Genomic DNA, 72,089 nt, shown 5'->3' with positions numbered 1-72,089 from the left:
ATGGAATGTAATAGTATTAAATGGACTGTAGCTTTAAAAAATAAAATTCTACATTACATGCTGTTTTGCAGTAGGCTATGAGGTAATACTACAGTTAGTGGATATCCATATAGACACTTGGTTAGTTTGAACAAGTGTAAGAGAACTTGGCCAATAACTATAAAAGACTTGGGGACATTAATGAGAATTCTTACCATTCTCTATCAGGAAGTGATAGGGTTTAGATGAGAAAATTAAGTTAAATTAATAGCATTGTCGGGGAAGTATTGATTTTACCGTCTTCACTATTAGGTTGAGTTAATGATAACTGGATAGATTCATTTTCTTATTTGCTGTCTTGTGGTCAATTTCAAGACCTAATACAGCAAAGGCAAAAGCAAAGTGAAAATAAGATACATCTAATAACCTGCGTATACCTGAATTTCCTGGGAGACTTGTACATTGCAATTACATTTTTAAAAAATCATTGAGAATTCTTATTTTTTCTTTTTGGCATAAGCGGTCACATAAGTTATGCTTGTTTATGGACAAATATGAGCAGGGTGAGTAATCTTCTGTAACTGTTGCCCTTGCTCTTTTCTCTCCCTTTCTCCTATACTGGTTCTTGTTAGAAAACCCTCAATTAACAGAATGTTAGAATGTTTTTTTTTTTTTTTAACAAAGTCATTCATTATGAAGTCATTTTTATGATCTTATGCAGTGGCAAATGCAGGATTTGTGGAGGGGAGGGGGGGGGGGGGGGGTGGTGAATACATGTCTTTATTTCAGAGCAATTGCTACCAGCTCCATTTTGTGCTATGTGGTAATATTGAACAGATTTATAATGTGCTATTTCAAATAGTATATCATACAGTTGTGGTACCAGAGGTGAGGGGTCAGGGCAATTGTCTCACTTCCCAGCCCAGCACATGTTGATGCTCTCTTACTTACCACCCCTAGATATACCGCATGAGAGCGGATGCCTGAATCTGCTAATTAACGCTGATTACTACACCTGAATGTAATAAGCAATGCTGCAGCCTATTAAGTGAAAACCATGATTTCATTACCTGCAAGCCACACACAGCCCTCAAACACATTGGAAGCATATCTTTGAACACTTCTCTACATGTAAAGGTTGGTTTAATTTTAGGTAATATTCATTCTAAGACCTGCTTATATATGCCAAGGTAGTTAGTTTATAACCATCTACACCCATTCAGTAAGTGTTTTTATATACTTTAAAAAGCAGGACACTCAATTCACAGAAGTCGACTGTCAGCGCAGGCGGGTTTTGTGTTTCCGGCTGTGACCGTGGTGGACCAGTGGAGGGCGCTGGAGAGCCAAAGGCAGAGGGTTTGATGTAGGACATACACGGGGAGATCAGGGCACAGCGAACCAGAAGGTTGACGGAGACCAGGAACAGGGGCGCGGAGTCTAACCTGCCAGCGGTATTCACCAGGGAGCCCCGCAAGGAGCTTTGGACTTAGCTGCGTCTGACAGGCAGGTCGCGGCCCCCTGCCCTAGTCCTCTGGACGCAGGCAAGGGAGATGATACTGGAGGTAGTATTGAAGAAGGGAAGGCAATCTGGAGACTGCGGAGGATTGCACAGGATGTCGACAACTGAGGTAGACTGTGGTGCCGACAATGGTGCCGACGGCTGGTGAATGACTCAGGTCTATGCTGGAGCAATAGGACGTAGATGATAAAGTCTCTATAGAGCACAGCAGCTGGATGTCGACGCTGGTGTCGATGGAGCCAGTCGCTAGTTCAGGACAAGATGGAGAATGTCTCTGAAAGGCTTGGGAGCCAATGGTGGTAATAGCAAGGCACCTGTACTCGACTGCAGAGGTGGAATAGCAGGAGTCTTCTGGAGATGGACAACCCAGGTAGGTATAGCGGATGCAGGTAACGCTGGAGAGAATCACAGGGGAGCCTGGAGATCTCGGAGTCTTGGAACTTCTCTGTCACAGGAGAATACTGAGAGCAGGTAAGCAATTGTTCAAGACAAGGAAGGAAGGCCGCAGGCCGGCTTTATCCCCCTTGCTTGTCTGTGATTGGCTGCCAGGTGTAGCACCAATCAATGCTGGGAAAGGAGCACACACCTTGATCCAGGTACAGGTGTGTGGGTCAGAGGTGACGTGGATGGACAGCGGGGATTGGTCTGGGGAATCAGCTGACTTGAGAGTGTCATGGCGGCACCCATGCTGCCCGGGAACGGCGTGCGCTTGGCAGGGAACTATGGCAACCGACCGCGGGGACACTGGGGACATCGCGCCACACATCAGAAGTCATGCGGATGACAGGCCTCTCACGCAGTACCGACCATCGAGATGGTAATGAGCGATGTTTCCGATGGTAAGATCTGCGGTTTGTGACAGTACCCCCTCCTTTTAGGGTGGGCACCGAACACCCTTTGGGCTTGGAAGGATGTTCCTGATGGAACTTTTCTCTTAGACGAGGAGCATGAACGTCTTCAGCATTGGTCCAACTTCTCTCCTCAGGACCATATCCCTTCCAGTCAATGAGATACTGAAGGCGTCCATAACGATGGCGAGAATCCACGATCTTTTTTATCTCAAACTCCACTCCTCGCTCAGTTCTGACTTGCGGTGATACCGGGGATGAAGACTGGAAGCGATTAAGAATTAGAGGTCGTAGCAAGGAGACATGAAAGGAGTTGGGAATGCGTAAAGACTTGGGTAATTTTATTTTGTATGCTACCGGGTTGATCTTCTGTTCGACAATATATGGACCTATGAATCGAGGCGCAAATTTCATTGAGGGGACCCTCAGTCGTATGTTTCGGGTAGACAGCCATACTTTGTCACCAGGACGGAATTCTGGTACTGCACGTCTCTTACGATCCGCAAAGAACTTGTAACGAACAGAAGCTTTTTTTAGATTGAAGTGCACTTTCTTCCAGATTTGTGAAAAGTGTCTCAGGGCTGCGGTAGCTGCTGGCACTTCGATGGTTGCTAATGCCTCGAAGGTGGGTGGCCTGGGATGTTGGCCATAAACAATGAAGAAGGGGGAGTGACCTGTGGATGAATGGTACCTGTAATTATGGGCAAACTCAGCCCAATGGAGTAGCTTGGACCAATCATCCTGGGAAGATGAGATGTACAGCCGTAGGAATGTCTCAAGGTCCTGATTAACTCTTTCTGTCTGGCCATTGGACTGCGGATGATAAGCAGATGAAAACTTCAATTTAATTTGAAGGGCTGAAGACAGGGCTCTCCAAAAGCGTGCCACAAATTGCACTCCTCGGTCAGAGACGATTTCTGTAGGCAGGCCATGGCTTTTGAAGATGTGCTGCACGAATAACTGCATCAAAGTAGGAGCGGAGGGTAACCCGGAGAGAGGTATGAATCGGGCCATCTTCGAAAAACGGTCAACTACCACCCAGATGGTGTTGTATTCTTGGGACTTGGGTAACTCTGTGATGAAGTCCATTGAAATGTGCGTCCATGGACGCGTTGGAATAGATAAGGGGCAAAGTTTTCCAGCAGGAATTTGACGAGGGGTTTTATGCTGAGTACAGACAGTACACAATGCCACAAAGTCTTTGACGTCTTTTCTCATCTGGGGCCACCAGTAAGAACGTTGGAGGATTTCAAAAGTGCCCTGAACGCCAGGGTGTCCGGAGAATAAGGACTTGTGAGCCCAGGACAGCAGTCTTTGGCGGAGCTCAGGGGGTACAAGAGTTTTGCCAGGAGGAGGTACCGGAGAAAGTTGCGTGGGAGCAAATGCGATGGGGTCAATGATGGGATGATTCTCGGGTACTAGAGGATCCTCTTCCATGGAGCGAGATAAGGCATCGGCCTTTACATTTTGAGAACCAGGACGGTACAAGATCTTGAAAGAAAATCTGAAAAAGAATAAAGACCACCGGGCCTGACGAGGATTCATACACTGAGCCGATTGCAGGTACAGGAGATTTTTATGATCAGTGTATATGATGACTGGAAATTTGGCGCCTTCCAGGAGATACCTCCATTCTTCGAGTGCTAATTTAATAGCCAGTAACTCCTGGTCGCCTATGGAATAATTTCTCTCTGCTGGTAAGAATTTGCGTGAGAAAAAACCACAGGGATGCTGTTTCCCATCCTCGGATGTCTGAGACAGTACTGCACCTACCCCTATGTTGGAGGCATCGACTTCTAGGGAGAAAGGTCGTTCCATATCAGGCTGGGACAGAATGGGTGCAGAGATGAATGACTGTTTCAGCAACTGGAATGCCGACAAGGCCTCTGGGGACCAGACAGACGGGTTGCTACCCTTGCGGGTGAGAGCTGTAATAGGAGCAATCAGAGTGGAGAAACCCCGGATGAATTTTCGGTAATAGTTGGCGAAGCCAATAAAGCGTTGTACGGCTTTCAATGTAGTGGGTTGAGACCACCCAGTGATGGCTTCCAATTTCTCGGGGTCCATGCTCAATTGTGACCCGGAAATTAGGTATCCTAGAAATGGGACTGAGGGTACCTCAAATGTGCATTTGGAGATCTTGCCGTAGAGTCGATTTTCTCTGAGACGGAGGAGGACCTCTTTGACTTGGGAACGGTGTGAATGTAGATCTCTGGAGAATATTAGAATGTCGTCCAAATAGACCACAAGACAGACGTACAGCATGTCTCGGAAGACCTCGTTAACAAATTGTTGAAAGACAGCTGGGGCATTGCAGAGGCCGAAGGGCATCACTAAATACTCGTAGTGACCATCCCTCGTATTGAATGCAGTCTTCCACTCATCACCCTTGCGGATACGTATCAAGTTGTATGCCCCACGGAGGTCCAGCTTGGTGAAGACGGTGGCACCTTTCACTCGATCGAATAATTCTGTAATCAAGGGGAGCGGATAGCTGTTTTTGACTGTGATGTTATTTAACCCTCTGTAATCAATACAAGGTCGCAGACCACCATCTTTTTTTTTTACAAAAAAGAATCCTGCGCCCGCTGGGGATTTTGAGGGTCTGATGAAGCCTTTCTGTAAGTTCTCACGAATATATGTAGACATGGCTTGAGTCTCAGGGACCGACAGGGGGTATGTACGTCCCTTGGGAGGAGTCTTTCCAGGAAGGAGGTCAATTGGACAATCCCACTGACGGTGGGGCGGCAGTGTGTCGGCTGATTGTTCACAGAACACGTCAGCAAAGTCTCTGTAAACTTCGGGGAGGCCAGGTACAGAGGTGGCCACAGCAGAGCGCACAGGTATCACAGGATTGATGCAATGCTGATGACAATGATGACTCCATTGCTCTAATTGTAAAAGCGACCAGTTGATGGTGGGGTTGTGGAGCCTGAGCCAGGGAAGGCCCAATACAACATCATAAGATGCTTTAGGAATGACAAAAAATTTAATGTGCTCTTGATGTAATGTGCCCACTTTCAGCAGAACCGGCTTGGTACAGGCACGTACCTCACTGCCCGGAATTTTACTGCCATCCACTGCTGTAACAATGAGATGAGGATGTAGAGGCATCACGGGAATTTGTAACTTGGTAACAAGATGTTGAGAAATGAAATTTCCTGCCGACCCGGAGTCGACCAAAGCGGAGCTTGATCTGAGTCCAGCAGGGGTCTCTAAGGACACTGGGAGGGTAAAGTCAGTACAGGGAGGAGACTTTGAGACATGACCTAACCTAACTCCTCCGTTACAGGTTAGGCCCTGGAGTTTCCCGACCGCTCGGGACAATCATTGATGAAGTGACTGGGAGCAGCACAGTAAATGCAGAGTTTGTTGCGCTGTCGACGGGAACGCTCCTCAGGAGTCAGGCGTGATCTACCTATTTGCATTGGTTCTTCACTCGCAGGGGACTCTGAGTGTACTCGAGGAGTAAACTTGGGAATTAACTTCTTTTGTTTCTCCAGACCTCTTTCTCTGAGGCGGAGATCAATCTTTACACACAAGGAGATTAAGTCTTCCAAGGAATCAGGAAGATCGCGGGTGGCCAGTTCGTCTTTAATGCGGTCTGATACCCCTAGCCAGAACGCGGCTGTCAGGGCTTCGTTATTCCATTGTAACTCAGAGGCCAAAGTCTGGAACTGGATCACATATTGTCCCATGGATCGGGACCCTTGTTTGACCCGTAGTAAATCTGTGGATGCTGAAGTAGAGCGTCCAGGTACATCAAATATACGGCGGAAAGTCTGTAAGAATTTGCCATAGTCTGACAACAGGGGATCAGATCTCTCCCATAACGGTGATACCCAATTGAGGGCGGAGCCAGTTAGCAAAGAAACCATGTAGGCTATTTTAATTCTGGCAGTAGGGAAATTGTGTGGAAGAAGTTCAAACTGGATCTGACACTGGTTGATAAACCCCAGACAGAGTTTTGGATCGCCGTCATATTTGCTGGGGACAGGTAGCAGTAGACGAGAAGGTAGAGCAGCGGGTGGAGACAGATTCCCCTGGGCAGTTGACACAGGAGTCGGCAATGACTGTTGCAATGTGTCCAATCGATTGGATACTTCTTGGAGGAATTTTATCACTCGCTGCTGTGTGGCTTCTTGAGTCTCTATTCGGGCGGTAACATTTTGAATGACCGCTGGTCCCACACTGGGGTCTTGAGCCGAGTCCATCGGTCTTGAACAAACTGTCAGCGCAGGCGGGTTTTGTGTTCCCGGCTGTGACCGTGGTGGACCAGTGGAGGGCGCTGGAGAGCCAAAGGCAGAGGGTTTGATGTAGGACATACACGGGGAGATCAGGGCACAGCGAACCAGAAGGTTGACGGAGACCAGGAACAGGGGCGCGGAGTCTAACCTGCCAGCGGTATTCACCAGGGAGCCCGCAAGGAGCTTTGGACTTAGCTGCGTCTGACAGGCAGGTCGCGGCCCCCTGCCCTGGTCCTCTGGACGCAGGCAAGGGAGATGATACTGGAGGTAGTATTGAAGAAGGGAAGGCAATCTGGAGACTGCGGAGGATTGCACAGGATGTCGACAACTGAGGTAGACTGTGGTGCCGACAATGGTGCCGACGGCTGGTGAATGACTCAGGTCTATGCTGGAGCAATAGGACGTAGATGATAAAGTCTCTATAGAGCACAGCAGCTGGATGTCGACGCTGGTGTCGATGGAGCCAGTCGCTAGTTCAGGACAAGATGGAGAATGTCTCTGAAAGGCTTGGGAGCCAATGGTGGTAATAGCGAGGCACCTGTACTCGACTGCAGAGGTGGAATAGCAGGAGTCTTCTGGAGATGGACAACCCAGGTAGGTATAGCGGATGCAGGTAACGCTGGAGAGAATCACAGGGGAGCCTGGAGATCTCGGAGTCTTGGAACTTCTCTGTCACAGGAGAATACTGAGAGCAGGTAAGCAATTGTTCAAGACAAGGAAGGAAGGCCGCAGGCCGGCTTTATCCCCCTTGCTTGTCTGTGATTGGCTGCCAGGTGTAGCACCAATCAATGCTGGGAAAGGAGCACACACCTTGATCCAGGTACAGGTGTGTGGGTCAGAGGTGACGTGGATGGACAGCGGGGATTGGTCTGGGGAATCAGCTGACTTGAGAGTGTCATGGCGGCACCCATGCTGCCTGGGAACGGCGTGCGCTTGGCAGGGAACTATGGCAACCGACCTCGGGGACACTGGGGACATCGCGCCACACATCAGAAGTCATGCGGATGACAGGCCTCTTACGCAGTACCGACCATCGAGATGGTAATGAGCGATGTTTCCGATGGTAAGATCTGCGGTTTGTGACATCAACGTGTCAACTTTTTCACTGTAACACAAACATAACAGTTTTTTATTAGGAAAAATACACATAAACCACATCTAAGAGCAACAAGGGTGTTTTTGGACTCAATTTCTACTAGCACTGTGGCGTACGCTCAGATATACGCAAGATGTCGGTGGGAAAACGGACGATACCCGTCCGTATATGGTGGCGTACGTTCTGTTGTACGCCAGTTATCGGTGGCTAAGAGGAGATCCGTCCGTGTACAGTGGCGTACGCTCAAGTGTATGCCACCCCCCTTTGTCTGTGTTTGTGACCGTCCGTGTGCGGATGTTTTGTGGGCGGATTTACGCTCACCGTCCGCGTACGGGAAACGTACGGTGAAATAGACCGTACGTACGTTGCACCGACCTAACCAGAATAATGCCCAATGTGTATGAAATAACATTAAACATGTCATAAATGACAAATAAATGAGCAATACAGTCATAAAAAGGGTTACTAACAGAAATATAATACTTACATACAGTAGTTCAAATTGATGGTCTACTAGGGACAAGATAGAATAAAATGGCAGTGCTTCAGTTTCAGAAATGAACATTCTAGGGTTATTTGAGCATGTAGCCACAGGAGGTCAATCAGATGAGCCATAATTATGCTAATATAGGAATAAAACCATCTCCTCTTACATTTTTATCAGTGATCGCATAGATAGATGATTCCTTACTTTCATAAATAGCATCAATAAGCCTATTTGTGGAATAAATGTGATTAATGTATCTACAAAACAGTTATTTATCATTTCTATACCCTATGCAATTACTGTCCCTGAATTTATGCTACTACAGGCATTTATACTGAACAGTTTTTTCTTTGATAAGTATTCTTGAAGTTGATTCTAGCTATTATGTATTCTGCTTAGCTACACTTCCTTGTTAATTGGCAGGAATGACACCTGTTGAGTAAAATCCTCCTGTCTGGGCAGATCCTCATTTATCTCTTTATCCTATAGGGCAAATTGATTTAAAATTCACAGTCTTGTTGGTCTCACAGAGAGACAAATTTGTTAGGTTAATTACCTGACCAGTTATTTTCTTTGAAATGTTGAATTAATTTACTTCCTTGTGGGTTTGCTGCACACATTCAAAAAAAGCAATTAATCTGATGAAAATTCTTTACCGTTATATTTTGATATTATTTCTGGAATCAGTCTACTTATGGTGGCAATCTTCAACAACTCCATAGGTTCATTTAGCAAGACTTAGATAGCGGTCCAGTCTCCATGGGAGCTCTTATTTTTTTTGACTGGTCATATGGTTTCTGTTGAACATTAAATCAATCCCTAGAACCAGATCTATTGAGATCTTTACCTTAGTTCAGTGGTTCCCAAACTGTGTGCCTAGGCACCCTGGGGTGCCTCAGGACACTTTCAGGGGTGCCTTGGGTTGGTGGACCAAGATCAATTCATATTATTTATGGTCAATGTACCAGGCAAAACCAGTGCTTGTGGCTGCCAATCATAACATATGTGGACAAACAGAAGCAAATCCTGTCTGTCCCTCCCCTGATAACTGTGACATATAAACACAATGCACTTAATTTAATATTTTTTTTTCTGAATTTCTCGATAAGAAGCATTTGGCCTAGGGGTGCCTTGAATATATTTTGATGCTCTAGGGTGCCGTGATTCAAAAAAGTTTGGGAACCACTGCCTTAGTTTAGCCAAGATTCCTAAAAAGCTTGATGTGCTCACTGATACTCAGTAAGGCTATGATTAGTTGTTACTAATATATGTGTCAGCTAGAACAGAAATATTAAAGCTAGCATAGGGTCAAGACCACTGGTGCAAATGTTTACATCAATAAACATACCCAGGTCCCGATGGCTTGCAGACATTGTATCTCCTGGAACATAGCCATGGTCAGGACAAACAGCAGTCAGTCCAGTAAAGTAGCTGAGATGAACACAATTAATGGGGCCCACACACAGGGCAATTTCAGGGCATTTCCTAAGTGATCTCACTACATCGCTCCATGTGTAGGGGCTATAGTGATAGCGATGGGCTTTCCCACACGTCGCTATCGCCCGGCATGCTGGATAAATCTAGTTAATCTCCAGTCAGGGCCAGTGTTCTCACCGGAGATCTCTCAGCACACATCTTGCTGAGCGATCCTGATTGATCAGATCACTCAGCAACATCTCCCCTGTGTGTAGGCCCCGTAAGAAGACTGCAGACAGGGTATTTCCAATAATTTTTCCAAAGCTCGGGACAGGTAGCACATAGTGTAATTTCAATAACAAATCCATGAGTTACAGTACAACAGATAGCAAACAAAGGCATGCTAGTAGGGATGCACAGTGTTTGATAGTAGTTTAGCAGCACACTATTAACAAAACCAAGGCTGTCTTTCTTTTTTATTCAATAATTGTTATTGATTTTTTCAAAAGAACAAATGACCAAACAGGCAGACACGTCAATACGTAAGTGGTATGCATCAAATTAGTTATATAGTACAGCGTAAGTCATAAAAAAGCAAATATTAATTGCAGGATATACAGAGCATTTCCTGTAGATGTTATAGTAACATAAATCCCCAAAGGCGCCATTCAAGTAGGTAACAGTCCTATCATAGTTAAATGTACAAAATAAAACCACCTTTCAAAACAAACCTCCCACCCAGTATAACCTACCCACAACCTAGGCATACTTTTATCCCAAAACTTCTTACCCACCCCACTAATCCCACTAACTAACTATACCATACATACATACATAGGGACAAAAGACTAATGACCTCAAACTAGAATGGCACTGGCTCTCCCACCAAAAACATGCATAGCAGAATTTCTACATATATTGTGTTTAAAGTCATAGAAATAAGCCGGATATACTGTAATAATGTAAATGTAAATAATCAGCAGAAAAATAAAATCAAATAAGCGCAAAGCAAGATATGGTAATTTAAAGCAACAGACAAATAAAAAACAAGTTAGTGCATTTGGAAAGAACTTCCTCATTAGTTTAATAGTATGTATAATATCAGTCTGGCCACATGCAGACATTTTTGTATGGGGTAAATATAGTACCGGTCCCATTCCCATACAGTCCAGAATATGTATAGAAACATTCAGCATATTTGGATAGTAGAGGTTTAGGAATATCCAATAAAAAGAAGGGTAGCATCATTGGGAATAATGCGGCCATGCCATAGTAATTAATTGTGGAGTAAAAGCAAACCTGTAATCCAGGTAGAGTCTTGGAAAGAAGCCGGTTCTTATCGTACATAGGCACAGGCTTAATGTGAATTGCAGGGTTATTGCAGGTAGATAAAGTAATCACATCACCATCAGTGGATGCCTCAAGAGTGCATATAAGGAAAGGTGCATCCATATACAAGGCTGTAGGATTCACAGGAAACACAGGAGTGCAATAAGATAGAATTTCAATCCCTGTCTTCCCTTTTCACCGAAGTATAGGAAACGGAAGATGTTTCCATCGGTATGTCTTCAGGATATATAGGATTTGCAGAAGTATTACAGATAAGCGTAGTATCCGTAACCCCTCCATGACCTTTGCCAGGGGCAGAGAAAAGGGAAAATGTATCCAAGTGTGTGTTCAGTGGGGCTGCAGAGGTCCCGGGAATCCAATGTTGCAATGTTGGTCAAGGAAAGACCTGGGTTAATGGACAGTGTAAATGGGTCGTGTTGACAGAATGGGAACAGCAGTGTTAAAATAGTCCTGGTTTGGAACCATGCTCTAAATCGAGGGTCAGACCCGGGACATTGGTGTAAAAGGGATATTACAGACAAGCACAGAAACCTTCTTCACCCCTAAGTAGATGTAATAACTGTCGCGCATGAAGCATTTAGTTTGTTTCGCTGAAATGCCTTTATTCTAAATGGATCATGTAAGGTGCAAATGATTGCTCTGAAAAAACTCTTCAATTAATCTATAAAAACAATTACAGATTTAGCACCAATTTAAAAAAAAAGGCAGGGCATTCCCATATGATTCAAAATATATGCATAAAGTATATACTGTAGATCATTTATAGATTTAACACTCCAGAAAAGGACTCAACATATCATCTACACCGAATTCACCCAACTACTTGCCAGCATGGTTATGCATTATTATTAATGGTTTCTAAAATAAGACACAATCGGGTGCTTTCTATAATAAAAACACTGCTAACATTACTAGAAATTAAAGGTACAAAAAAGCTGCTTATACAATAAGAAAGTTTATACTGCTTTCACTTCGCTAACCTGGGTCGGAACCAAGATTTTGATCCTGGGTCCAACCAGGTTTGATCCAGGTCAGGCCCTTTCACACTGAACTATGGTTGCACATTAAACACAAAAGGCAGACTTTGACAACAGGTCGACAGAAGCAAAAGGTCTACATGGAAAAGGTCAACAGTTTTTTGGATTCACTTGAGCTTGTGAACACTATTTAGCTTTTGGGCAGGTGTATCATGCACTTTACAATTCCCAGTACTTGCCAACGTGGATGCCAAAGCAGTGACCATCTGCTTAACCATGGTGCGCTCATGTCAGAACTTCTGTGGTGGAGCACCTCCAACTGGGGTCCAGTGGATGAACCTTTTGGTCGTGGGTTCAAAACTATAGATCCAGAATTCCGCTCCACCGGTGATCTCTCAGACAGAGTTTGAGTGGCCTCCATCAAACCTGGTCAACTGATAGGAGACAAAGTGTGCCATGCTTTTAGTGGAGTACTAAGAGGATAGTTTCCAATTAGATGCTCATCTCCTTATCTAACTGGGTCATGGTTACCCTTGTGTCCTCCTCAACTGTGGCCTACACAGCAGCATCATTGCCCTCAGTGATGGCAGACATGAATTGGCTGCAGTCTTCCAGGGGTTGTCTCCTAAAATTCTGCAAACCACTCAAACACATTTGTTCAGGGATAGTGCTTCCTCCCCAAAAGCAGCTCGTAGTCTGTCAGATCTCTTCTGTTACTTATTGCAAACCCCTTGTACTCTCGCTGCCCACAGATAACTTAAGAAAACTTCTAAACCCTAACCAGACATTATTGTCCGTGGTATCATGATCTGATCTAGAAGTTTGATAGTGTCCTTGTGCATATAGAATATTAGTGTGGTTTCACAAAACTTTAGTAGAAGCTCAAACTAGTTGGGGGAAAGAGGGACTGCCTAATTACCTGCGTCTTCTGGGTGTGTTTACCTTGTTTGTTTTTCTTTGCTTAGTGGCTCCATCCATATTTGACAAATGGCATTCCTGGGGTATACAAATGGAGTTTTGGGACATTTTTCCCTTCTGCTGGGTGTCACAACTCTAAGCTCTCCACAAAGATGCTGCAGTCCTTCTCACTGTATTATTCAGCCAATTGTTACTGTCTCTCAGCTGTCAAACACAATGTCTGCCTCTTGTTCCTCTTTCTGGGCTCACTGTACATGGAAATCCATGTGACCAGTCTCTCCGCCTTATGGGAAAAAAGCACCAAGTCTGTAGATTATCTCAAAAGGGTTCTTCTGATCTTACCTTCTCTATGGACCACCCACCCCTCCGTCTTTCTTCAGGGGACTGGTCTAAACTCCTCCTTCCCATATTTTGGTATCACACTTTCCCTCGCATTCTAGTTTTGGCCCATAGCCTGCTGCATGTGTGTTCCTTCTTATAAAGCCTTGCCTATTGAAATTGTGTAGCCTTCAGATGCTTGTCCACTGAAAACATGAAAGGGGGTTACACACATGCACGCAGCCATGGAGTATTGCAGGAGTGGGGAACCATTTAGGGGCCAAGGCCCGTTTGTATAGGAGGAAAATGCCTCGAAAAATGCCATATTAAAAAAAAAAAAAACTTACAAATTGCCCTGTGGCAGCCGTCCCACGCTCCGGCAGCTGCTGCAGTATAAGAGTCGCTGGTCTGTGTGGTCCGGTGGCTGTGCAGGGAGTAGTGAAGTACAGGGGAAATCTCGCGAGAGGTTGGTATCTCTCACGAGAGTTCCCCTGTATTTTAATCCCTACACAGTCGGCGGGCCACACAGACCGGCTGCGGGGGCTGTATATGGCCCGCGGGCCGGAGGTTCCCCACCGCTGGAGTATTGGGAGACATGACCAAATAAGTTTAGGTGTGGTTTATAGAGAAAATAGTATTTGCACACGCTGCGTCTCAGACTGCAGCTGTGGCTGCCCAGAGGGACATTAGTTCACACATCATTGCAAAGGCCTGTGTCACTCCAACCCTTGCCCAACACACACAATCACATAGAAAAATAATTATATATTTAACAGCCGTTAGCATAATAATAAATCATTATATACTTCACTTCTCTTTTGGGGGAAACAGATTTGTGTTACAGACATTACACCCACAAGTATTGTCAGCAGACTAAGACCAGAAATTCATTTAATCATTCATTGTTTTTATACAAATCTTTCTTTGAGTGTCTGCTGCATCCTACATGCCTGCTCAGCATATCTGTAGAATGCCAGTAATGTTCTGCTGTTTCATAACTGTTGGGTTATGGAATGCTTAGTGGCTCTCGCTCAGTATTGAAGTACAGGCAAAAGTCAAGTGCAAGTACTTTGGACACTTGGAACACTCTCTGTTCAGTTTTAGGATATAAAAGAGCAGCAACATGAGGATTTAAAATACAAATGAAAAGCTGACACCTTGTATGATTTTTTTTTCCTGGTATTTCATTATTACCAATTATATTAGATGTTTATTTTTAAGTCTTATGTCTTCTCATTAAAATGTTAGGCCACATGTTAGATGAGGCATTCCCAACTTGGGTCCTCAAGGTACAGGTTTTAGTGATATTCCTGCTTAAGCAGAGGTGACTTAATTAGTACCTCAGTTACAGTATTTTGATTTAACCATCTGTGCTGAAGCTTTGGTTACAGGAATTGTCATCCAACAGGAATGAGAAATATTATATGGTTTCATAAAACATATTGATGAGAAAGAGGACACAATAGGGTATGAAATATCTTTTCTGGTGATTTTCTAGTGAGTTACATACCACTTTGGGCGGTATTCAATGTGAATACCTGCGAGGTGCAGCGAATCCTTTTTCAGATTCGCTGCACTTTCGCCACGTTCAACGAGTCAGGGGCTCGCTGCCCCTGACCGGCGAATATGAGCTCCTGCGGCGAACGCCACAGGGAGCCTGAGGACGGTGGCAGGCAGAGAGATGGAAGTCTCTCTGCCTGCCCCAGAACGTTTGTGGGGGGGAGGTGGGCTCCCCGAGTGCCAGGCAACACAGGCTGCCCACCGGGGGTGCCAGAAGGGGACCGCGTATATTCACTACACCCGATCGTAACGATCGGGTGCAGTGAATATATGAATATCTAATGAGCGGCTCGGCTCCGGCGCCCCCTACTGGCTGCTGTGTAAAAAAAAATTTTTTTTAAATTAAATATATATTCATGTGCTTACAGCACATGAATAAAAATAACATGCCCCTCCTCAGAATAAAATTCCTGATTTTTTTACACCAAATGTAAAAAACAAAACACTTTATTTTAAAAGTTCACATTCCACTTCTCCATAAAAAGATAGCGATTGCTACTCGGTGAATTATGGCGAAAAAAACCTTCAAATGTATTCGCCATCTGGTCATTGAATAGGGTGATTCACCGTTTTAGTCAAAAATTCACCAAACAGCACAAATTCGCCATAAAAACATGGCGAATCAGCCTCATTGAATACCGCCCTATATGTAATAGAGGCCACAGGGAGATGAACAAAGCTTCTAGTGATACCAATGACCATGGGCGCCGGAATGGGGGGGGCGAGGGGGCAGCTTGCCCCCCCAAAATTACTGAGGCGCTAAAGTACCGTTGTCTGGGGGCGCTGTCAGGGCCGGCGACAGGGGGGGTCAAGGGGGACATGTGTGACGGGCCCCGGCGATCTGAAGGGCCCCAGAGCCCGGCCGGGGCCCGTCTGTGTCTTGATGTATGTGTGAGGTCTTTTCTACACTCACATATCCTGCAGTGCTATGCGCGCTGGCGCCGCTGCGCCGGGTCTCTCCATCCGTCCTCCCTGTCAGACTCAGTCCCCTCCCTGCCGGCCGCCCTGCCCAGCGGTGTTTGATTGACACTTACAGTGTCCGACGCCGCCCGCCCCCTGCTGCTTCAGCGACGAGCGTCGCATGGGCATGGCACCCAGCATCCAGGTCCCCAGCGCGCTCCAACCCCATCCTGCTGCGGCCAGCGTGTCTGCCCTGCTGTGTATGGGAGGGATCCAGGCAGCAAAACAAAAAAAGTAAGTTGAGGAGATCTCTAAACTTGCTCACAATTTGAGTTAATGTACATTGGGGATGTATTAAGTTATGGGGAGTGTGTGAACAATTGATGTTCTGGGCATATGAGTGGTGTGGGGACATGTTCTGGGCAAATGAGGGTTATAGGGACATGTGCTGAACATATGAGGGATGTGGGGACATGTGCTGGACATATGAGGGATGTAGGGGCATGTGCTGGGCATATGAGGGATGTGGGGGCATGTGCTGGACATATGAGGGATGTGGGGGCATGTGCTGGACATATGAGGGATGTGGGGGCATGTGCTGGGCATATGAGGGATGTGAGGGCATGTGCTGGACATATGAGGGTTATAGGGACATGTGCTGGACATATGAGGGTTATAGGGACATGTGCTGGACATATGAGGGTTATAGGAACATGTGCTGGACAAATGAGTGGTGTGGGGACATGTGCTGGACATATGAGGGATGTGGGGGCATGTGCTGGACATATGAGGGTTATAGGGACATGTGCTGGACATATGAGGGATGTGGGGGCATGTGCTGGACATATAAGGGTTATAGGGACATGTGCTGGACATATGAGGGATGTGGGGGCATGTGCTGGACATATGAGGGTTATAGGGACATGTGCTGGACATATGAGGGATGTGGGGGCATGTGCTGGACATATGAGGGATGTGGGGGCATGTGCTGGACATATGAGGGATGTGGGGACATGTGCTGGACAAATGTTATTTTGTTACTAATAAAACTATAGTGTTTTTCTGTTACTCTATTACTATTGATGAAAACATATTTCTCTTTCAATGGTCCTGGTGACACAGCTCAACACTGGGATGTAGGAGGGTCCGAAGGAGCCAGGCACCTATCCTAAAGCTTTTAGAGGGTAGGCTCCTCCCCTACTGCATCCTGGACTCTTCAGTTCGTGTTAGGTGCCCACTGGAGTGGGTGCTATTCTAAAGAGCTGCAGGAGCAGCTGAAGAATTAGAGTAGTTAGGGGATTTTTATTATTTTATTAATTATACTCTAGCTAGGTAGGCACAGTGTGAGGATTCTCATAGTGAATCCTCACACTGCTAGCGCAGCAGGAGCTGGCAGAAGCGCGTCCTGTCAGCTCACTGTGCACAAGGGAGACGCTGTCTGGCCTCCCTGTGCAGCGCTTACAGCTTCTTTTTTAGAAGCTGCCTGGGCTCCGGAGTGTCCTGAAACCGGCTTCACGTTTAGGTGAGGATCATGGGGGACAGGCGCTCCGTGATGGCGGCGGCCATTTTATGCGGAGCTTACACGCTGAGCTCCTATATGAGAGGACAGCAGCGCTGTTACAGGCATGTTCCAAGTGGTCCCCAGTCAAGGGGGAGATACTGGAACTAGGAAATCCTACCTAGGGAGCGGCTGACTGGGGGTGGTTGCCGCCAAAAGTCACGGACCCCGCAGCAGCAGGGACTTTGGTCTCTTCCCTCACTCTGTGTTTGGCGCCTTTCAGAACGCTTGCAGCGGAGCTGAGCTGGCTTACAGATCCTAGCAGAGTGTTTGGATTTCCTGGGCATCGTTTCCCCGCATCTGAAACCAACAGACAGCTAAGTGACTGAGTGCATTAAACCTGTATAATCGCTGGTACATTGTATGCACTGTATATATATATATATATATATATATATATATATCACTTTTCATCATGTCTGAGCAACATGCTGTGGTTTTGGGGGAGGGAGCCCTTATTGCACTGAGCGCGTGTAATGTATGCACACAGAAATTTGTCCCTGAGCAGATGGCCAAGGGGGGCTTATGTAACACTTGCGCTGCTGTGAGACCCATGGGGAGTGAACCTCAGAGGGCAGAGCAGATTGAACCCGCGTGGGCCATTGCCCTAGGCAGGTCAGTGAACGCTTTGGTGCAGCTACTGGACAGACAGAGTGATGGCTTGGTAGAATCCCAGAGACCTATGCCATCATCTCAGCAGTCCTCTGGCTCCTTGCCTCTTACCCAGGCAGACCCTGCCTTTATTCAGGTGATGCAGGATACTGCTAGGGGGATCAACAGGTTTAGTGAGATACTAGACAAGATTGATGTTAATGTTGCAGGGACACCTAAAAGGTCTTATGCTATGCCTACATTGGTAGATGAGGAGGAGGGAGCGTATACTGACATCCCCTGGGATCAGGGTGATGATTTTGAAGAGACCTCTTCTGCAGGAGTAGAGGATCTTATTGTAGCTGTGAAACAGGCTTTGAAACTGTCAGTGGAGGATAAAACTCCTGCTAAAGGTGTGTTTAAGCGACAGCGTAAGGAGGCTGTTACCTTTCCTTCGGATGAAGGTTTACAGGAATTGTTGGAAGGGGCTTGGAAAACCCCTGATAAGAGGCTGCAAATGCCTAAGAGATTCCTTAGTCTGTACCCCATGCCGGAGTCTCATGCGGAGCTCTGGGAAAAGGTGCCAGTTGTGGATACTTCAGTGGCACGTTTGTCCAAGGCTACTGTTTTACCAGTACAGGGCGGGGCAGCTTTTAAAGATCCTGTGGATAAAAAGCTGGAGGGTAACCTCAAGGCTATTTTTGAAGGGGTGGGATTCACCCTACGTCCTCTTATTGCTTCAGCCTGGGTCTCTAAGGCCATGATTGAGTGGGCTGGTGAATTATGCACCATGCTGCAGGCTGACTCTGGTGTATTGCTGCTGGCGGAGAAGCTTAAGGCAGCTGCAGAGTATGTGGTAGAAGCAGAGGAGGAAGCTCTTAAAATGGCAACCAGAGTGTCCACAGTGTCGATTAATGCCAGGAGAGTGCTCTGGCTTAAGGCCTGGGAAGCGGACAATGAGTCCAAAAAGGCCCTAGAAACTTTAGCTTTCAAAGGAAAGTTGTTATTTGGGTCAGAATTAGAGGAAATAATTAAGCAGGCCACGGGCGGCAAAAGTACATTTCTGCCGGCTCCCACGGCTAAGCAGGCATCCAGATTTTCTGCCTTTAGGCCGTCCTTTCGGCCCTCCCCTAGAGGTGGTGCGTCCTTTCGAGGACAGTCATTCAGGGGAAAGTTTCAGTCCTCTAGGGGCAAGACCCCGAAGTCCAAGTTTGGCTCCTTTCACAAGAAGCCTGCCACCAAAGGAGAGGACAAACCCTCCGCATGTTAGGAGTTGCTGGGACAGCACGACAGAAATAACTGCTGGAGGCACAGACAGACAGAGGCAGGATGGATGGAATCACTGCTTTATCGTAACTCAGAAACAGGTACACGGTACAGGAACAGATTAAAAAAACATGATAACAGAACTCAGGAACTCAGGATACAAGGACTCAGGATACAAGGACTCAGGATACAAGGACTCAGGATACAAGGACTCAGGATACAAGGACATGGCATAAGAAGCTCTCAGCAAACTCACATGAAGCTCACAAACCGAGAACTATCAAAGGCCCTGAGCTCAGGGCCAATGCCTCTTTAAAAGGCAGCTAAGACCAATAGCTGCTGCACATCGAGACAGGCCCACAATCAATCACATGTGCAGCAGCTGGGAATGGCACTCTGAGAACAGCCCAGCCCAGCTGATAAACCAGCTGGGACTGTCCTCAGCAACCACAACCCTGCATGCAGGGCCAAACAGCAGCACCTCTGGCCACACAGAGGTACTGCAGGATGCAAAACAGCAGCAGCACCTCTGAGTAACCAGAGGCACTGCACACAAGACCAAAATGGCAATGCTGCCATAACACCGCATGACTGTCAGGGGATTTGCCCGACAGTGATAAAGGTGGGGGGGCGTCTCTCACACTTTAGGGACGCATGGGCTTCTCTAGACCAGGATGCCTGGGTGTTAGACATTATAGCACAGGGCTACAAAATTCCTTTCAGAGGTCTGCCTCCGAAAAGGTTTATCCCCACATCCTTGCCAAAGGAAGCGCGGCTGCGTACAGCTGTTGTGAGAGCAGCTCACTCCCTATTAGAGAAAGGGGTGGTTTCTCCGGTTCCCAGGGCAGAGTGGAAGAAAGGCTTTTACTCCACTCTGTTTCTGGTGCCCAAACCAGACGGGTCTTTCAGACCAATACTAAATTTGAAGTCTCTAAATGTCCATTTATGGGTAGACCATTTCAAAATGGAGTCTCTACGGTCAGTGCTCCTGAGCCTAGACCAGGGAGATTTTTTGGCGTCCATGGATGTCCAGGACACATATCTGCATGTTCCTATACACCCAGAGCATCAGACCTTGTTGAGGTTTGCAATAGGAGACCTGCATTTACAGTTCAAGGCGTTGCCCTTTGGTCTGGCCACCGCGCCAAGGGTATTCACAAAGATAATGTCAGTGATGGCGGCTGTGCTGAGGCTCAGGGGAATCACAGTGATACCTTATTTGGACGACCTGCTGTTCAAAGCAGAGTCAGCAGCCATGCTTCAGAATCATTTGGCAGAAGCCATCAGTTTTTTGCAGGCTCACGGCTGGATTTTAAACTTGCAAAAATCTCAGTTGGTACCATCACAGAGGCTCCAATTCTTGGGAGTTATTCTGGATACCCATCTTCATCGGGTATTTCTCCCGGAGGTAAAGGCCAGGGATCTGGTCGCCTTAGTGCAGGAGATTCTCAGCGCTTGGAGCATTTCTGTATGGAGGTGCCTCAAGCTGCTGGGGAAAATGGTGGCGTCATTCGAGACGCTGCAATTTGCCAGGTTCCACTCTCGGGTGTTCCAATGGAACATTTTGACGGCTTGGTCAGGAAACACACAGACCATGAAGTCGGAGCTGATAGTGCTGTCTTCGGACACTCGAGACTCCTTGAAATGGTGGACAGAAGTGGACTCCCTTCAATGGGGTCGGTCATTGCAGGCCTGGAACTGGCTAGTGGTTACTACCGACGCCAGCCTCAGGGGCTGGGGGGCAGTAGTCTTGGACCTCAGGCTGCAGGGCTTGTGGACTGCAGAGGAATCAGCTCTACCGATCAACATCTTGGAGCTGAGAGCTGTCTGGAAAGTGATTTCCTTGGCGGGAGACAGGTTACTGAACCTCCCTTTAAGGATTCAGACCGACAATGCCACAGCTGTGGCGTATCTGAATCACCAGGAATGTTCCAGCTGTATCAGCTATATTCATACCAGGAGTGGAGAATATAGAAGCCGATTTCCTGAGCAGGGAGGAGCTCAAGGAAGGGGAATGGAGCTTACACCCGCAGGTGTTTCAGCAGATCACCTTGAAGTGGGGAACTCCGGATGTGGACCTGATGGCATCCAGGTTCAACCATCAAGTACCCAGGTTCTATGCCAGAACGAGGGATCCACTAGCGGAGGCAGTGGATGCCATGACTATCCCCTGGGAGGGGAATCTCCTTTATGCCTTTCCACCAGTACCAATGCTGGCGAGACTTTTAAAGAAAATACAAGGGCAGAAGGTTCCGGTGATCTTAGTGGCCCCAGATTGGCCAAGGAGGTCCTGGTATTCGAGGCTTCAGAGGTTGTCTGTGGACTCATGGCGTCTACCTCTGAGGCCAGACCTTCTAAGACAAGGTCCATTCAATCACCTGGATTCAGCTCGATTAATTTTGACGGCCTGGCTATTGAAACCGCCATTTTGATTTTAAAGGTTTTTTATTATTTTCTCAAAAAATTGAATACAAATAAAACATTCGGTACTTATGTAATATCTGGGCTCCCGCTTTTCTTATGAGACCGCGTCCCCTCGCGGGGCTCGCTGCGCTCACCACGCTTCGGGCACGGTGGCTCGCTGCGCTCGCCACACTATATAAAATCAACTCCATGCGTAGTTGGATAGTAGGGGTATGAAAAAATGGGGTGCATTTAACATGGGAGTCCAGATAATACATAAGTACCAAACATTCGTATACATGTATATGTAGATATAACACAAGGTGGTACAAATCCGTAATAGAACTCTCAGGGATCGGGTCCAAAGTGCTTTGAGATGTACATAACAGATTATAATATCTTTAAGCTACTGAGTTGCGTTTAAAATATTTCGAGCAAAAATCCAATGAACTTCGAGGAGAGATAGCCTCTTTCCCCATTGTAGTTAATTATTGAACTAGAGATATTGTTGATCTAATACAAGGATTTCCTACATAACATTTTGGAAATAAAACATCGGGTGTATAGGAAATAGAGAAGCAAAATAATATTCAGAGACACAAGACAGAAATGGTGGGAGGGAGGAGAGGGGGGGGGGGGTTAGGAAGGATTCTGCGACTTTCATCTTCGAAGGGAGTTGAGGTTGAGCTCCACAGGTCGGTATCTCTTAATGTGGTTAGTGAAATTCGTCTATACATGACAAAACCTGTGTTTTTTGGATTATTTCTAGGGATTCTATAAGCGGTCTCCATTTATTGAAGAAAGCTTCTACGTTTTCATATAAATTGAGCATCAGTGAGCGTTTGTCAAATAGAAGAATCTGGAAGAGTTTGCTCTTAAGTTCACTTAGTGTTGGGGAAGTGGGGGATATCCAATGTGTAAGGATAATTTTTTTTGCTACTGTCAGGATTATGATAATAAGAGGTGTGTATTTTGTAGCTGGTGGGGTTATATTCCAATTTTGAAAATTAAGACAAAGGCAAGCGAGTTTGTCTGGTTTTAGTTGAATATTCAAGAGTGAGTTTATGTAGTGGAGAGTTTTTCGCCAAAACCTCAGTATTTTCGTACATGCCCAGATGCAATGCAGAAATTTTGCATTGCTCATTCTGCATTTACAGCATTGACCCGTGGCTTCAGCAGCCATGTATTTGCATTGAGCGGGGGCTATATAAAGGCGGTGGATAGTTTTGAAGTGTACTTCTTGTAGGTAGGATGATTGTAAAATTTGCAAGACCTTCGGATATGTCTTGAAGAGTACTTCCGGTGAGGTCACCTCTGGTATGTCTCTACTCCATGAAAGGCATAGTGAGTCCAGTGATGTATCTGGTAATTTGGCAAGCAAGACGTCATATATGAGGGATGTTTTAAATCTGGTATGGTGTAGTTTCATGAAAGTTTGTTCTAAAGGATCAGGGTTTCTAGGAGTTAGGATATGAGTGGATATTGAGTTTACGTAGTGGCGTGTTTGTAAATACATATAAGATTGGGTCTTTCGTAGATCATATTTCTCCAGAAGCGTCTGGAATGTGAAAAGGTTTCCTCCTGGGTCGAAAAGTTTGGTAGCAATGTCTAGACCTTTGCGATGCCACTCTTTGTACTGAGAATTGGTCAGGGAGGGTGGGAAACTGGGGTTCCCCCATATTGGGATAAAAGGAGAGACATGAGGGTCTCTTTGGAGTTTCCGGTTGATCAGGGACCAAGCATTGTATGTACCTCTGAAAAGAATGTGATTTTGTATGTGTTGGGGTATTTTGGAAATTGGAGAATGTAGTAAAGCGCTGGGGGAGTATGGGTGAAAGATATTCTCTTCTAAACTAGGGTCTGTATATGTGTTATTATTATACATCCAGTCTGTGATGTATCGAAAATGGATCGAACAGGAGTAGAATAGAAAGTTTGGGATTTTAAGACCCCCTTGTGGTTTGGCCCGCATTAGCTTGTTAAGGGACATTCTGGGTTTTTTCCCCGCCCACAGAAATTTAGACATTAGCTTCTCTAGAAGGCGAAAGTCTGCGTTTGGGATGATGGCTGGGATCATTTGTAGTTTGTAAAATATTTTTGGGAAAATAATGCTTTTAAGGGTTGCTGCTCTGCCTAGTAGTGAGATCGGGAGTTTCGTCCATATCTCTAGTTGTGAGGAGATTTTATTAATTAGTGGTGTGAAATTTGCTTTATACATAGAGTTTGGGTTTTTGGTTATAGTTATACCTAGGTATTTGATACTGTCGGGTTGTGTTTTGAATTGTGTAATGATGGGGTGAGTGGCTAATTCCGAAGTAAATGGAGTGAGGGGCAGGATTTCAGTTTTCTCAACATTTATTTTGTATCCCGATATAGGGCCAAAGGAATTTACTAAGGACATTACCGCTGGGATGGATGATATTGGGTCCGAGATGAATAAGAGTAGATCATCAGCGAATAGAGCTAGTTTTAGTTCTTCGTGTCGGACATTGATACCTTTGTAGTCCTGAGAGGATCTTAAGGCTATGGTAAGGGGCTCCATGGCTATTGCAAAGAGGAGCGGGGACAGGGGGCAACCCTGCCTCGTTCCTCTTTGGATTTCAAATGGAGGGGATAAGAAGCCATTACATGCTATTTGGGATGTGGGGTTCTTATATAGAGTTTGAAGAAAGGTGGTAAATTGGTGTGGAATACCAAATTTTGACATGGTGTGGTAGAGATGTGACCATTTCACCATATCAAATGCTTTTTCAGCGTCTACTGTCAGTAATAGTTTGGGAATGTTATCTAAGTGTTGTGATACAGATTGCTGTGTGACTGCTAACACTTTCCTCACATTTCTGACAGAGTGGCGCCCAGAAATGAAACCAGTCTGGTCCCGGTGGATTATATGAGGGAGAATGGGGTTTAGTCTGTCCGCCAGTATCTTAGGGCCTTATTCTGGTTGGAGCGGCCGGGCCGTACGCGTACGTCCCGGGATTTTTTATGATCTGCGCATGCGTACATTCGCCAATGCGCAGGCGCGACCACTCACCAACGCTTACGGACGGGTCTCTACGTGCGAAAAAACCTGTACGCGAGTGTACGGGTATTGGGGGCGGCATAGGGGCGTGTTGAGGGGAGCGGCCGAAATAATGAGGGAAAATGGGCGTAAATATGGGCGTACACGGGGGGGTACACCAAAAATGAGCGGTGCTACTACCGCACGATCGACTAAGGCACCGTTCATTTCGGACACCAAACAGGCGGCCGCCAACCGCCATCTCAAACCACCCCTACAGATACCGCATGCCAGCGTGCGCCTGAGTTTGCTAATTAACGCTGATTCCTACTCAAACACATACACCTGAATGTAATAAGCAATGCTGCAGTCTATTAAGTCCAAACCATGATTTCACTACCTGCAAGCCACACACAGCACTCAAACACATTGGAAGCTTATCTTTCTATACTTCTCGACATTTAAAGGTTTGTTTAATTTAAGGTAAGAATCTTTTGAAGACCTGCTTATATATGCTAAGGTAGCTATTTGCTAAACAGTTAGACACATTCACTACGTGCTTTCATAGACTTTACACAGTAGCACACTCAATCTACACAAGTCGACATGTGTCAACATGTTCACTCTAATACAAACATAGGTTTTGTATTTAGGATACAATAACATAAACCACATCTAACACCTACAAAGGATGTTTCAGCAATGTTTTAAGCCCATGACCACTATTTTGCACACAATCTTTGTATAGTACCCAAAATACAGAACTCTACCACTATCTCATCTGCTATGAATTGGATTTGACTACACTCTGGATGTAAGATGCCACCAATAACATTATTGCACTCACATCTCTCTAACAAAGGATTCCTACATCTGCTTATGATACTGTCAAATCATATATATGTAAAAACTTATACATGTTTGTTCACAAGCAATTTTATCATGTTTGGCCCATTCACACATCTTTTTTTAGGGAGGACACATATGCATTCCTACACAAATTTACCTTTTCACCCTTGTTTGTCTGCCTCACCCACTCCATGAGGAAAGCATTGTTCTGGACCTGCTTTTACCTACTACTGTAGGAGCTACCTCACCTGCACACAAACTGCTTTCTCACCTATTAAGTTGCTCTGCACATGTGCTGACACAAACTAATTAGCAGGGAAAAGTTGGATAGGAACATGGGAATGGCCATGAAGAGGGTTACACATGGGAAACTTCTACCACACTTCAACAAATGTTCAAAAATACCCTGGTCAGTAAGTACACATACATCTAGTATTTGTTTCACACAAGAAATTACACATACAACAATTTTGATTTAATTGGTAAAATAAATTTATTTGCTGTTCAGCATCACAGCTTAAAGTGTGAACACTTTAATGTCAGAAATCAAATAAACAAATCAAATAGACACAAAAATAAAAAAACAGCCAGAACAAGAGGTTGCATATCTCCAAACATGTGTTACCCTGCAAATGCAATGGTGAAAGAAATGGGGACACCAGAATACATACTGCAACAACCAGGGTGAATACTAAGCAAGATACACACCACCAAAAATTTATCCTGCATTTGTAGAGGTCAAAATAAGAACTTTAATGCCCATGGCACGCAAATGGATAGATGGCCAACTCAGGAAGTGGATGTCCAGTGCAATTTAAACATTTGGGGTCCAACCACAGAGGAAGTGAACCAGGTCTCATTATTTGGGCCCTTTTTTCCCCCTTTTAGATGGGGCCTTGGGGACAGGGGCCTTTGGCTCAGCTGGCTTGCGGCGTCTTCCCCTAGTGGACACAGGAGGGTCAGCAGAGGTGGAAGGTTGGGGAGCAGCTTGGGGTGGGCCAGCAGATGGGGGATTGTCCCTTAGGGACCTGGCGGTGGTCAGCTGCTCCGCAAGAAGTTCATTCTGGCGGCTGAGGTGTTGGCCAATGCTTAGCATGCCAGCCGCCAGAGTGTCATTAATGCGGTTCAAGGCCTCACACTGCAGCCTGTTTGTGGCCTTCCACTCCGCCAGAAATTCCGCCACCTGCTGTTGACGGATCGCAGCATCCACCCCTTGCTGCTCGATCCTCTCAAGCATCACCAACACGCTCTCATCCCATGTCTCCTGTGGCTGGGGCTGGGGGCGACGTCTTGGTGGAGGCTGGACCACTTGCTCCACCTGTGGCTCTGCAGAGGAAGATGCTGCCGGTACATCCTGGCTTTCTGCTTCTGCTAGGATAATAATTGAAAACAATGTCACCATCACATACGCACTAAAAATTCTCTTTCAAAATACAATGCATTACTGTGACTTACCATCAAAAGCAGCATCAAAGACCTCCGCCGGGAGCTCACTGTCCATATTGGAGATCCCCCTGACCTCGCCCACATCAATGACGTCCAAGGCGTCCTGCTCCAGGGGGGTATACTCCAAAGTATCGGGCATAGGACCTCTCCCGGTGGACATGCTGTGGTTGTACCGGTCAGTCATCTTCCTCTTCAGTGTACTTTTGAAGTCGGTCCACCTACAAGTTTAAAAATACAAATATCACCATGAGATATGTGCACCACTGTGCTAGTGAACATCATGACTACGTTACATTTCCTAGTGTGGGTGATCTTATGTTTTTTATCCATATGTGTCCCACACACACATTAATGTCTCCATTAGGAGGCATTTCAGTGTCTCATCTCATTCATTAGGCCACTAAATGCACATACATAGATCACTATGCAGAAATGACATCATCCCTGGCCAAATTAGGCACCTCCACCTGTTGTGAAACTACACATTCCACCATAGCTTGACAGTGTGGTTATTATGTAGTCATTTAACTATGGGATGGCATACTGGGATGTGTAGTTTCTCACCAGCTACATGTGCACAGTTTGCTCATTCTTGTTTCAGTTGCATCATATGGAACATGTAAAGGTGGCCATACACGTTACATTTATTGTATACAATATTGTATACAATAATTGTAACGTGTATGGGCACCTTTACAACAACTCTTTCAAAAACACACTTTCTTTTGTCCCATCACATACTTCACATGAGCAGAACTGTGCCCATAACCTCACATCACACCAATGGTGCATGTTTCATATATCAATGTGGGTTATTAGACATGGTTGTGTTCACATGTGACATTGAAGTGTAGCACTATCTACAAACACACCTTTCTATTATTCTCAAAACATACATGTAACATATGTACACACATATGACATTATCAGGGGGACAAACACACTTGCCTTTTCTTCACCGATAGCCAATCTCTGACCACTGGTGACACCTGGTTCACTTCCTCTGTTATCTTGTCCCAAAGGTTTCTCCTTGCACTGGCACCCGGCTTCCTGATTGGCAATTCTATCCATTCGCGTGCTCTGGGCACTAAAATTCTTAATTCGGCCTCTACAAATGCAGGGTTTCTCTTTCTGGTGGTGGTATACTGCTCAGTCCTCACCCTCGATGTTGCAGCTTGTTTTCTGGTGGCCCCAGTTCTCTCACCATGCACCTGCTGGGTCACACCTGTTTGGAGAGATGCAACCTCTTGTTCTGGCTGGTTGCTTGGCCCTTGTGGAGCTGGTGGAGGTTGAACAGGGCCTGTTACTGAGGGGCCCGCTTGGTCTTGGGTCCTCCTTGTCCTCTCCTGCTCCCTCTGCCTCAACCTTTCAAGCAAGGATTCTGCTCTTGCTCTCTGGAGAGCGTCCTCAGCTGCGGAGTCGTCTGAACTAGACATGTTTGCAGCAATTGTGGCCTGCATCTGACTGTATATTTATATGTTAATCTCCCGCCATGAACAAGGGGGCGTATATTTTTCCCCGCAATGTACTTGCTAATTTACGCCGATATTTCCCGCCGATAATTGCCGCTTAAATTACGCAGGTCTCCACGCACCTGATCAATCACCTGTATATGCACATACACAGGTTGTGGAGCATTGTGTTCTGCAGCGTGAAATGTGTGCACCTGACATTCCAATGATGAGTGTTGTCAGCTGGTATCTGTTGGAGTTCGTGTATGCTTTGTGAGTCACATTTCAAAACATCACGTTATAATGCTTTCCTTACATATGTAATGAGTCTGAAATTGTCATACACCAACATGTTGCATTGGGCCCCTTTTAGCAGCGTTTTTATTAGTAGACGCTTGCGTGTATTCTTTTACGCACACTGTATATACAGTACGTCTCTCCATGGAAATGGGTGTATTGTGCCCCTTTTAGCAGCGTATTTATTAGTAGACGCTTGCGTGTATTCTTTTACGCACACTGTATATACAGTTCCTCTCTATACATTGAATGCATGCTGTTGGTTATGGTGTGTATATCGGAACGGTCCGCGTAAGTTTCTATTCGCATCCAGTTTGTTCATGTAAGAAGGATTAATAAAGTTAATACTAAACAAACAATTTTTTTACACCAATCAGCAAGCACCAAAAGTGATATATGTACCTGCAATTAATAACTGCGCCATTGCCACTATGACTTCAACCAGGGCTAGGGCGTTTTCTACCCAGGAGCTATTGGCCTTGGTTGAGGTCATGGACCGGCGCCTGGGGCCCAGGGGCCCTTATGTGTCAAATAATGACAAGCGGCGGGCATATAATGCTGCCCGCCAGCTAATCTTCGCCCGGACCGGCGTTCACAGGAGCCTGGGCCAAGTTGAGCGGCGCTGGTCTGACCTGCGCCGGCGGCAGCCAGTGTTGCTATCATCACTTCGCCGCCATATTGCCCGATGTAAGTTTTTATTTACTAGTATGCCTGCGTTTTTTTGCAATGTTTTCTGTACTTTTTATAAATATGTTCCTGAGTATGGGGGTGTATAGGGGGTGTATAGGGGGTGTATAGGGGGTGTATATGGGGTGTATAGGGGGTGTATATGGGGTGTATAGGGGGTGTATATGGGGTGTATAGGGGGTGTATATGGGGTGTATATGGGTGTATAGGGGGTGTATAGGGGGTGTATAGGGGGTGTATAGGGGGTGTATAGGGGGTGTATAGGGGGTGTATATGGGTGTATAGGGGGTGTATAGGGGGTGTATATGGGTGTATATGGGTGTATATGGGGTGTATAGGGGTGTATAGGGGGTGTATAGGGGGTGTATATGGGTGTATAGGGGGTGTATATGGGGTGTATAGGGGGTGTATATGGGGTGTATAGGGGGTGTATATGGGGTGTATAGGGGGTGTATATGGGTGTATAGGGGGGGGTTTAAGTAGTTGCTCAGTTTTTGGGTGTAGCATATCAATTAGTTTGCATGATAAATGTCTGAAATATAACAGCAATGATAATTTGGAAGGTTATGAGCATGACTAATGTGAATTTTTCTTTCCCCCTTTTTTATGAAACCCAATCTTCGATTTCTATGCCATCAACATGAACATTTCAGCACGGGCAAGAGCCCGCATAGAAGCCCGGGAGCAGGCAGCCCGGGACCAGGCAGCCCAGGAGCAGCCGGAAGAGGAGGAGGAAGAGGAGGAGGAAGAGGAGGAGGAAGAAGAGGAGGAGGAAGAGGAGGAGGAAGAGGAGGAGGAGGAAGAGGAGGAGGAAGAAGAGGAGGAGGAAGAGGAGGCCGAGACAATGGGTCAAGCTGGGGCCCACACAATTTCCCCATCCCCTTCCCCCACCCCCTCCCCTACCCCCACCCCCACCCCCTCCCCAACCCCCACCCCCACCCCCTCCCCAACCCACACCCCTACCCCCACCCACACCCCTACCCCCACCCCCACCCACACCCCTACCCCCACCCCCTCCCCACCCCATTTCCAACCCCCCTACACCTCTCCACCACCCACCCCCAAACCTCTCCAATCCCCACTCACACCCACTACCTCTATCCAAATTCCCATCCCATCCCCCTTGCTCCTTACCCCCCCAACCACCGCACAGCCAACCAGTGGCGACCAGGATGGCTCAAGTAGCCGTAAGTAAATAATGTGTCTAATGTTTACCTACACATTTCTACACATAAACAATCACAACAACCACATATGTGTATCCAACATCAACATTAGTTGCAACATATCACTGCAGGGCGACCATGAGGTGTGTCCTGTCCTTCTGCAGGAACAAGGGTCCCCTTGGTGGTTTTTTTGAGTGTGGCCATGCCTCACCCCTTGAATAATTGACATAACAGTACATCCAATGAGATATCCGACATTAGTGGTGTGGTAGTTATGTGGCTCCAGGTGTTGGGTAACTCCAGTTCCCAGCATGATGTGCAACATAAATGTAGAGATTGTTTTGTTAATAGTGTGTGAGGCCATGCGGATGCATGCTTTACAAACATAGCTGTAGGCCTATAATTTGTACAGCAATGTCCTAAATTTAAAATAGTAAGGAGTGCTTAAGCCACAACGATGTCATAACCCTTAAATAGCACAGCCTAATTGTGAGGTTAGAGGAGAGTCCCCCAAAACCAAACTACCAATTGGGATACAGCATACATTCATCCAAGAAGGAGTAATTGAATTAATGTTATTTACTATGTACAGTATGTGTGTGTTAACATATTATTTTTTAGTACTGTGTTTACAGCAGACCCATCTTCAATGTAGTTTAAAAATGTATGTGGCCTTCACACATAACTCTGAACTTTTTATTACGTACAAATACAACAAACATTTGTGTATGTTATATATTAATTTTTTTTTTTATCCCTTCACTACAGACACTGAACAGCAGCAGGAGGAGGTGGCAGCCCTCATGCGGGAGATCGTCCTGACCCTCCTGTATTTACAAATTCTTTTTGGCCTTCTGGAGGCCCGCATTTAATTTATTTTTATCCCCCCCCCCTTATTATTTTTGTTAAAAATAAATGTTTCTATTCTGTTATAAATTGCCTGTGTTTTTAATAATAAATATGTTAGAGGGCTTGTAAGGGTAGGTACATACAGATGTGTAATGTAAGTTATATTTGTAATTTGAGGTGAGGGGTAATGATTGATGTGTGAATGTGTGTGTTTTTGAGTAAAATAACACATAGTGAAAATGCATGAATGTTTAATGTTGTTAGATTAAAACATCACACATAACATCAGGGTAGGTATACATGTTACACATTTTGGACAAACTAATTATGGACATAATTTAGTACATATACAGAAACATAACTTGAACAGAACACCAACATAACTTGATTTAAAAGTAACAGCAATATGGGGACACATAGATAGTGATTAAAATGCCACATTAGAACATAACAAATATACATGTAATGAGGGTTAAAATGTTGTTTTATTAGGGTCTTTATTAAGGTAGACAATTGAGTTAATAGAAAACAATAATTGTATAACAAATAGATTAATTAATCAATTGTCAGAATTGTAGTTGAAAGGCAAGATTTGCAGGTCCATATATGTGAAGGGTATGCCAGCGTACACGGACGTACGCTCACTCTCACGAGCGGTGACATAAGCTGAGTTTTCCATTGAAAACAATAGGGACCCGTCCGTGCAAGCTGGCGTACGCTCAGATCTCCGCAAGAAGTCGGTGGGAAGACGGACGAAAGACGTCCGTAAACGGCGCCGTACGCTCAGTTGTACGCCAGTTGTCGGAGTGTAAGGGCGGGCCCGTCCGCGTACGTTGCCGTACGCTCATTTGTACGCCACTCCCCTTCTACGTTGTTTATGCCCGTACGTATGCGGCTGAGTTGTGGGTGGACTTAACCCCAACGGCCGCGTACGGCTAGCGTACGTTAATAGTGAACGTACGCACGTTTGGCCGCACCGATCAGAATAACCTCCTTAGTCAGCAACTTGTAGTCGCAATTCAGCAACGAGATCGGGCGGTAAGAACCTGGAAGAGTTAGGTCCCTTCCTGGTTTGGGAATTAGTTTGATGATCGCAGAGTTGAAGTATTGGGGAATTTGTCTATTCACTAATATAGAGTTGAAAACTGATGTGAGGATGGGGGCTACTTTCTCTGGGTGCATTTTATAAAAGTCGCCTGAGAACCCATCTGGGCCTGGCGCTTTGGCTGATTTCAAGGCTTTTATTGCCCCGAGTACCTCAGCTTTTGTGATAGGGTTTGTTAGGTTTTGTGCCAGTTCGTCTGGAAGCTGTGGGTAGTGTAAATTTTCCCATAGGTCTGGGTCCTGTGGATAAGAAGTATTACTGTGATCTGCGTTAGGGGCGTTAGACGAAGGTGCTTGATTGGAGTATATGTTTTTGTAGAAGTCCGACATAACTTGTGTAATCTGTGCATTGGAGGTAGTGAGTTCTCCATTAGGGTTTTTTAGGTGGTGTACTATCATAGGGGGACGTGTGGAATTTAAGATAGTGGAAAGGAGTTTACCTGTTTTGTTACCTAGTTTATGGTATTTGTAATTGGCAATGAACTGACTTTTATCTGTCATGGTTTGTAGGATGTCCTCTACTGATGATTTTGCCTGTAAATATTTGGATTTGTGTGTATGTGTCTGGGTTTTAAGATATGTGGAATAAGAATCTTCTAGAGCCTTCTGAGCTGTTTTGTATGATTGGGTCAGACGTTTTTTCTGTTCTTTTTCAAATCTCATGATTGAACCCCTCATGACCGATTTAACAGTCATCCAATAAAGGGTGGGATTGGATGCTAGGCATTCCTCGTGTGTGGAGTGAAATTCTTCCCACGTTTTTGTTATCTGTTCCCGGAAGGGGAGGGATTTGGTGAGGTGGGCAGGGAACTTCCAGGTTCTATGGGGGGAGAATTCTTTGGAGGTTTGTAGGGAGACGTGTAGTAGAGCATGGTCTGATAAGATGATGGGGTGTATTTTCGCTACTGTGATTTGGGGTATCAGATTAGTAGAGACTAGTATATAATCTATACGTGAAAAGGTATGATGCGCTGCCGACAAACAGGAATATTCTCTATGGGTTGGGTGAAGTTCTCTCCATACGTCTGTGAGCTGCAGACTTTGTGCTAGAAAGGGTATATTAACTCTAGGGGAGTTTCTAATTTTGCTGTGTATATTAGATCGATCCAGAATTGGGTGAGCCGTGAGGTTGAAATCTCCGCACAAAATTAGGGGTGAGGCTATGTGTGGGGTAAGCATTCTAATGATTTTTTTGAAGAAGATTTTTGAATATGTGTTAGGTGCATATATTGAACTTATGACGTGTGGCTTGCCATTAATTTTAACTTCTACTATAAGAAACCTGCCTTCGGTGTCAGCCTGTACCGAGGTGACCTCAATCGGAAGGGATCTAGAGACCAGTATCACAATGCCTCTTGATTTAGAATTGTATGGGGCTGAGGCTAAAACTCTCCACTTCAGCATTTGAAGTTTCAATATTTCTGGAGGTGTTAAATGTGTTTCTTGGAGACATGCAATGTCTAGTGCGTGTTTTTGCAAGTATACTAATACCTTACGGCGTTTGGCCGGTGAATGGAGACCTCCCACATTGAGGGAGCCAATTTTAATTTCAGTCATGGGTATCTGGGTGGACAGGGGTGTGAGACATCAGCCTAACGTGGAGCTCTCTCTCTGCTGTGTCATCTCTGGAATCCTGTAGAAACATTGGGGGGAGACAAGTAGGGGAAAACAAATATGCATGAGACAGGGGTGAAAAGAAACATATAACACAAAGTAGTGCGGTCCACGCACTTAGGAAGCAGTCTAGAACATGGACTTTCCGCTAAAAACAGTACATTTTAATTAACAAATTAGTGAACCTAATAACACGGTTCACAATATCAATGCAATTACGGAGCATGGGGGGAGTTACTCTAGGTATATTCCCTTTTTTTTTTTTTTTTAGCTCTCTCTGCCCCACATCCTAAAAGGGTAGAGGGACGCATGCTCCACATAATAAGAAATGTAATGCCCCAAGGACTAATTATGAACGATGGGTAGAGGGGAGAAGGAAAAGGGAAGAGGTGATGAGAAGGGGAGGGGGAGGTGTAAAGGAGAGTGATGAGGGTAGGGTTAGGTGGGGGGGGGGCTAAATTAAGACCTTAACACTGCAGCTGACAGAATTATATCTCCCGTTGAAACTTTTCTTTGGTAGGAGGAACCGAAAGATCCTAAATTCCTCATTGCCCACTCAGATCATTTATCAGAGATATCTACGGTCTCTGTGGAAAGTTTTTCTCTGAGGAATCCTTTGGCGTCATCTGGGTCGGAAAAGTCATAGTGAGTATCTTCTACGAAAATCCTCAGACGGGCAGGATACATTAGTTCGAACTTAACTTTTCGCTCCACTAAATGGGTGCAAATGGGTGAGAATGCTTTCCTTTGTTTGGACAGTTCGACAGAAAAGTCTTGAAATAAACGTAATCTCTTGCCTTCCCACATTAGGGTCTGGACTTTGCGGGAGGCCCTCCAGAAGGCAACTTTATGAAGATAATTTAGACAGCGAAACAAAACAGGTCTTGGTCTGGGATCATTGTGCTTGGGTATGTAGCCTAATCGATGGACCCTCTCCACCACTAGGTCTTTACATTCAGCTGAAATGCCTAACAGCTCAGGTAGTTTTTTGGAGACAAAGTCCTCTAAAGCGGGACCTTTGATTTCTTCTGGGAGGCCGACTACTCTGATATTATTCCTCCGCGATCGATTCTCCATCGCGTCTACTTTATTCCACAATTGGAAGTTATCTTTTTGTAATCTGATGATGTCTTTTTGCACTATATGCAGATCATGTGAGACAGCTCCCAGCCTGTTTTCATTTGTGGAAACTCTGGTGGTGAGTTGCTGTATTTGTTGGGATATTTCTTGGACTGCATTGGATAAAAGGGGGGTCATAGTGGATTTTATGGCTTCGACAATGTCTCTATAGGTTACTGGGGAGTCGAGATCTCTGCGATTTTGCGGTATATCAGGGTCACCTGCAGTTGTTACTGTCTTCTTGGATGCAGGGGAGAGAGGGGAGATGTGTTCCTCTCCTTCTGGTGACATGGTGTGGTCAACCCTGCGCTTTTCGTTTCTGATCGGGGTGTGCCTGTTCTGTTTCCCTGCAGGGAGGGACTGCTCCATCTATAACCGGTGTAACTGAGTGGGCCTCAGTGGGTAAGAGGGATAATATCCTGTGATTGATATTGTGGTGGGGGGGGTGATCCTGATTACAGATCTGAAGTTTATCTGTAGGTAGTAAGGGAGAGGTGGGGAGAGGAAGTCTTTCTTTGTTAAGCTGGGAGTAGGTAAGCTCCAATAAGAGGATATGTATGTTATCTTGGGTTTTTATCTCTTACCTCCTGGGAGGGAGTAGCGTTGCAGCTTGGGTATATCAGGGAGATTATTTAGTGTCCCCTTTTGATATGTAGTTGTCTCCGTGTTGTGGGAGAGGTAACCCCAGCTTTCCCCGTACCTTTATGGGATGACAGTTCTGTCTGTGGGTGCTGTATCAAGATGGCGCCGGCGCGCACGAGGGATGCCTTCCCTGAGAATTGCGGCTGCTGTGGGCTGGAGCTGTGTCTGGCTTGTCAGTGAGGCATCTGATTCGGGGAGTATGTGTGTTCTGCGCTTCCCCGTAGCTGAGCCTTTGGAGCTTTTCGTGCGCCTCCGTGTAATGGCGCCGGGTAGCGGGTGACGTCACTGGTCTCCTCGTTTCTCTTGCTCCTTTGGGGGAGAAGGTAGCAGGTCTCCGGGGGGCTCCAAGTATTTTGGGGGGCCGTCGGGCAGGAGGCTACGTATCTGTGCCTTTGGTGCTCGTCATGCGCCTCCGTGTAATGGCGCCGGGTAGCGGGTGACGTCACTGGTCTCCTCGCGTGTCTTGCTCCTTTGGGAGAGAAGGTAGCGGGTCTCCAGGGAGCTCAAAGTGTTCTGGGGGTTGTCGGGCAGGAGGCTACTGTGTTCGGGGGCAAAAGAGTGTCCCCAGTGTGCACGGTGGACGGGATCTACCCAGAGCTGCGGTGTCAGGCAGCTTCTCCCATGCAGCCGTAAGCGGAAGTCTGAAACCGCCATTTTGAAAAGAAAAGGTTTTTCTGATGCAGTGGTGCATACTATGATTAAAGCCAGGAAATCTGTGTCCTCTGCAAATTATTACAGAGTATGGAAAACTTACATTAGTTGGTGTGAGAGACGGAAGTCACACACATCTCATTTTAAATTATCAAAGTTGATGGAATTTTTACAAGATGGTTTCTCATCGGGCCTAAGCCTTCAGTCATTGAAGGTGCAGATCTCAGCCTTGTCCATCTATTTCCAGAAGAGGATAGCCATTTTACCGGAAATCCAGACATTTTTACAGGGGGTATCTAGGTTGAAACCTCCATACAAGCAACCAGTAGCGCCTTGGGACTTGTCACTGGTTTTGGAATGCCTTCAGAAGGCACCCTTTGAACCTTTGAGGTCGGCGGACCTTAAGTTTCTCACATGGAAGCTGGTGTTCTTGTTGGCAGTGGCATCAGCTAAAAGGGTGTCAGAGTTAGGAGCTTTGTCATGCAGATCTCCTTTCTTAATTTTTCATGACGATAGGGCGGTCCTGAGGACAGTGCCTCAGTTTTTACCGAAGGTAGTCTCTGCCTTCCATTTAAATTAGGGGATAATTCTACCTGTGTTTCAACCCCCAGAGGGTTCTAAGAAAAGGGACAAGTTGAAGAGTTTTTATGTTGTGCGTGCTTTACGCATTTATGTGGACAGAGTAAAGAGTGTCAGAAAGACAGACACATTGTTGGTATTGTATGACATACAAAAAATTGGTTGGCCTGCATCTAAGCAGACTATTGCTAGGTGGTTGCGATCTGTGATAGCTTTTGCATACACCAAAGTGGGAAGGCCTGTACCGGCCAGAATAAATGCGCATACCACCAGGTCAGTTGCCACCTCTTGGGCGGTTCGACATGGGGCAACAGCTGAACAGGTTTGCAGGGCTGCCACTTGGTCATCTGTTCATACCTTTGCAAAATTCTATAGATTCCATGAGTTCGCGTCGGAGGACGCATCATTCGGGCGAGCAGTGCTGAGAGCTGCAGACCTGAGCGTACCCACCCAAAGGACCGGCTCTGGAACGTCCCAGGGTTGAGCTGTGTCACCAGGACCATTGAAAGAGAAAAAGGGATTTTTGTAAGAACTTACCGTTCGAATCCCTTTCTCTGATATGGTCCTGGTGACACAGCGATCCCTCCCTTACGCTCAGTACAGAGCCGAATTTCCCATTAGGCACGTGAGGCACCGGCCTAGGGGCGGCACATGTTTGGGGGCGGCACTTGGATGCCTGTGATAGTACTGTCAGCTCAAAATGTACCAATAACTGCAAAATATCCACTGTACTGTACTATATTCCATCTTAAATAGAGTGTAAATGGATAGGACATGCAGATACTGCCCCTATAAACTGTCCTACTTAGTAAACATTATTGTTGTGCCTAGGGGCGCCCTCCTCCCTAAATCCGCCACTGAGCCTCAGTAAGTATGCCAGAAGTTTCATGATGATTCATGTTAAAATGGTTAAAAGTTAAGTTATTGTTATAAAATGTGCATATAATATGTGCAGGCGTTTGTACTGAGTTAATGTATTCCAGTGGCTTTGAAAGATTGAACTGAAGAGTCCAGGATGCAGTAGGGGAGGAGCCTACCCTCTAAAAGCTTTAGGATAGGTGCCTGGCTCCTTCGGACCCTCCTACATCCCAGTGTTGAGCTGTGTCACCAGGACCATATCAGAGAAAGGGATTCGAACAGTAAGTTCTTACAAAAATCCCTTTTTCATTAACTATCAGGGGGTAACATATAGCAATTTAGGGGGCGCCAAAATGAGATTATATCTTGCCCCCCCCCAACCTAAAAACGTTCCAGCGCCACTGCCAATGACTCAATCAACAAATCAATCAGTCATCTTCTAGCTTGCATTTAGGAAATGAAGGGGCAGATGTATTCAGCTTGGTAAAGTAGAAGGTGATAACGCAGCACCCATTTAGCCCCTAACTGTCATTTTCAAACCCAGCATGAACTTAACAGTTAGGAGCTGATTTCTGGAACTTTATTTTTCTCCACTTTATCACTTCTCCTGGCTTAATACATGTGTTCCATATTCTATAAAATGATAGACAGAAGCTTTATGGCTGCTATATTAGTGTGTGTGTGTGTGTGTGTGGGGGGGGGGGGGGGGGGCACAAATGTTTGCCCAGAAACAACAAGCCTGATGATGGGTTGAGGACACTAGGGTAATTATTCAGAAAAATGTTGACCCTCACAAATGTATTAATATATGTATTAATAATAGCTGTACTCTTATATTATCAGAAATCAAATACTCAGTGACCATCTTCGTCCGCATACTCCTCTCCATCATTGGCCTCAAGCCTCTAGTTGTATGTTGATTGAGTCCTCACTACTTATAGTTAAGCTGTAATGTGTATTGAACTGTGGCACTCTTTATTTGTACTCTACTTTTGTTATTTATTCAATGTTATGCCAAGTTTTGTCTCCCTGTATTGTTCCTTTGTACGGCGCTGCGAAACACTTGTGGCGCCTTATAAATAAAATTATAATAATAATAATAATAATAAAAAACAAAGTTGTGTCCTTAGAGTTAAAATAGATTATTAAGTGAATCAAGTTTTAGCCCCTTATAACGGAAGCGGTACATCTGTCAGAATGAACTTAGGTCTACAGTCATTAGGTCGACCCCACTAGGTCGACTGGCAGGAAGGTCGACCTGACTTAAGGTCGACATGGGCCAAGGTCGACTTGACTTAAGGTCGAATTTGCATAAAGGTCGACATGAGGAAGGTCGACTGGTCATAAGGTCGACATGGGTTTTTCACTGTTTTTTGATCCGAATGTTGACACAGTCGACATGGACACAGTTGGCAATGAGAATCGGACCCTCGCATCGCTCGCTTCGCTCGCGATGCTTCGGGCACGGTGCCTCGCTGCGCTCGGCACACTATTTTATTCTCCCACCACGCCCTAGTGGATGGTAGGGCATGAAATACCGCCTGTCGGCACATGTCGGCTCAAAAAACAGTGAAAAACCCATGTCGACCTTATGACCAGTCGACCTTCCTCATGTCGACCTTTATGCAAATTCGACCTTAAGTCATGTCGACCTTGGCCCATGTTGACCTTAAGTCAGGTCGACCTTCCTGCCAGTCGACCTAGTGGGGTCAACCTAATGACTGTAGACCTAAGTTCATTCTAATAGATGACCGCTTCCCCTTATAACATGATACATAAAAAATTGCTGATTTTGAAGTACAAAGCAGTACAAAAACAGTTACTTTTAATGCTACATTAGTGAACGACTCATTTTTATTCAGTTTTATTACTTTTTGTGAAGTTTTTTCTGCACTTGAGTGCATTGTTTTTTATTTATTAAATAAAGACAGAAAGTTGCAAATCCTTATCCCTGCAGCAATCTATGCAGAGTTGGAATATACAAATTTTGGAATATACACATTTTGTATGCAAACTCTATGTAGATAGTATACATATACACATTAATTTTACATTCACATTCTAAGGAGGAAAGCTTCTAATAATGAAATGAGGTGATGTTGCCCATAGCAACAGAACAGATGATATTATTTCTTTATTGAATCCTAGAACATGATCAAATCTGATTGGTTGCCACGGTAAACATCAGCTCTTTTTATTTTTAGAAGCGTTAGTAAATTTACCCTTAAGTTGTTTTTAGGGTAAGGGTTTATTTTTTTTGCTTTTTTGTATAAAACATAATAATGTAAATAATAATAATAATGCAGAAAGCATGCCTTATGGACAACAAAAAAATGTATGCCTTTAAAGTACATGTTCTACACTCTAGACCAGAAGTGTCACTTGGGTTGGTGTCACCCGATGTAGTAAATCATGGTGTCACCCCCCCTTCATGGACCTCCTCCTGTCAAGCACCGAAGCGCATTGCAGAGGGCATCTCTTACCCTTTCGCACTGCAGCTATAACACAGTATATTGACGTGTTTTGTTAAGCATTTCAAAACTGTTCTAGCTGCAATGTGAAAGTGCCAGAGTGAATTTACCGGTTACAAAAACTCGTTATTTAAACCATGTTAAAAGAAGGATCCTACATATTTCAAAGCCAATCCATTTTGCTGTGTGAAATCCTCAGACCCGGTATTTTTAACACATTACTCTGCAAAAGGATGGTAGCACCAGGGCGGTACTGAGCCGCCGAGGTACCATAGAGAAGTACCCAAAAGCAGGGAGCGGGGAGCAGGTGTGTCTGTGATCCTCCCTCTCCCCTCCCCTATCCCACCCGTGGCGTGAATCAACGCTGCTCCCCCCGTTGGGGGGATTTCAGCACGGCAACACCTGCGCTCCGGGGGGGTGGGGTGTAGTATCGCCCGCCGCAGTATTGCCCGCACACCCCCCCCCCCCGTGCCGCAGTATCGTCAACGTTTCGGGCTGGTGGCCCTTTATCAAGACATAAGAAAACTGGTGTTACATACTTACATTTATAGTAGAAAACAGGCAAAGTCATTCATTGCCTGTTTTCTACTATAAATGTAAGTATGTAACACCAGTTTTTTTATGTCTTGATAAAGGGCCACCAGCCTGAAACGTTGACTCACACAGCTTTGTGTACATTGTTTCATTTAACCTGACACTGCCGCTGTGCAGTTATACAAATCTTGCGAGTGCCCTCTGCTCTGTTGTATATAATATACGTTTGGATTGAGGGACACCCAAGCAGGTAGAAGCAAACGGCGGCACTCAAAAGGGATTTTCAATGTTGTATTTCACAAAATACGGCAAACCAACATTTCGGGGTCTAAGTCACCCCTTTGTCAAGGTGTATGTGCAAACAAGAATACATCAAAATGTGCTTACCTTATATAACAAAGTGAATCAAGCCAGATCGCGCCACTCAATATGTATTCTTGTTTGCACATACACCTTGACAAAGGGGTGACTTAGACCCCGAAACGTTGGTTTGCCGTTTTTTGTGAAATACACCATTGAAAATCCCTTTTGAGTGCCACTGTTTGCTTCTACCTGCTTCTACAAAATTGATCCAGAAGGCACCAGGGTAGATTGTACCCATGTGCGGGAGTGCCAGGTCGACACCAACCTACAGTATATATATATATATATATATATATATATATATATGGACAGTCCGTGGTTATGGCACCCTGTTTATATATAAAGTGGCTGGAACAATTAATCTGGTATATATATATATGTATATATATATATATACACACACACACACACAGTGAATACCTTCCCCTGCAAATTAATGATAGTCATTTTTATAATGTGTTATATTACATGTAAATTAATTGCAATCCCTCTTCTCTGATGTTCTCACAATCAGGATTGTTGTTTCCTTGATGTTGTGGTAGAGTTTGCGCAGTTTTATTCCATATCCGAACTTGTGTATTATCACGGCGCCCGCAAAATCGGCAGAAAATCGGCCGCAAATCGCATGCAAAAATTGAATGCGATTTAGCGGCCGATTTTCTGCGATTTTCTGCTGATTTGCATGCTATTCCATCCTTGCACACCCCTGCTATCCAAGTCAGCCCGAAGCGTGGCGAGTAGACGCGGTACGCATCCTTCCGACCTGTTCATACCCCCACTATCCACGTTGGCGTGGAGTTGATTCTATAAAGCATGGTGAGCGCAGCAAACCACTGAGCCCGAAGCGTGGCGAGCACAGCAAGCCCCGCAAGGGGATGTGTAAAACTATCCGGAAGCGTGGCGAACACAGCACGCCCCGTGAGGGGACACGGATTACTTGATGTGTATTCCACGCCCCCTTGGGGTTTCCACGTCCCCTCGTGGGGCTCGCTGCACTCGTCACGCTTTCAGCTTCGGCACGCTTTATAAAATCAACTCCATGCCGACGTGGATAGTGGGGGTATGAAGAGGTCGTGAGGACGCGTACCATGTCCGACCGCCACGCTTCGGGCTGACTTGGATAGTGGGGGTGTGCAAGAATGGAATAGCATGCAAATCGGCAGGAAATCGCGGAAAATCGGATGCAAATAGGACGCAAATCAGACCCTAAATCGCATCGCGGATCGAATTGGCTGCAAAATCGTATATGATATCGTATGCGATATTGTATGCGATTTAGATGAAATCGGGCGCCGTGATAATACACAAGCACCGCATATCCATATTTTATTTGTAACTGTTCTTAATAATTGTTCTAAATATGCATTGAAAACCTTAAAACAAATCTACTGATATCATAATGTTTTCCCAGAGAGTTGTTTTAAAATTTGAAATCAGTATTATATCTGTGAAACGCCAAGTGTAAAACAGTTATTAGAGCCTTTTTCCTTTGATCCCTTTGATCTTGGTGCATTATTATAACTATACATTCTGGAAGTCTACACACTGGAGCCATATCTAAGTTGTAGGATCAAGTACTCACAGCTAGATACAGTAAATTGCTTCCCCAATTCTAGAAACCTTAATTAGGAGTCACAGCTAAGTGTAGATATGAAATCCCAAGGCTCAGCCTCCTATTAAAATTATAAAGCCATTGCTTGCTAGTGCAACAGTCTTGGGAATAGAACCTAATAATACAATACTAATTAATACCCTAAGCAACTTGAAAGCTCTCACATTGTAAAGTAACAATTCCTAAAGTAATAAACCAAAAATCCTTTGAATAGTTATTTTGTCCTATTTTCTTCTAGTTTTGTAGTTCCATTGCTACTGTATCTTCCCTTAACTTGACTCTATTATTTATATTCTGATTTGAAAATAAATTATAAATTTTTTGGTACAGTTATGGGTCTGTAGGTCAACAGTGTCTAGGTCGACAGTCAAAAGGTCGACACAAAAAAACAAATTTGGTTGACATGGTCAAAAGGTCAACAGGGAAAAAGCTTGGCACAAGTTTTTCACAGCTTTTTATGTTTATTTCCACATAGGTCGACATCAGGGACGTGGGGTGAGGTAAATTACTGAGGAGTCCCTGGCAAGTACCAGAGCCAGATTTACACACAATATATGAGCCATGGGGTACATGTCGGCATTATACACATGTGCACCAGTTTACACTGCTGGAGATTCTATGAGTTTTGATAAGAGATGTGCAGAAGAGATAGCCAGGTGAGGCACTGCCTCACCTGCCATAGACTTTTTAATCCAGAGTTTTGCCTATAAAAATTATTAGAATAATAAAAATAAGATTTTTTTATATTTTATTTGTATTTTTAACATATTTTATGAATTAAAAATTCTGGCATATATGTTAGTATGACAGGAAAGGCTGTGCCTCACCTGCCTCACCCAGCGTCCTGTGTCAGTTTGCATGGCTTGCAGCGCTCGTCTTGCTTCGGGCATGGTACCTGCTGTGCTCAGCACACTGTTATTTTCTCCCTCTATGACCACTAGAATGTGCAAGTATGAACAAATGTAAAAAAAAAATCATGAACAACTCATGTCAACCTTTTTCCATGTCTACCTTCTGCTTGTGTTGACAATTGGATCATCTTAACCTATTCAGCGGCTTCTTCAGATAGTGAGCTGACTACCTGAAGAAGCCGCTGACACCCAGAAAGAGGCAGAGAAAAACGTAATTTTATTCAAAATATTGAGCAGTGTATTGAAAGTGCTTGGATGGCAAAAATCAACAGGCAATAGGAGGATTATATATTTTCCCTTTTATTTTATTTTTGCATTTTTGCTTTCATTTAAATGCTGTCTGGCCAGAGAACTTTTACAAAGTGGTTATAAACATCTGTGACCCTCCAGGACACAATAGCCCATTTGGATCCTCATATCTCCCCCTTATGTGGGTCATGGTTACTAACTATCCAGCTGGATATTTAATTATTTAAATACCAGATATAAATACAACAACTATATTAAATGTGGTTATTTTTATCTTGATTTTTTTTTTTTAGCTAAAGGTTTTGTGCATGGGAGTGGGGTAGTGCTGCAGCTTCACCTATCTGCCAATGTGACAATGATTAATGGTGCTGAGCATCAGGAGCCAAGGCACACTGATTGCACAAGTGTGCAGTGCATTCCTGGGAGTTGTCTAAGTCCCATGACACTTTAAACCAGAGGGCAGAGGCTGAGAGGATTGTGCTGAGCTCTAATTGGTGGAGCTCATTACATGCCCATGGAGAACAGCAGCAGCAGCTTAGTCATGGGAGGGTTTTTAATCAAAGGCAGCACTAGGACTGTGAGGTCTCCTACAGAGTAAGGTGCAGAGGGACAAACACAGGCTTTTCATATGGTATGTATTTATGTGTATGTGTGTGTGTGTGTATATATATGTGTGTATATATATATATATATATATATATATATATATATGCAGTTACCCATTGACCAAGTTTATACTGCCTTTACTCTGTGTTTTGACAGTGTAATATTCTCCCATGCAGTGTGCGGCCAGTAATGACAAGTGCAAGGGGGCCCCCCTGGCTAAAGTACCCCGGGCCCCCCGAAGGCTTAATCTGGCACTGACAGAGAGTGGTATATACTGTAAACGTGAATTAGAATAATAGGATTATTGTGCTAACTGGACTAAGCGCCAAGATATTATAATTCTTTATGTTTATCACTACACAATAGTACTCCTTATTCATATTTGCCACAAAGTAGTTTTACATACACAGAATGCCTACGGTAGTATTGCCCACAGTAGTAGTACCACTTACACAAAATGTCCACAGTAGTGCCTTTTACACACATATCTGTCCTTTGAGAAGCTCCATGAACTCTGTTTCTGTATGGGACAAATGTATTATAGCGCTAGTACTTCCTGCTTCACCTGATTAGCGAGGCGAAGCAGGAGGGGAGACCGCTAACTCCCCCCTCCGGCGATGTCCCCTGCTGGAGATAGCGCATCAGTTTACACTAATGCGCTGTCTCCTGTCCCCGGGCCGGCTGCACTGGGCATGCGCGGGATCTCGCTAATCACGTGAGATCCCCAGCGCAGCCCAGACCTAACAGCAGGGACAGGGCTGTCCCTGCTGTTTAGATAGGGCTTTGCCAGCCTGCTGCTGGCGAAGCCAAAAGCAGCAGTGGGCAGAACGGTCAGCGAAGCTGACCGTTCATACATTCGGCCTGCTATCATTTAGATAGCAGCGCCCCTCGCGCGCTCGCCACGCTACGGGTTGGCGTTCATAGTGGGAGAAAGCGTGGACAATGGGGGTGCATTCAACATTGTAAGCACCCATCAGGGTTGTACAATTAAAAATAGCATCGCATGCCATTTGGTAGCATGCGATGCTGTGCGATATTTAATTGTACAATCCGGCTCATTTACCCGATCATCGCATTGCATCGCATACCATCGCATACCATCGCATTGTATCGCATACCTTATGTAATGGTATGCGATGGGCGCCGTGCTAGGAAACAAGTACCATATATATCTATATATATCTATATATATATATATATATATATATATATATATAGATATATATAGATAGATATACAGTATAGATGCTTCCTTATTATTATTACTTTATTCTGAGTGCAACACTCAGAATAAAGGCAAACACATGGTACACAAGTTACTTGAAAACAGTTATAACAACTGAAACGTTGTAAAAGCACCCCATGGGCGAAATGTAATAGGGTGCGATTTTTAGACTAAAAAAAAATCGCACCAAATCGCACCTTTAAAAATCGCATTTTTTGCCGCGAATTCGCATATGTAATGAGATGCGAATTAGCGGCAAAAAATGCGATTTGCCGCGATTTCGGGCGATTTTTAGTCATGAAAATGTGCGCATTTTCAGTCATGAAAATGTGCGCATTTTCATAAATGCGATTTTGTGCAAAAAAAAAAAAGTTTAAAAAAAAACGGCGTGGGGTCCCCCCTCCTAAGCATAACCAGCCCCGGGCTCATTGAGCCGGACCTGGTTCCAAAAATACGGGGGGACAAAAAGCATAGGGGTCCCCCCGTATTTCTGAAACCAGCCCCGGACTCTTGGACCGGTCCTGGTTCCAAAAATACGGGGGACAAAAAATCTGGGGGTCCCCCGTATTTTGAAACCAGCACCGGGCTCCAACAGCCCACGGTGTCATGCCACAGCCGGGGGACACTTTTTATACAAGGTCCCCCGGCCAAAACATGAGCACCGTGGCTGGTCAGCCTTGGACGGGGTACCTGGAGGAGTGGGGACCCCCCCAATAAAGGGGTCCCCCCCCCCAGGCTTCACCCGTCCAGGGCTGAAGCCCGGGGCTGTCACCGGCGTCCGTGGCCAGTGGACGCCGGCCTGATAGGGTTAAATCCATCATACATATCATTACATTGCTTTATACCGGCGAACTACAAGTGCCAGCAGACCTCCCCCGCATGCTGGGACTTGGAGAACCACAGGTCCCAGCATGCGGGGCATTAATGGGCCCGCTGGGACTTGTAGTCCACCTGTAAAAAGAATGTTTATAAAAAACACACACACAGAGAAGTACAAGTTTATTACACACACACCTCACTTTTACACCAGCGTTACTTACCATTCCTGGATCCAGCGCTGGTCTGGCTGCTTTACAGCCGGCTCCCCCCGCACTGACAGGCAGCGGGGAGAACTGGCTTTCTCCGTTGCCTGTCACCGGCTTTCTCCGTAGCTTCTGTAGCGCTGTCCGAGTGCTACAGAGGCTGAGAGCGCGATTGGCCGATACGTCTCCATGGAGACGCATAGCTCAGTCCTGATTGGCTGAGCTATGCGTCTCCATGGAGACGCATAGCTCAGCCAATCGCGCTCTCAGCCTCTGTAGCACTCGGACAGCGCTACAGAAGCTACGGAGAAAGCCGGTGACAGGCAACGGAGAAAGCCGGTTCTCCCCGCTGCCTGTCAGTGCGGGGGGAGCCGGCTGTAAAGCAGCCAGACCAGCGCTGGATCCAGGAATGGTAAGTAACGCTGGTGTAAAAGTGAGGTGTGTGTGTGTGTAATAAACTTGTACTTCTCTGTGTGTGTGTTTTTTATAAACATTCTTTTTACAGGTGGACTACAAGTCCCAGCGGGCCCATTAATGCCCCGCATGCTGGGACCTGTGGTTCTCCAAGTCCCAGCATGCGGGGGAGGTCTGCTGGCACTTGTAGTTCGCCGGTATAAAGCAATGTAATGATATGTATGATGGATTTAACCCTATCAGGCCGGCGTCCACTGGCCACGGACGCCGGTGACAGCCCCGGGCTTCAGCCCTGGACAGGTGAAGCCTGGGGGGGGGGACCCCTTTATTGGGGGGGTCCCCACTCCTCCAGGTACCCCGTCCAAGGCTGACCAGCCACGGTGCTCATGTTTTGGCCGGGGGACCTTGTATAAAAAGTGTCCCCCGGCTGTGGCATGACACCGTGGGCTGTTGGAGCCCGGTGCTGGTTTCAAAATACGGGGGACCCCCAGATTTTTTGTCCCCCGTATTTTTGGAACCAGGACCGGTCCAAGAGTCCGGGGCTGGTTTCAGAAATACGGGGGACCCCTATGCTTTTTGTCCCCCTGTATTTTTGGAACCAGGTCCGGCTCAATGAGCCCAGGGCTGGTTATGCTTAGGAGGGGGGACCCTACGCCGTTTTTTTTTTATAAAAACACTTTTTCACATTTTTATTAACAGGACCATGCACAGATCTCAATGATCTGTGCATGGTTCTGTCAAATTCGCCTGTCAGAACCTGGTCTATTTTTTTGGCGATTTTTGGTAACATTTACCAAAAATCACACCCTATTACATTTGCGAGTTGTATACTTTATAATGGGAAAACATCTGGATGCGAATTGTAATGTGACTAAAAATCGCACTTCTAAAAGTGCGATTTCGCGGTAAAAATGGCGATTTTTTACCGCGATTTTCAACCTATTAAATGTGCGATTTTCGGAAAATGTGCGATTTCGGCCGTTTTTGACCAAAAATCGCACATGTCTAAAAAATCGCACCCTATTACATTTCGCCCCATGTGTTTGCCTTTATTCTCAATGCAGCACCAGCCAGCATCTATACTTGTACTTGTGTGAGGGCACCGGGCACATTGGAATCTCCTACCTGTATGTCAGTTTGTTTCTACCCAGTTTGTTTTATCACTGTTGTTTCTACTTGTAAAGTGCAATGGAATATGCTGCGCTATATAAGAAACTATAAATAAATAATAATTATATATATATATATATATATATATATATATAAAGGGACCCAAATCATGCAATCTGTAATGGTTAGCCAAACCTTTGTGGCAGCTGGCCACAACCCATATAGAGGATGTCCACCCCACTAAGCCTGGGCCCCTACCACTGCCTTCCACCTGCGGCCCCTTCATGTCCCAGTCTGACACTGTACCCAGCATAACATACTTTCTCATGAATCTGGGAAATCCCCCTCCCGGAATATGAAATTCTCCTGGACATTCCGGGAGAGTTTATTGGCAAGCATGAGGTGAGCAGTACCAGTGGCAGTACCAGTGACATTAATTGTGTATTTGTAAATGACTGGAGAGGTTAAGCAACATTCTGCTTCAGTGTTTTTTTTTTTTAAACTCTAATTAATTTCACAATTTGATAATGAGAATTGGCTTGTGGCTGTCAACCAAGCCTAAGAAATATTGTGGCAAGCTTTGAACGAGGGGCTACAAAATGGCTCTTTGATCTGTTTGCAGTATCTGTTTTCATCTGTAGATTCTCCACCACACTGTTGTGTCCTTAGGCAAAGGCTTTGTATGAATTATCTTGATATGCGCTTGTGTATCTTTCTCTCTGTATATGGATAATTGAGCATGAAACCAAATAGCTGTGTTTTTGGAGAGTCTCTCCATGGAATGTACTCATGAAATTCCAAAGGTAATCTTTTCTGCATTGCAGAACAAAGACCTGTCATATGCTGCAGCAGATTGACTGTAAGCTGTTAGTACAAGATTCACGTGATGCATGCTGTTTAATAAAAGTGAAAAGTAAACATTCATTCTTAGTTGCTATCGGTTATGCGAGGTGGTTGTAGAATTGCACTACTAAACATAAGTGTGGCATGTAGGCAAGGGCTACATATACAGTATATGAGCATGATTAGCTAATGCTAGCTCACAGTAATATTAGCTGGAATGGATCCAACTTCCCTGAGTACCAGCGGTCAGGATTCCGATGGCTAGTATACTTATTATTATTATCCTTTATTTATATCGCGCCATAAGGGTTCCGCAGCGCCCAATTACGGAGTAGACATGATCAAAACAGGAAAACAGTAACTTACAGTTGAAGACAATACAGGACAAGTACAGGGTAAATGATTATAGGAACATCAGCCGATTACTGCAACATAAGTATCCAGGTGGCAGCAAACAGCATGCTTTGGTGCAGTAGAGGACTACTGAAGTAAGAAAGGATAAGCACATGAGGTCCCTGCTCGTGAGAGCTTACATTCTAAAGACGAGAGGCAGACAGACAAGGGTGACACCGGAGGGGTAGACAGGGCGAGGAACAGAAGGTTATGAGGACAGTTTGCTGGGTTTGGTGAAGAAGTGGTGAAGTTCTTTATAAAAGTGGAGAGTTTGAGGGGGAGAGGCGGAGAATACCAGAGTAGGGGAGCAGCACGTGAAAAATCTAGGAGTGGGAGGAGGTAATAAGTCGGCAGGGAAGCCGATGGGCGTTAGCAGAGCGAAGAGGACGAGTGGGAGTGTAAATGGATATAGGGTCAAAGATGTAAATGGGAGAGGAGTGGGTGAGGGCTTTATAAGTGAGTGTGAGAACTTTGAATTTAATTCTGAAAGGGAAGGGAAGCCAGTGAAGGGCTTGTAGAAGGAAGAAGAAGGGAGGTGGAGGTAGTGCGTTTGGTGAGGAAGATAAGTCGGGCTGCAGCATTGAGGATAGATTGAAGTGGAGACAGGCATTTGTCAGGGATACTAGTTAGGAGGAGATTGCAGTAGTCCAGCCCGAATATGATCATTAAATGGATAATGGTCTTAGTGGCATCCTGAGTGAGAAAAGGTCTAATTCTGGAAATATATTTGAGATGAAAATGGCAGGTTTGTGAGAGGTGCTAAATATTTGGTTTAAAGGAGAGGGATGAGTCAAGGATTACTCCAAGACAGTGTACTTGTCAGCTAGAGGTGATAGACGTGCCATCAATAGATGGCACAACTTACCGTCAGAATCCAAGTCTCAGGCCGGCAAACCACACCCAAAAGTGTTAGGCCCTTCTGAATCTATCCAACACTATGCTTTACCAGCAATGGTTTGTTCCAGTATAGCAGGGGGACACACCGAGGGGGGCTCCACACTATAGGGCCGAGCAGCCTTAAGAGATTATTCAGGCCTGATCGCTGCTGTGCGAATTTGCACAGTGAATGATTATCAAATGACTGCGCATGCATATGGATCATAGCACGCATGTGCGAGGCCAAACAGCGACTAGATTCAGCAATTACTCTATTTGCTTATTGGGCCTGATTCAGACCTGATCGCATGGCTGAAAATTCACACAGCGAGCAATTATCAATGATCTGCACATGCATACAGACAGTAGTACACATGCGCGAGGCCATCCAGTGATGAAATCCTGCTACTCTTTCTATTTGCAAGCTGTTCACAAGGTGATTGACAGGAAGTAGGCATCTGGCGGTGGAAACCGTCCGTTTAGTGAGAGTGCTAAGAAAACCACAGACATGCCTACGAAATCACTGGAAATGTCTGGGAAAACGCTAAGCATACTGGAGTGATTTAGGGTTGCGTGTGTAATGTCAGCTCCAGGCTAGATGTGCCTTTTTCAATTGCATAGCCGCAGTAAGGGGGGTATTCAATCCCGGGTCACAACTGTCAGGGCATCCTGTTCTCAGCCTGCTCGACTGATATTCGATGGAATTCAATGTACCGTCTGCCGAATGATGAAAAGAGGGGTGGTCGCTCTCGGCAAAATGGGCCCAACTGCTTTTAAATTCGGGTCCGTCTGGAAAGACAGCATTGAATAGGCACCCGCCGCTATTTCCCCCGTTGGAAATAGTGGCGGGGGATTGAATACCCCCTATGTCTCTGGCTACTCTAAGCCTGTGATGACTTGTGCCCAGTGTAAAAATAATTCGATGTTAAGTCTGTGGCAATGAGTTTTGAACATATTTGCTCGGCTGTGAATAGATTAGAAGCCATACACATCCATTTGCACAGTGATTACATTAATTTGCAAGGCAGGATTTCACTCTAGCGGAGGGAAGTGGCTTAACTAAATGCTGGCTGCTGCAAATTTAGGGCTGCGCGATCAGGTCTGAATTGGGCACACCATTTGCAAGTCAATTTACCGGAAGACATTCAAGCGGTGGGTGAGGTAATCTCTGGCCTCGATCAGCCTGTTTCTAACGCAGAGTTGTGGGTCAGGTTTATGCACAGACTGCACACACTGAAATATCATTTGATGGTAAGTTGCGTATGGATTTGGCCTCCGATCTGTGAGATTTTTGCATCCCATTCGCAGACTTGGACGGGGCAGGATTTCACTTTGTCACTGTCTGGCTCTCTGAGTGCAGGGCTCTGCAAAATCACCCATCAGCGATCAGGTCTGAATAATCCCCTTAGTACGGAGCTGGGTTCCCTAGGAGAGCATTAGGGCTATTTCCAACACTTTTGCTTGGTAAATACCTATTAGTGGGCGAAACTACCCCACAGCAAAGCCTAAAAACTGCAGAACTGATTTATACCAGTATCGGCCACAGAGCACTTTTGGCCACCGGAGTCCGGCTGCATATGTTGGCGACCTGTATGACCGCCTCACTATTGGCGCAAAATCTAGCCTGAAGGTGCCAGGGACTGCCCCGGACCCACTCGATCCCCTCTGACTCAGAACCTTACCTACATTCAATGCAAGTTCACAGGTCCTCAAGGTCGGGGATATCTGCGTATTTGCCGGCTGGGAGAAGAGGACCAGCTGCAAGACCGTGGGGAGGACTGACTGACCGGAAGAGAGACAGCCCCAGTCGGAGACTTGGTGCCCGTCGGCTTGTCATGTCTGGAGCACCTGCTACACATACCCCCACTGTGCTATAGAGTGCTCAGCACTACCTCCTTCTCTGTGCCTGGCAGGGTAGGGTCTCTATTTGCCCACCATCCCACGGTTGCTTCACCCTCGCAACGACCCCGACCAGAACTGGCATCCCGACAACACTGCAAATGGAGGGTGTACACTGCGCTGGTTGGTATACTGTAGATTCCAATTTGATTAATTGGTGGGTGCCAATATTAATTGGGTTAAAACAATTTATTATTACACAATAAAAATGTATGTATTCAATAAAAAATTGGTAAACATATAAATAACAACAATGGGTAGCAGTAAGGTGCTTTTGGTAAATGAAGCTTCTGGGAGGGAATAAATGTATATATGGTCAGTCCATACAGTACCCTATTTCTTTATGATGAAATTATGGGATCCGTTCCTAAAATGCCTTCTGGAGTGTCCTTTTGATATACCCGTTAAGTGGGGGGTCCTGTTCCCGGTATAGATGGCGTTGTATTTGTGGGGTATCACTCCCCGTCCAGATAGTGCGAAATCCGCTTTATTGGACTATGGACCAATCCTCCAAGACTTTAGGAAAGGACAAAGGTGAGGATGGTTCGGTCTCAAAAGTAATTCTCCAAATGCTTGCAGCAAATTGTATGGGACTGAAGATTCCCTCTCCTCCACCAACGCGTTTTGCCTGTAGAAAAGGCTTTTTCAAGGTGTATGGGAGCATTGTGGTTGCAGGGTTTAAATACCTGTGTTGTTATGATAAAATGCTTAAAAATATGCAGTAAATGTAAGGATCGCATGAGCAGAGAAGAAATACATTTATATACACTGATAAGTACAGAAAACAAGCATTAGAAAATATATAAAAGTATAAAAAACATATTCAGTCATTTACATAGAGACCGGATATCCGGTCCCGGGGCTGTGGAACGCATTGAACTTCCAGATTTGCATATGCGCATTTATTTATGAACCGGACACCGTTTCTGGGTGTGTCCAAAATCTGCGTGCGCACTGGGGTCTCGCTTCCGGCGTGATCACCAGCCTCTGTCACGCCCGGAAGCGTGACTGTTTTTATCTGAAACAGTGGAACGCAAAGCATTTCCGGGTATGCGTTCCACCTGGGCTGCCACTTGTCTATAATACTTATACAGGTTACATAGCAAAAAAGACGATTATTAGAAAAATATATATAGAGATACATTTAGCTGCCTTAAAAATAAAAGGGGGGCACAGTATTGGTAATATAATCTATATATAAAGAAGCCAATGATATCAGGGGGATCCTAGCGGCCATCTTTATTTCTGGAAAGGGTTCCCTGCATTTACTGTATAACATTTAAATAACACAGAATGCTACGTATTGTATTTACAAAGTGATGATGTTATATTAAGCATTTCGAAGAGAATGAGTTTAAGAAATAATAAACATTATATGCACAATGGTTGTATTTATGGGTGAAATCCATGGGTGATGCATTGTGATATAGGTGATACACATAAGATACTGTATACAGGCCCGGCGATAGGGGGGTCAAAGGGGACAGCTGACCCGGGCCCTGACAACTTGAGGGGCCCCAGAGCCATCCACCCCCCCTGCTCAGCTGTCCCACAGCTTTGATCCCCGCAGTGTCTTGACTTGCAGCCTGCTGCCATGTGGCAGCGAGGTGGGCGGGAAGCAGGGATGCATGCGATCCATCACAACGGATCGCATGCGTCCCTGCCGCCGGGAACAGCAGTGTATGGGCACCTTTAGGATTTTAATTCCAAAAGAGTTTCTTTGATAAAAGATTTATGTCCAGTACCAAAGGCTGATAGAAAGCTAGAATCTTTTAAATGTTTATTAGAAAGTGTATAAGCACACTGTGTAACTGTTAACCCATAAGGATGTTGATTTGGTCGTAAAAATATTAATTTAATGTTAGGGCTATAGTTACTCTATTGGCCAAATAGACAAAGAAACAGAATTCAATAAAGTTGTAGCACTACAAGTTAAAAAGAATACAATACAGTATAATAAATATATTAATAAATTAGGACAAATTGCAGCATCAGCAGAAGGCAGATTAAAATAAAGTAAAAAGGATACTCATTTAATTTCAAGAAAGTGAGATTTTAGATTCCAACTGGCTTTTGCAAATTCTAATGAAAAAGAAAAGTATTTTGTAAAATTTGCCAGGAGACAAAAGGTAGATGTTTAATATAGCCTTGTACTAAAACGGAGTCTTTGTATGTTGGCTTTAATAGATGGAATGATGTTAGAAAGGTTCCACAAGCATGAACAGTCTGCGCCTCAAGGACGTGAAGAGCAAACTAGCAGGAACACAAAATATATTTGAAATGGTGAGTGATGCCAATAAAAATGAAATGCAGGTTGCACGCCTGGTGTTAAAAGCATTAACATCACTTTGAAATCTTACAAGGCCAAGCTATACTTTGTCATACCACTGACAGATCTCATTTCATTTTCTTTAAGTTAGGAGGCATTGATGTGCCTAAAATAGACCAGTTGCTACAGTACATTATCTTCAAGCATCTAGCACATAAATTAACTACAAAATACCCATGTTCATGGATGTGATAAGATATATTTATTATTGTGATTTCTTCTTATGATTGATCAGCAGTGAGTGCTATCCAGGTAAATTAGATTTTAGTTCCTCAAGAAAAATTATGGAATTGTATAAAAAAATGTTTAATTTATATTACTCTTTCATGTTTATTTAAAATATTTTATAATTACAGAATCATTGTTGGCAAGCTATGCATTTCAAGAACCTCATAGTAGTAATATAATATTTAGTTTTTCTCCCTATTTATCTGTAACAAGGAGTTTATTTTATTTAATATTTCCAATTATTTTATTTTGTTTCCTTTTTAAACATTCTTTATTGGCACTTTAAGCTTTCATTGAAATAAGGAAGCAGATATAAAATGCATAGGACAGTGGTTCCCAAACTTTTTTGAATCACGGCACCCTAGGGTATCAACATTTTATAATGGCACCCCTAGACAAAAATAAAAATGGAGAAAGAAAATATAAAAGTAAGTAGATTGTGTTTATATGTCAGCCTTAGATTCACTTATGTAATTAGGGATATTTGATTATATGATTGGCTGCCTTTATATATGATTGGCAGCCGCCAGTCCTGTTATGGTCTAATACACTAACGATAAATAATTTGAATTGGTCTTAGACCACCATCGGAGGGCACCCCTGCAAATGTCTGGGGCGCCACGGCACACAGTTTGGGAACCACTGGCTAGGATGTTATCCTGCAATATGATTTACAGTATTTCTGTTTAGGCAGAAGTGAATTGGTGATCCTTTAAGAGGAAAGTCCAGGAAAACCAAGTGAATTAGGTGCATGTTCCACTGAGAGAGGAGGACTCCTGACTTACACTCTTGTATGGGACATAGATGATATCTTTGAGCTTTTATATACTACACAACTTTCTGCTTTCTTATTTGTTCCCGCCTTACAGGGATCATTCATGGTGGAATGAGCATATAGAGTGCCATATGTTTTACATTTGTTTTTGTAATATTACAAATTTCTCTTTACTATGCTGAGACACTCATGTTTCCATATACTACTTTTGCACTTTAAATTAAAAATGTTCTTCAATTACAGTACATTGACTCTTTGGGTAATGCATGGACTAGTTTGCATGGCAGAAAAGTTTATTTTTAGCCTTGCAAGTTGTGAAATTAATGATTGGTAAATTGGGAGAAATGATTCATGATAGGGGCAGGGGATATTTGGCAGACATACTTATTCATGTCCACATTGGGGATGTAGTACATTTCTCACTTTTATTCCTACGCACGTATGTTGGCCAACTGCTGGCAGGATTTTTTCCATTGTGTCTTGTCCTTATATAGATGTGCACCTGTTTATGGACATTTTATTGGTGGTGAATAGTACCCACCAGTAAAATCCACTGCCTGCAGGGACAGCCTAGCATTGGCAGTGGTTGCATATAGGAAGCACTTACCGCTATCACAGCCATAGGGGGATAGGTTTTCTCTAGGCCGCAAATAGCAGAAAGAGCAGATAGACTTAGAAGTTACTCACCTGGTATAACGGCAGCCCTATCTGGCTTCTAGGGAATTCAGCCATCAGACCTGGGTATCTGCATACTACGGCCAGCCTGCATAAGCTAATGCAAGAAAACATTGTGATTCCCATCCGAGGGTTGCAATAATGATTTGAGTCCACAGATGCAGCACTTGGATCCTGGCTATTGCTAATAGGAGGCATCTATCCCCCACAGATGCTTCATGCTGCATTTGAATTTTAATTTCATTGTGTCAATGCAAATCCATACAAACATCAAATGGACCCCCAGATTGAACACTAAATTGATATTACTAGAGACAGTATTATATGCATTTGCATATTTGCATATGGATTTGCATATTTGTCCGTTCTCACTGGTTATTGCATATTCTACCTAAAATATAGCGATGGTGCATATTTTGGACCCAGCCCCCTTTCCACCCACAAATCATGGCACTGCTTTGCCCTGCTGCTGCTAAACAGGTAGTGGTAGAGTGTGCAGGCCGGGCCAATATGTGTGCAGTGTGGGGAACCTTGGATGTACGCCATGTCTGACACTGCTCTAGGCTGACAATCCATTTTAATAGAAGTCAGTTGGGGCGGATGCTGTCACGAAGCTCCTGAATCTTTGCCTGCCCCTGTCCTGGGACTTTGCGCCGAGAGAGAAACTTCTGCAGCAGAGGAGGTGGGCGGAAGTGTTGTGACATCATGTGGTGCGGAGGAAGCGCCCGGTCACAGTGAGTATGCGGCGTAGGTAAGAAGCCTCCCACTGCACCGCCCACACATTCTTTGCTGACATGTGATCCATCAGTGCTGGAGATGAGGGTCCGTGTAGTTGATGCCAGAAGGATGCTGGAGTCTGCTGTAGCAGCCAGGAAGAAAAAAAGTGCTAACATAGCACCCAAATGCAAATACTGCCCAGTTACCTCAGTGGATGTGGAACGGTCCTTTTCCACTTTTAAAAATATTTTGAGTGATCGAAGAAGACACGATCTTACTACTGAACATTTGGAACAGTACCTGATTGTTTAAGTTTTCAAGAGTAACAAAATGTTAAATCATTTTTAATGATCGATATGTTATTATACTGCTTACTAATTGTATGCTGATTTTTGAATAAATAAGTTAAAAATTACTGGTTTTTATTATTTATTTATTATGTAGCATATTTTAACACTTTTCATGCATATTTCAAGCTTTTTATGTTGCATATAATCCTGTCTCTAATTATAACATACTTTGGTGCCCAATGTTTTGTAATAAAAGATGAACGAATCTGAGTAAAAACTTAGAACATCTTTTGCAGCAGGATCAATGTGACAAATATAGAAGTCGATTAATTAAACAGTAGTCAGAGAATCAATAAAGCATTCTCATGAACCGGTGACATTGGCTGGAGGAACATGATATCTGCACACATGCTGCAGGTGTTATTTCATTTGCAACAAAACAAGCCTGGAGGTAACATTTATGTAAGTGTAAAACAGGGCAATGTTCTTGTCTGCTTGTTCTGCTCCAGACAAAGAGCAGTATTGTTACAAGGGCATTATTACCAGACAGCATGGAGCTGTGACTCAGGATATTCTGCTTGTTCTGAGCTTTTGAAGATCTTTTGAGAGATGAATTATGTTATGTGATATTTCTAATTGAAGTGAGTCCAGCCATAGAGACTTGTGAAATGCTTATTAACGCAAACAAAAGTATTTTACATTTTAGTTTCAGTATTAAAACCCAACATATTATTTTACTGCACTAAGCAGCAAATTATATAAAGCAAGTGACTTTGCACCTGGACATTGATTAACGAGTACAGAGCTACTTTTAAGTTATGAGAGGTGACCTGCAGACAACTTTGGGGGCAAAGCTCTGACATCATCAAGCCCAGCCCTTACTTTGAAAAAGTGCTGCGAATTGGGGGTCCACTGATGGGAGTGGGTCTAAAATTATGCAAATTGTGTAATTTTATCTCCACCTATCCCCACCAGAGAGGTGGGGCTAACATGTGGATTACATGCTTGTTGCCACAGGGATTACATGCTCATTGCACTCTGACTGCAGCGTTTTAGGAAGAGAGTTCCGGCCATAATGATGCCTAGCTAGCAGCAAGCTAGTACAGCCTGGTGACAAGCTTTGGCCTCGCCACTGACATGGGCGGTGCACCCGCCTGCAGTGCCTCTGGCTGGTGAATTGGCGCACTAGTGTGACAGTAGTCTGTCACATGCCAATAGAGGAGCCAGGTGCACCGATTTGTCAGTGGCCGGAGCTTGGCTCGCATCACCAGGCTGTATTAGCATCTGTATTAGCTTGCTACTCACTGGGCATCACACAGTGGCCAGACCTCTCTTTGTAGCGTGCCCGCACAACTAGCTATGTGGAGTCAGCCAGGCTCAGAGGCTGGCCTCAAAAGCATTTGAGGCCAGCCTTTTCTCTGACCGGCTGGCCTCAAATGCTTAAAACTGAATCATTCTGGGGGGGCACATATGCCACCCTGCCTCCCGGCCAAACCCACCACAGGGTAGGGTGCGGGAGATATGCATAGTCCTCTGTAGTTGTGGGAGGTTCTGTGAAAAATGTAGATCCTCATGCAATTTCTAGGAGAGTAGACAAGTATAGTACAGGATGTGAGGAGCACATGATCCCTGGGTCCTGGGGGGCCCACACTGCACACCTTGCACTCATGGCACTTGTGCTTCAGAAATCACAGGGAACATGGTGTAGGCAAAATGTTTCCTAAAACTTGTGCATGTGCGCTAGACTCTGGAACAGTGGTAGAGTCTACCTTGCAACAAGAGAGGATTGGAGGGAGGGGCTTATACAGAGAATGCACATGGACTTCTCTCTTAAACTGCCCTGCAGACAAAACATGTTGCTTTGCAAGGGGTGCATACTTTAAGCACTGGGAATGGCATTGTAACTCGCACCCTTCACCCACCCATCCGAATCCTGAATACATACAAAAATAAGTACTCGGGGGCTTGCAAGCAGTTTTGTGTGAGCTTGGGCTGCCGTAAAATGTGACAGTTGCCGTTTTTGTCCTTAAAAATAGATGTTTACAATCTGTTAACCATATTTTCACAGTAAACAAGTACCTGGATTATACTTTATCTACACCACTGTTGTGGAAGAAGACAGGATACTGGTTTCTCCTCTTCAGTAGAGCTGCTGTTACTGGCTGCATATATCTGGTACTTATGTATTTAAAGTATATTTAAACTAAGGATTTTAATTTCACTGCTGGATTCCTCTTGTCTTAGGAGCAGCAATGACTGGCAGACAGGGTGTGCATTGAATGGACAGCGAGGTGCATTTAAATATGCTTAAGGCACCACCTGTCACTTCCTTGAGACTGTTGCATGAAGTGAGACCACATTTTAAGCCTAGGACAAAGCATTTCCATGAGGCCCCTACACACTTCGCCCCATGCTTGGAAACAAATAATAAGAAAATAATTGGTACTTGTTTCCTAGCACGGCCACAACGATCATAATCGTGGTCATCGGGGGTAAAATCGGGGCCATCGCGGGCATCGCGGCCGCTAAAAAATCGGGTGCGATGGGCCAGACGCGATGCCCGCGATTTCCCCATAGAGAACAATGTTAAATGCCTCAATTTACCCGCGATGACCACGATTTCCCATAGGAAACAATGTGAAATGGCTCAATTTAGCCAAATTATCATAGGAACAATAGTAAATGGGCCAAAAACACCCCTGAACATTGAAATGTCCCCCCAAAAGTAGTTGACGCCACCCCGCCATCAACGTGAACCCGAAGCGTGGCGAGCGCAGCGAGCCCGCGAGAGGCGGCGGTACGCGTCCTCCGACCTTTTCATGCCCTACTATCCACTAGGGCGTGGAGTGAGAATAGAATAGTGTGGCGAGCGCAGCGAGCCACCGAGCCCGAAGCGTGGCGAGCGCAGCGAGCCCCGCGAGGGGCCGCGGATACCTTCACAGTTATACGCGTCCCCTCGCGGGCTTCCCAGGTGTCCATGGCGACGCGGACACCTGGGAAGCCCGCGAAGGGACGCGTTTACCTGTGAAGGTATCCGCGTCCCCTCGCTGCGCTCGCCACGCTTCGGGCTCGGTGGCTCGCTGCGCTCGCCACACTATTCTATTCTCGCTCCACGCCCTAGTGGATAGTAGGGCATGAAAAGGTCGGAGGACGCGTACCGCCGCCCCTCGCGGGTAAATTGAGGCATTTTACATTGTTCCCTATGGGGAAATCGGGGGCATCGCGTCTGGACCATTTAAGCATTTTTAGGTGCACACGACGCGACCGACCCGATTTTTCACTGTTTTCAATGCATTTCAATGGAAAAATCGGGGGCATCGCATCGGTCGCGTCGCAGGCCACTCAAATTACCCCCGATGGCCAAGATTTGTGGCCGTGCTAGGAAACAAGTACCAAATAATTATTGCATGCTCCTCCTGCAGTCCCACACCATCTATCTACATGCTTCCATACAGTGTATAGCTGTAAGCACTGTGATTGGTGAGCAGCTCCAGCCATTGACCAATCAGCATGCTTACAGCCATTTGTTGTCTGGCTACAGGCTCAGAGGCAGGTGGAAAATGCTGCATCTCCAATCTGATTGTGTGACTATAACCCAGCTCTGCTCAAAGGCCACTAGAATTGTGGACATTGTGCAGCTTTCCAGGTTGTATATACGTTAACATGAACCTAATGAGTTGTGCATCTCACCACTTAGCTCAAATGTCTCAGTTACTAATTATTTTTAATAAGAAAAGATTATTTATTTAGTTCAATTGGCAATGACAATCTATTCTACACAATATGTAAACTATTTAATTGCACATGCAGGGTTGGACTGGCCCACAGAGGCACAGTGGAAATCTCCAGCGGGCTCCAACCCTTCATCTAATGTCAGGTTCCAAAGAGTGCACCTATATTCTACATTGCTAATCTGTTACATGGGCCTTTATTCAGATCTGATCACAGTACAAATTTGTTCTCAAAATGGACAAAACCATGTGTACTGCAGGTGGGGCAGATGTAACATGTGCAGAGAGAGTTAGATTTGGATGGCGTGTATTGAAACCAAAATCTAAATTGCAGTATAAAAATAATGCAGCCAGTATTTACCCTGCACAGAAACAAAATAACTCACACAAATCTAACTGTCTCTATACATGTTACATCTGCCCCACCTGCAGTGCACATGGTTTTGCCAATTTTGAGAAGGAATTTGTACTGCGACCAGATCTGAATAAGGGCCATAGTCTCTAATGACTACCCTCTGTGGAGGCTGGCCTCTCTCGATGGTACTGACCAAACCCCATTAAGCATGAGCCTCTAACACTGCATTGCCCCATAGGCCCTTTCATGCCCCAGTCTGACACTCTGCACATATAGTACGTAAAGTTCTAGCATCAAACAATGGGCCTTATTCAACACCATTAGGAGCGGGCAAATTCGTCCCTGTTATGATGGTGATGGTGAGGTATTTGCACATGTGCAGACCCCGGCAACGAATGACTTCCGTGAGTTGCACACTCGCCGGGCCATTTGTTGTGGGGAGGGAGGGCTGGTACGTTAGCGCACGCCCCCTCTTTGGCGCTTTTTGGAAGAAATAAAAGCAGTTGTTAACAAATACATCTCCCCACATGGTACCGAGGGGATTTAGTGGCAGGGGGGACAGACATTCGGCGAGGTGGCATTACGCTGCTCAGTAAGCACCAAACTACTGCTGATTACCGAGCGGTGTTGAATCACTACCATGTTGTCATGTTTAGTATTACCTGTGTAATCCCAATATGGAAACATATATAGAAACAACACTACATATGCAGCCCTTACATTTACTATAAACTATATTACAACATGGAACATTTCACACTTGCCAGAATTGCCCCTCATCCTAAAAAATCATTTGCTCGTCCCTCAATCAAAACCACATAGAGGTGCTGATGTGTGCACAACATAAAACTGTCACAGTTACAGGATTTTGCTTTGAATCAGGGCATTTCATACCTTATAAATAACTTCTCCCATATAAACTATATGAGGGTTTCTCTGCCATCTAAACCAATGTGCTCACCATATGCTCAGCATTTCCATAGAAGTACAAACAATAGAAGATTCATGTGTTAACGATTTAGTAAATGCTGATCTGTCGGTTCTTCATGTTATTCCTTCTGATGATTCACCAAGCATATCATAGAATGCTATCTTTATCTATAAAACACACACACACAAACACAGACACACACACACATTAATTATTGAACTTAATTTACTCATAGGGTAGTTTGTAATTACATAAAGCAAACTACACTGTATTTGTTTATTCAACTGTAGCAGAAATACAGGAAAAACCATCATCAAAATGTATGTATAAGCCATCACAGGTTCTGAAATTCCAGACGGATGAGGAACAATTAAATAAAATACATCAAATATAACATAGAAGTCATGTGAGACCAGTTGCACATCAAGACAGGACATGTAGATTGTCACAGTAGGTATATGCAGACAGTACACGGCATGGGCAAAACAATGAAATCATGCAAGAGAATGGTTATAGACAATAGTAGGAGTCCCTGCCTATGACAGTTTACAGTCTACTGTCTGCAGCATATGAGTGACATGATCTGTATCTTGTGAGAACCAATAGGAGGTGGGTCTTGAGCAGCTACTTGAAGGATTGTAAGGTGGGAGCCATGATCAAATGGGATGGGGAGTTTTACAGGAGCAGAAAAGTTTAGGAGAAGTTTTTAATGTTAAAGAGTGAGGTGCTTAGCACAGTATTGGAGCGGTGTAGTCCCACGGAATGTCAGAGAGGGTGGGGAGGGGGGCACAAGGGGGTATCTCAAAAGAAGGTCAGAAAAGATGGATATCACATACAGTATGTATTGGCTACTGTATCACAGGCCTGTCATCTCATTCACCCCTGATAAAGGAACCCGGACTTCTTTTGTAATTAGGCGGCCTTGGAGCTGGGTTTGTTAAATTTCATAATATATGCAATATTACTGTATTAAAACCGATTTAATGCGCATTGGGCTGCTTTTCAGGCATACGGTACATTACTGCACCTGTACTGTATATGTACATTGTATTCTGTAGTGTCCTATCCATCAGCGGCTATTCAGTTATTTGCATACGGTAAAGTAGGGGAGTGGAGCAAGACATCTGACCCAAAGCATGGTGTGGGAAACTAGTACACTACTTTGGGGTCCACATGATGAAATGTACATATTAACACCAAAAAAAAATGGCCTATTGTCTATCTAGACATTGTCTACCATTTACACAATGACCTACTAACTTTTGTTGTAGGGTCCTATAACTATCTAGTTATGGCAATGGCTGCAGGGTTCCATTCCAGGCACTGTGCATGCCAAATAGAGATGCCATCAAGCAACAACAGTACCCCTCTAGGGCCTGCACCACCAGCAGCATAGGTGTGCGCAGCCCATTTTATTAGGGGGTGCACCATTGGTGGGGCGTGTCCATCACCACTTACTGGGCGTTTCCAGCACAGCCTACTGGGCCTGTCTATCAAAGGTGACTTTTAGTAAAATAGGGACAGTGCATGCCCAAAATGTACACTGTAATTACTATTACACGTTACACAGCCATTACATAATATACCACATGCCATAATGCCCATTACACGTTATGCTGCACACCGTAATGCCCATTACACATTATACCAAACACTGTGATGCCCATTACACGTTGCGCCCCACACTGTGATGCCCATTACACATTGCGCCTCACACTGTGATGCCTCACACCGTGATGGGGGTAGTGTAGTGAGGTGTGAGGTGACGGGGCGAGAGGGGGTCAGTTGACGTTGGGCATTATGGTGGGTGAGAGAGGGTGAGGTGACAGGGCAAAAGGGGATGAGGTGATGTGTGGTTAGAGGGGGAAGAGGAGAGGTTAGGGAGAGGAGGCAGGTCTCTTTCTTTTACCAGCATGTCTCCATCTCCCTCTCTCCTCTGCCATTGTAGATGACACACTCATTTTGTAAAAGTGGGTCCCTGGTGTGCAACTTAAAGTAAAATAGGCACTATAGCGCATACAGTATGTGTGGTCACTGGGCCCCAGTGTATACAGAGGACACACAATGTACTTGTCTCTGAGTAATGACACACTGCAGGAAAATGCTCCTCCTCCCCCACCAATTGATATCACTGTGTCCCCTGCATGACATCTGTCACTCCAGCCTGCCTGAAATGCACATCTATTAAATATCTATTAAATAGATGTGCTTCTCAGCCAGGTTGGTGTGGCAGATGTCATGGCTCTGACATTTATACACTCCCCCTCTTTGCACCCATGCCACACCACTGACCTCTGTATGCGTCACCTGCGCTAGCTAGCAGCCGCAAGCAGGGGACAGATGATTCATGAGCGGAGACAGAGCTGCTGCTGACATTATCACGTGCCCTGGACCGCGTCCTCCGTGTACAGCAGCCATCCCTACTGCGGATCACAGGTCCGGAGCGGCGTGGACTGTGAGGGGGTTGCGGCTTCCAGCCTCTCAGGAGAGGCGGGACTCGGCAGCTGGCGGGGGACCTGACCGCGCACAGGAAGCGCTAGCAGGCTGCAGGAGCCGAGATCCCCTGTCTCGGCTCTTGCTAGCACTTCTTGTGCGCGCGGTCAGACTGGTGTGTGAGGCATCAGAGGAAGTGCTTTCAGAGCTCCGGGCTCTATTAAAAAAAAAAATGCAGGGCTTGACTGGTCAGGTCATTAGGAGGTGCCTGTGCACCCCCGGCACCCCCCGTGCGCACGCCTATGACCAGCAGTGGCACCACTTGTCCACCCCTAGTTATGGCCCTATGTATTATATTTTTGTTGTACTTTATAATAATGTAACATCTCCTGGCGTAAGGTTGCAGGTGCCCTAGGATAATATACATGTAGCGCTGCTAGTAATGCTGCTAAACACATGGGCGCTCTGGGACTCACCAGTCATACTGCCCATGTGCATGTAACTGGTAATACAACTGGCATGTAGGATCTAATGCTTATGGTGTGTGAAGGAGACTTGTGCAGCCGTACAATCGGTTAGCCGCCGTCCCACCCGAGTGAAATCCCGCCCATGTGCACAGCTGCGAATAGCTTTGCAGCCGTGCGAAAACGATCAAATATATTTGCAACCACTGCACCATGGTATGTCCCCCCCCCCCCCCCCCCCCCCACTGTGTGAAGCAGGTTGAGAAGCCGTGAACTTACACAACGCTGCAATGATTCTCCTCTGAGATTTATCCATTGCCCCTTGCGATAAAAACATTGAATGCTGTAAAAAACACACCAGATTATCGAACAGATCTGTGCACAGTGGGTGGAAGAGGAGTGGCCAGGAAGTGAGCAGAAATCTTCAGGAATTGAACGCCGCAGTTAGAATAATCGAATGCGCACAAAACAGCATTCGAACCGCACAATTCGGTAAATATTATGTGCAGAACATAAGATCTTTAGACGTGAGATTCGACCGGCGTGCCTGCGCATCACGTCGCATAATATACAAAATGTGCATACAATCATTTGATTTATTGAACAGATGTGGTCGAAATCGAAAGATTGCATGCTATAAACTCACAAGTGTATGGACAGCATAATAGATCACCATAATAATTTATTAGCTCCTCACAGCCTGGCGGTGCTAGCTGAGAACATATAATTCTTTATATTATCTGAGTGTCTTTCATTTTCTGTACACTCAGTATTTCTTGCCTTATTGCTTAGTGAAACTGAAATAACCATTACACTTAATCAGCTGTTTTTCTGTTGTCCTTCTTGCTTGAGAGCACATGATAAACTACTGTTCCTGTAGTTTTTATCATAGAGAAATGATTAATAGGACTTTCTATCCTCACCCCACACAGCAAGGCACAGTTTTCTGAAGCGGTATCATGCCAGTTTATTTTGCTATTTTTTTTTCCAGAGAAGCAAAACTGAAGATAACTTATCTGCACTCAGGTTACTGTTAATGAACAGGCGGTAGAAGTGCTTTACGTTACTAACAGATTTATTGAGCCTGTGAAATGTAATGAATATGTTCTAGTCTTGGATCTAGAATATCTGGCATTAATGTGAACAAGAACGAAACTTGCAAATATGGCAGTTTAAAAGTTTACATTTGGCAGAGGATTGTTAGTTGTACAGCTGTCCAAACAAGGCTGGAACCTCAAAATATAATTTAGCTGAAGAGTACAAAATTTGTTAAGTCGCTGAAGGAACGTCTAGTTTTGCATTTATTGTGTTTCCCATGTGAGATTAAGCTGAAAAGATTGTAAGCATTTTCCTGAAACTGAGACAGATCAAAATAATACATTTACAAAGGTAATTTAGAGGCAGGGTTGCCTACCCCTCTGGAATGGCCGGGAGGGTCCCTGAAATCTGGTCAACCCTCCCGCATAGCCATCCATCTCCAGCAAACTGCCCCTTGGTGGGGGTGTCCATGGTTCAAATGATGCAATTGTGTCAATATAACCCCACCCCCTAGCCTGAAATACCAGCATTGCACGGCAAGGGCGTGGCTAAAATGATGCGATCACTCTAGGCGCGCCCCCAAATAGCTCAGCCGGTCCGTGGCTCTGCCCCTGAACCATCGCTCCTGGCGATGATCCCCCAACCCCCCCCCTCGCCTCACTGAGCTGGCTGCAAGTATGTTTAAAGGGTAATGACGATCATAGTAACATAGCAACATTGTAGGTAAAATGGAAAAAAGGAAAACCTGGAAAACAGGAAAAACCTGTTTTAACTAAAACATATTAGGGTATGCTGTGATACATTCTGCTTCTATATTCAGTTGTGATAAACTTTGCTTCTATATTCGGCTTAACTAATGAGTTATGGTGGCTTCATTTTGCCCACTGCTCTCTGCACTGAAAACTAGACGTGGTGATTATAGTCCTGAATGTTGTTATACCTTTTCTTAAATGTATTTATTCATTTATTTACAGTATCTTATATAGTGAAGAATGTTCTGTTGCACTTTACAATCGGAAACAACAGTGATAAAACAAACTGGATAAAAAAACAGACCAACATAGAGGTAGGAGGGCTTACAATCTGTAGGAATTTATTGTGTCTGCCCTCACCACATCCTCTGGCAATGAGTTCCACACCTTTGCTGCCCTCACCATAATTATACAAGATGGGTTACTTGGGTAACTCCTCTTTCAAGGGCATATTCCTTATAAAGGGCCTTATTTTGGTTCATTCTTTCTGACAAAATCCTTCTTAGATGGACAAAACCATGTGCACTGCAGGGGGGCAGGTGTAAAATGTGCAGAGAGAATTAGATTTGGGTGAGTAATTTTGTTTCTGTGCAGGGAAAATACTGACTGCTTTATTTTTACACTGCAATATAGATCTCACTTTGAAGTAAAACCCCACCCAAATCTAATTCTCTCTGCACATGTTACATCTGCCCCACCTGCAGTGCACATGGTTTTGCCCATCTAAGAAGGATTTTGTCAGAAAGAATGAACCAAAATAAGGCCCAAAGTCCTATTTGGCCCAGTTAAATTAGACTTTCAACTTGCAATGGCGGTTACCTAACTTCCATAGCACTCCAGCATTGCTCCCAGGCAGGTACAGTCGCTCCGGATAACAGCTGTCCCGGTGAGTTCAACAACTATGACTTTCACTGTTGATTAGTAGTGGTGAAAGTTTATACTGCACATGTGCCACATTTGCTGACTTGACTGTTCCCGACTCCAGGAGGGAGGGAACAGCCTGGTCGTGGTATGGGGGGCGTGGCTAGTACCTAGGTGGGTGAATCAGGTGCATGGTCTTACATTTTGGCTCTGCCCCCCATCTTACATTGAAAAGAAAACAGGTACTGTGTAGTGGTGGGCGGGGCTACAATTACACCATTTGGCACAATTGACCTGCCAACATGTGCTTTATTGTCTGTATGGATGGGTGGGGGGGTGTTGGTTGTTGAAGATGGGAGATGTACATGCAGACTTGCCATAAATCCTTTTAATCTGGGACACCTTTGATTTACACAGGTTCTATGACTGGCTAAATTCAAACTTGCATTTCCACTCAATTGTGAAGAAGAGTCCAGAGAATTGGTCTTCTCTTTTATTATAATGATGTATAAAGGGGCCTACAAACGTAGAGATTGGCTGAACATTCTGAGGGATGCTAAATCCGGCTCCTGTCATCATAGTATAGGCACCGGGAACTGCGCCTGTGTGTGGCGGGGACCAGGAGGAACGGTGGCAGGGGGTACCTGCATCGTGGCCAGCGCAGCGGCAGTCCCCCTCCTGCCAAAAGGTACAAGCCACCACTGCAATTGACCACTTGCTCCTAAACATGGAAAACAGACAAAAATAGTCATTCAGACAAATTGGTTAAATCCATTTATGCAGATAACATTTTTTGTCCATTTTCCAGCTTTTGGGAGCAAATGGTTTATTGTAATTTGTTCCCAAAGATTTCCAGATCTTAAAGTGCCCATTAACTGCATGCGATCCCCGCTCCCTACCACCGGGAGGGGGTCCGACACAGAGATCATATGTGCAGCATGGGTACTTATGTAGTATCTGGGCGCCCGATTTTAAAATCTGGACGGAAAAATCGCATTGAATCGCATGCGATCTGATGCGATTTTCCATAGGATTCAATGTTAACATAGTCCTGTTCATTTTCCAACTATCCAAGTGGGCATAGAGTTGATTTTATAAAGCGTGGCGAGTGCAGCGCGCCCCGCGAGGGGACGCGGATTACTTAAAATGTTTTCCGCGTCCCCTCGCGGCGCTCACTGCGCTCGCGACGCTTCGGGCTCGGTGGCACGCTGCGCTCGCCAAGCTTTATAAAATCAACTCTATGCCCACTTGGATAGTGGGGAAATGAACAGGACCTTGTTAACATTGAATCCTATGCAAAATCGCATCGCATTGCATGCAATGTCGCATGCGATATTGGATGCGATTCGATGCGATTTTGCCAAAAATTGTGTCGAATCGCATCTTATTGTATGCCTTAAGGTAAGGCATACAATCAGAAAATCGGGCGCCCAGATACTGATAGTACCGCAGCATGTACAACAAGAATTATACAGTAATTGCAGATGGCGCAAGATGCTACCCAAAATATATATCTCCAAAAGGTGTCACCTACACTCTCAAACAGAATAGATAAAATGGAAGAAGGAGAATACTGTTCAAAGGCACCTATGAAAATAGTCTCCGTCTTCCATTTCGTCCGTATGATCTCCGGGTCCGATCCAATGCTCACGGGAGAGCGCATCAGAACGGATTTAATTTCAGACACATCTGATTTGGTCCCGATCTTGGGACGATCCGTCGGAATCAGATGAAATCGGTAGATGGGGGCCTGTATAGTGTGTATGGGCCTTTACTAATCAAGACCACTAACATAGTTTCATCTGCAAATTGTACAATTGTTCTAGGCAAAATTCCTGCTTTAATGAAACTGCATTCATGTTCTTCAGCATCACTGCAAAGCTCAAGCCTGTCATACAGGTCTTAAATGACTTTAAATGAAGCATTTATTTCTTACTGCAATTATTACATTTGTCTTTATGCAATTATCCTTTGGATGTCTCATGATTTGGTAAATGCATGCAGTCTTTATTGTGCTGAAATTGTTCCCCTTTATGCCATACGGTATATGTATTATGATATACAGCAATGGGAAACCTGTGGCACCTTATAAATACACCTAAATAATAATGATGACTATGCTACCTGGTAAGAGGAACCACTGCTTCATTCATTGGGGTATTTGTATTGCAAAATCCAGTGGTTCACTTATACACGAGAAAACATAGGGCCTTATTCAAAATGGATCACTGAGATCCCGTCTAGTTTAGGTCATAACTTAGAAGGTTTGTTAAGGAATTTTCTTTTTTTCTTATGAAATAGGAGTATGATTTTTATATTACCATACACGTAACTATGGCCCTTATTCTGATCGGTGCGGATTTTTCCGCATGCGGTCGTACCGCCGATGGTTTTCGACTGCGCATGTGCAGAGGTCACTCTGCGCATGTGCAAGCGGTTTCGCCGTACGTATTCTTTAGACGCCGCACAGGGGGCGGAGAGGGGCGTGAAGGGCTACTCAGCCTCATTACCCTATGCATACGCCCCGCGTTTCATGGGCGTTCCCATGCAAACGCAGGGCGTATGCATGGTAATGAAGCCGTGACGCATGTGTAGGGGGCGGGCATCTGACATCGCCGGATGTCAGCTGCCCGCCCCCATACATGATTTCATACGGACAAGTGTCCGTGTGGTCTAGGGTGGCGGGCGCTGGTGGAGCGTGCGGCCCTGCATTCGATGTTCGGCGACCATCGAATGCAGGGGCTGCTCCCAAGATGGAGGAGGCGTATCCCCGTCCACTTTCATGCGGACCGCCACATATCCGCGTACGGACGGAGGTGGCGATCCGTATGGAAGGCGGGGATTCGCCTGCACGGTCCTGGCCGCATATTTATGATCTGGCCGCACCGATCAGAATAAGGGCCTATATCCCAAGCCACTGCCGATGTATGGATTTTAATTGTATATTTCAGACAGTTTGTGTGTTCACCCTCCAAATTATTGATGCTTTGGATGGCTCAAACGCCTTCAGCCCCCGCACAATTTGTTCTGATTACCCATTTAGAGTGTTTAGCTGAAGTACTGATCACATTTATGGAAGGCTGTCTGGTACTTGCAGTGCCTATAAGGTATTCCTTACAGATACTGACACAGTGCTAGCTCTGTTGCCATAGGAACTGAAAGCTGTTCTTACAAGGCTGCTGTAAGGATCAAGAGAGGTTAACCTAGAGGAGTTAATTAAACCTATTGTAGTTCTCAGATTGCAGTGCTGCCCATGGCTTTTTATTCCCTGCCTGCTGTGTACTCCAAGTACAATGTCATACATGTACTGTAAATTAAGTTCTAGACCCAGCACTTTTCTATGTAGGATACACACTAGAAGTTGATTTTATTCTTTAACCCACATACACAGATGTTGGCCTTGAATTTGTCCTCTACAGTCGGCAGTTGAAAATACAGATGTGGAAAATATACATACAACCCATAAAAGTCAGCACTTGCACATTTGCAAATCAAAGCTTTCCAGCACATTCTTATCTGATCAAAATGAATCTATTTCTTTGATGCTATATATATATATATATAAAAAGTGCAGTCAGAGACAGGGCATGCTAATGCATAAAGCAAAATGAATCATACTTGCCTACTTTGAAAACTAGTTTCAGGGAGATTATAGTTGGTAGTAGAATTTTCCACAGTGCCCCATTGAGGGAGAGCATGTCTAGTTGCATATATGGAGAGATTGTGAAAAGAGATTGTGAACGTGGCACCTAGAAGTGTGGTTGTGTCCTGTTACATCTGAGAGGAATCTTGTAAAATGACATACCCAAATGTAGATGAGCCCCAAAGCAGGTAGTAAGATGTGTAATGTGGGCTAGGTGACATGAGGGAGATTCATAGACAATCAACTAATCAGGGAGAGAGGGAGAATGCTGCTCTTTCTGGGAGTCTCCTGCAGAATGCAGGAGGGTAGGAAGCTATGAAATGAACTGATTTAAAGTTCAATATAAGGGGCATATGTACTATGCCTTGGAGAGAAAGAGTAGGGCAGGATGCATCAAGTATTGCATTTTGCTTGGCAAACATAACAGCATTTATTAATGAGAATGGCCTCTCAAGAGGGGTGCTGGGTTAGGTGCAGCACTGTAACATTTCATGCAGCACCCGATTCCTGTCAGTGTAGGACCTAGCACTGCACAAAGACTGGCCCCAGTGCAGCACGCATCTCCCGGAGTCTCAATATCGCTCTTTTTTTTT

This window comes from Crinia signifera, chromosome 2 (genome assembly GCF_055691185.1).
Source record: "Crinia signifera chromosome 2, ASM5569118v1, whole genome shotgun sequence".
In the NCBI taxonomy this organism is placed as follows: domain Eukaryota; kingdom Metazoa; phylum Chordata; class Amphibia; order Anura; family Myobatrachidae; genus Crinia; species Crinia signifera.
Note: the sequence above shows the minus strand (reverse complement) of the source record.